Consider the following 72,089-nt stretch of genomic DNA (forward strand, 5'->3'; position numbering starts at 1 on the left):
AATCAAAAGAAAAAATGCCCTGTTGAAACCTGGAGTTAAGCTTGAGGATCTTTATGATCTTAAGGACAGATTTAAAAAGGTTAACAACTGCAAACTTCAAAGCTCAGCTTTGAGATTTGAATTAGTTAACCTAGGATCTGATATAAAACCCCAAAATATTAACTTAGGTCTTGGTCTCTTATCTGAAGAAAGAAATGTATTTATTTGTCTATTAAATAAATATATAGATATCTTTGGTTGGAATTATCAAGATCTGAAAACATATGTTGCCTCCATCATTCAACATATCATCCCAATGGCACCAAATGTTAAACCCATCCAACAAACATTTAGGAAGATACATATGAATTTGGAAACTTAGATTATGAGCGAGTTGAAAAACCTTTAAAAGCTAAAATCATCTTTCCAATAAGACATTCTAAATGGCTTTCCAATCTTGTACCGATTAGAAAGAAAAATGGTGATATTCACATTTGTATTGATTTCAGGAATCTAGATAAGGCATTTCAAAAGGATCATTTTCCTCTCCCATAAATGGAACAAGTTCTACGATCAGTTGCTGGTTCTGAATTAATGTCCTTTTGAGATGGATTTTCAGGAGACAATCAAGTTCTTTTTCATCCAGAAGATCGATTAAAAGCTACGTTCAAAATGAATTCGGGAACATATGCATATCAAAAAATGCCTTTTGGATTAATGAATGGAGGAGCTATGTTCCAGAGAGCTATGAACATTGCCTTCAAAGGGTTTCTTAATGAAACTGTTGTGGTATATCTTGATGGTATTACCATATATTCAAAGAAGAGAAATAATCATTTGCATGATTTAAAGCAGATCTTTGAAAGGTATATAAGGTATGGAATTTCTCTAAAACCCAAGAAATCATTTTTTTTCTCTGAGTGAAGGTAAACTCCTTGGTTTTATTGTATCCAAACATGGAATTTATATAGATCAATAAAGAATTAAAACCATTTCTGAAATTCCATTACCACATACCAAAAAATCAATGCAGTCTTTTCTTGGCCAAATAAATTATGTTAAGGGATTTGTCCCAAAATTTTCTCAAATTGTCCTACCATTACAAGAAATGATAAAAAAAAATCAGTTTTTAAATGGCTTGATCATGAAAGAGAAGCAGTTAAAGAAATCAAACAAGTTTTTATTGATGCTCTGTCTCTATCAACGCCTACTTTTTCTGATCAATTTATTTTGTATATATTTGCCTCTGAGTTATCATATGCAGTCGTCTTAATGCAACCAAATCAACAAAAATTTGAAGCTCCTATATCTTTTTTCAGCTCAAATTTTGAAGGAGCTGAATTAAATTATCCAAGAGTAGAAAAGAAAGCCTTTTCAATTTTCAAAGATATCAAATATTTTAGACCTTTTCTTCTAAAAACTCATGTTAAATTTATTGTTCCTTTCTCAGCAGTCAGACAATTACATATTCAAAAGGAGTTAGGAGAAAAAAGAGCCAACTGGGTGACTGCATTACAAGAATATGATCTAGATAATACTCAGTCTCAATATGTTGACTTAATATTTTATTTTAAAAATGGTTATGCTCCACTTGAAATGGATGTTAAGAAAAAGAGAGCGTTGATATTGAGAGCCAATCAATATCAACTCATCAACGATGTATTGTTTAGAAAAAAATTATGGTTCTGTTTTATTAAGATGTTTGGAAAATAATGAAACTAAAAAGGTCTTATAGGAACTACATGATGGACCAGCAGGTGGATATTATAGTGGAGATACAAAGGCTCACTAAATTCTGCATGCTAGATATTATTGGCCAATTTTATTCAAAGATACCTACATGTATGCAAGAAGATGCAAAATTTGTCAAACCACTTCAGGAAGATAGAGGAAACCTTTCATGCCCTTGCAACTAGCCAATATCGAACAACCTTTTGAGCAATGGGGATTGGATATAATAGGTGAGATCGTTCCTCATTCTTCCAAACAACATAGGTACATTCTGAATGCAAAAAGTTATTTTAAAAAATGGGTAGAGACAATACCTATGAAGCTAGCCAATTCTAAGAGCATCATTGAATTCATTGATCAATTTATTATTACGAGGTTTGGTATCCATCATGCTCTTATTTTTGACAATGCTTTTTATTTTTTTGGAAATGCAATGAATACATTTTCTCTAAAGAGAGGATTTAAACTTAAGTATTCTGAAAATTATTACCCTCGTGGAAATGGCTTAGAATAATCCACTAATAAAAATCTTACAAGGATCATCAAATGAACTATTGACCAAAATCAAAAGAACTTGCACAAAGATTTAATATTTTCTTTATGGGCTAATAGAATAATGGAGAAAACCTCAATAGGTACTTCTCCTTTTCATTTGGTATACGAGAAAGAAGCTATCCTACCTCTAAATCTAGCTATTCCCTCATCAACCCGGTTCAATTTATTGAATAAAAACCTTCCTCCGATTTGGAATTATGAATGTCTCAAATCCTAAAGCTAGAAGAAGAAAAAAGTAAATCTAAGCTAGTCCATGCTCACCATCAACAATTGGTCAAAGCTTCATTTGATGTCAATTACTTCGAAGATAAATATTTTGAAATCGGAGACATAGTTTTGAAATGGGATAAAGTGCATGAGGACAAAGGAAATCATACGAAATTTCAAAAACTTTGGCTTGGCCCCTTTCAGATTTTTGAGAAGATAGGTCCATCAACTTTCATTTTGCAAGATTTACAAAGGAAGAAGGAAATTATTCTTGTTAATGGACTTATACACAAAATATATTTTTCTTGAAGGGACGTATGTTCTTTTGTACACCATGTAACTATTTTTATATATCATTTCCTTTTGTTATTAAAAGTACTATACTTTTTATCTAGGCATGCACCTCTATGATAACCCTTTAAGAAATTCTTTTTGGCAGAACATTCTCCAAAAACTACAAGGAAAGCTCAATTTTTGGGCTTTTAGATTTCTTAACTTAGTTGGCCGAACAGTTCTTCTCAAAGCCATGCTTCAATCGATTCCCATATACCAACTTTCATGCATGGCTGTCCAAAAAGGAGCATGTTCCAAAATGGTGGATATATTCAAAAAATTCCTGTGGGGTGGAGCACAACAAATCAGGAAATGGGCACTGGTATCGTGGCATGGGCTGACCAAAAATAAATTGGATGGAGGGCTAGGTCTCAGGGACCCCTACATCCTGAATCAAACCATGGGAGAAAAAAATTGGTGGTGATGGATGGGAGGGGGAACAGATCTATGGAAACAAATTTGGACAAGGAAATATAGTATGCCTGAGAGAACAAAGGATATCCTGAGATATCAAGATCCCCAAAAGGATCGACAGTGTGGAGTGTGGCAGCCTGCAACAGACACCTTATTAACCAACATGATTTTTGGGAGATACACAATGGAAAAATAACAAGATTATGGATGGATTCATGGCAACAAAGAGAAAAAATGATAAAGAGACAGGAGCTCATGGACATATACCAGTATACCAGGGACATGAATAAGCATGTGGTGGAACAATACTAGAAAGAAGAGCAAGGAATGGGAAGCTGGAGGAGATGGAAGACAAAGGAAGACTGGGATCAGCCAACAGAAACAGAAGAATGGAGACATCTTTACAAATAATTAGGGAAAAGACAATGAACGATCTGTTAGGATCTAGAAATTTTGAGATGGGTTCATACCACTAAAGGCACCTTTACTATAAACGAAGCCTATGACATTCAAATAAGACAAGATCTGGATAGACAAGATATCATATGGAAAAAAAATCTGGGAGGGAGGATGGTGGCCCAAGGTAACCCATTTACTCTAGATGGTTTCTAAAGGGCGCATCTTGACCTGGGACTAATTACAGAAAAGAGGATTTCAGCGATCTTCTTCTTGTTGGAAATGCCATCAACGCAGAGAAGATATGGAGCATATCCTCAACACATGCCCGTTTTCGGAGAAAAAGTGGAGGCAAATGCAAGGAGTTTTTGATAGAATGGACTGAGACCAAAACAACATTAAAGGAACTGTCCTTATATGGCAGAATCATATATACTCAAGCCCAGTAGTAAATCGTGCATGGATTCTAGCCCTAGGATTCACCCTCTAGGTGATCTAGAAGGAGCGAAACCATAGAATCTTTAAGAATAAAGCAACTACACAGGAGAAAGTATGGGAAGGTATAGTCCAAAATATAAGGGAAAAAATTCTTGCTGAGTCATGGCACCAATAAGGTTGGCAAGTGCCTCCCCAAGAAGCTCGCATCCTCCAAAAACTCAATTTAGCTCCAGGAATGATTTCTACTACGACGTCGAATATAAGCAGGGTAGGTGCGACCTTCGGGTCCCATTTCACCCCTCGGAAGAAGGATTCATGAAACATACCTTCGATGGGGCTTCTAAAGGGAACCCAGTGGAGGCAGGGCTAGGTGGCCTCTTCCGGGACCCCCAGACTAACAATCATCTTATTTATGCTGAAAGCTGCGGGATCGCTAGTAACAATGAGGCAGAGTTTGCTACGGTGTTACAGGGTCTCCAAATAGCTCTTAGAATGGGATATCGAAACCTAGAGGTGGAAGGGGATTCAAGCCTGGTCATAAATATGGTGGCAAAACTAAACAATGGCACTAAGTGGGATAAACTCAGCTAGAGCTGGAGTACAACAAGACTCATCCAAGAGATAGTTGAAATCATCCCCAAATTCGATTACTTTCAGGTCAGAAATGTCAGGAGGGAAGGAAACAAAGGGGCTAATTTCCTGGCTAACTTTGAGTGTAATCATCAACAGGAAAGGTTAGAAAAATAGTGGCGAGTCCAACCCAGGGATCAAAACTTCAAACCCTTGGAGGTGACTTAGGACTTTAGAGAGAGCTGAGAAAGTAGATTCCAAGCAACTCATGATCCCGATAGGGATGCGAGCCGACAGTTGAGATAGCCTGGGTGTAGTCATGTATGGTACTTGGGCACTTAATACCTCCATCCCCCACATGCTTAAGGAATGGGGTGAGGTGACCCTTGACATGAATGCATGTTGGGGAAGTGGGCAAGGTGGCAAGACTAGAGGTAAGGCAAGGTATATTGGGAGGAGAGGAAACTCAACGTGCAGGGTTAGAAAGAAATCTTGTGGAGAAGGGGGGCATTACAATGCAGTGGGAGGACGCCAGAATGTGAAGGACCAAGGCTGACGACAAATGTCTGCAGACTTAGGGTATGTAATTCGGCTCTACTTCAACATTGTAATTTTGTTCTAGTTGGGGTTTTACTAGGGTGAAAGGAGGGTAACTAGTAAGAAAATTTGGGGGATAGAAAACTGTTGGTGGCAATGGGGAACGAAATTGCTTTCCATTGGTTGGCTTTGCGTCCATACCTTCTGTCAAACAGGTAAAACCCATGACTGCTGGGGCGGGGGAATTTCTTGCTGTCGGGTTGGGAAGCTTTGCGCTCTGTAAACAAGGTCGGGGGGAAGCTTGATAGAGTCAAGGAAATGCATGAGGGGAAGAGGCTCACAGAAAGGGGCAGGGGGAAGTAGTTGGTAGGGGGATTAGGGTGCATCCATGTCTGTGGTTCGCAAAGAAACAGTTGGGGTATCTGGAACCCTTACTAGAGTGATGGCAAGGCCTGGAACTGTGGGTGGAAACCCAGTCGGGGGGGCCTGAGAGGCAAAGCCACTAATCCTTGGCCAGAGGGGGTAAGGAACCAAAACTACCATAGGCATGTAGCTAGAAACAAGGAGGGTCCACGAGCTCGGCTTGGGCTGGGGAGGGTTGACCTGTATACAAACATAGTAATGGGGAAGGGAAAAAAGGTGGACCAAGGGCAAGGGACATGGACCTACCCATTGTGAGTTGCGGGCTTCGGTCCACCCCAGCATGAATGTGGTGAGAATTGGTGGAGAGAAGAAGTAGGGAAAGATGTATCTCGATGTAAGAGATAATGAACTGGCGAGGTGGTGTATAACAAAAATTATGTGTTTTAATCTAACTTATTCTGGATGTCATTAGTGTTCTGGAAAGAAGGTCATGGCTCGTGCTGCGAGAGGTCGTGGGTGTGGTAGGAGAGGGCCGACACCTAGGAAAGATAAGGGATCGAGCACTTTGGAACCATGCAAGGGCTGAAAATCAGTAGAAAACCTCATCACCAAAGCAACAAAGGCTTATCGAGAGGGGACGGATGTTGGAATTTGAAAGTTGCTGGAAGAATGGGAAGAGGAGGTAAAACAAGGAAGTGAGACAAAAGAAGAAATGGATAATTGGAGGACCCTAGTCCTAAATCCAGGTAACACCCATGGGAGAATCACACAGTTCAAGCAAACCCTGTACCTATACTGGCTAATGAAGAGTTTATTAGGCAAGGCAATGGAGCAGATCTCCTTGGGTATGGCGGTGACATTATAGGGAATGTCGAACTATAAGAAGGATATGGATAAAATCCTCTTCCAGCTGCATAAATAGGATATTAGGCTGGACAGACTTGACCGCCATATCCCTTGCATTCTAGAGCTGTATGATATGCCAGGAGAATTCGCCAAGGATCCCACCTGTCGCATCTGCCTCAGAGGATCAAAAGGATTAGACTCTCACCCATGCATATTTTTGTCTTATGCGGTTAACTTTTAATTTTTATGTTGCAAATATCAGTTTTTACAGTTATGTAGTGTATGGACGTGAGATAGAGACATATTTAGCCTGGCTGGAAAGATTAAGACAATATTGTTTTTGGATGGCTTACAATGCCAAACGGTGTCCAACAGACTTGGCTTCCCTTCGGGGCAAGTTGAGGCCACCTGGTTAATCTATGTGGTGTAAAACTTGCTTATTTTATAATAGAAAATGGAATGGACCTACCAAGCTTAACAAAAAAAAAGTAGTATACTTTTGAAAAACACATTGGAAGTTTCTCTTTATTTTTGAATTGTTAAACTTATTTAAGGGACAATTTAGAAAGCAAAACATTAAATTCGAATCTAAGTATTGGATATGTTTTAAAGCTTTGAAATAAGATAATCATTTAGTTATGAAATCTTTTGGTTTGAAACTTTTCAAAAGATCTATTAGTTGTGAATTGGTTTTGAAATATTATCTTTATAAAATTATACATTACTATGAAGTATTTAGCATATTTTACTTAAAAACGTAATCAAAGACTCGTAAAGAGTAAATGAAACCTCCCCATCCATTTATTTAAAAAAAATTTAAACTGTCATTCAAAAATATAAAAACCCTTAAAAGTTAAGAGGTCTCATCACGAGCTTTCTTACCATGGTCATAGGAATCTAATAAGATTGACATTATCACTATTGGAAACCAAACCAAGATAGTGGTTCTTATTCAGCATACTTTGAGACAAGAGACCTCATCACAAGTCAACTTGTTCAATTTTATTACAACTTGTGAATGGTATTATCATTTTCTGGCTACCAAACTAGGATAATGACTTTAAAGCAAATAAATAAAAGGGAAAAAAGGATCTTCATTGCCTCTAAAGAATGTTATTATAACATGCATGAGATACTGGTTCATTTGGTTAAATGGTAACCTTGTCGAGGCTATGAATGCCTGCTCATAGTAGTGGCTCTACCAATTACTTATAGTTTTATTCAATACGCTAAGCTTCTAATAGTTTTTACTTTATATTTTCAACTTATTAGGTACTAATTTTCACAAAAAATATTTTCATCTATCACAAACCTTGAGATTCTTTACGATGAGATGAATTATTCCATTTCAAAGTTATCTATATCAATCTAGATTTCAATCATTTTTAAACTTTGCAAAGAAATTTCTTGATAAAGATTAACATCCTACAGAGATTAATTGTTTCGTCCAGTGTGTCACCAATTGTTCTAGTACTCAACAACCCCCCATTATCTTTAGACTTAGGAGAAATAATAATGGGGACCCTTTAAAATTTTTAAGATATAATCCTTCTTTGTTTAAATAAAATAAGATAAGTTTTATTTTTACTCTTTGATTTTTGAATCAAACAAGAAAGTTTATGAATAAGGTCATAAAACCTTTTAGGAATCCTTTTGTAGTTTTAAAAGATGAATTAAAAGTCTAAATGAATCTCGAAATTAATGAAAAAGATATAACAGAGTATGTCTAATTAAATAATACACATAGTATCAACGATTTCAAAGGACAACCACAAAGCTAAAATTACGAAATGAGAAATTGTGAATGTCAAATTGCGAAATATAGACCCGATATCGCATTTTGTCAATTGATGGATGCAGATATTGCATTCTGTTAAATTCTAATCTTTCGCTAATATAGATCCTGCACCTATATACTTTTTGGAAATTGTATATTGTTAAGCCACGTAATGTCACCCGATACCACACATAGATAAAAGATTTTCCGGTATAATGACAAGTGTTAGTATCACGTGAACAAATGTTTGGAAATTTAATGACCACTCTGTGTAGTTCTAATTTCGAGGTTTTTATTGATTGGTAATAATTTTTAGTTAATGTGAAAGGATTTCCATATAACTCGCATTGAATTGATATGACCATTTGCATCCTTCGAAGCTCTTGTTTCTTATCTTGGTTTGTTTCTTTATAGGTAAATTCTAATAAAGAGCAGTTAAAGGACATGTCAAGAATAATCAAGGTAAGGAGGAAGTCCGTAACACAACAAGAACTAGTCTTGCCACCTGAAGAAGTGTCTGAGATGTCTCCATTGTTTACATATACTACATGCACTCCGAACACAGGTTCCGCCTCCTAGGAGGTGATATACAAACTATTTGAGGATCAAAATCTGAGGGTAATTGTGAAACAAACTACTACTGTTGTTGGTTCTCTTCCAAGTAATGGCACTGCATGGAATTATGTGACCTATTCATTTCTTCACAGAATTGTTGCCCACCCTAAAATCCTAGCATATACAAATATGGTGAGATGGGTTGTCGACTAGCTGGAAATTACATACATAACATTTATAACGTCAAGGAAGAAGTTACTAGGTCTTTTAAAGGCTGAGGATTTAAGAAAAATGCATCATCTACCTCCACCTCAGAAGAGGTATGATACACAATCCGTCTAGAAATTCATGCAAGAGAATCTAAACCTTGCAGACCTGATCATAGAATGGAGAAGGGATTCAAACAAACACAAGTGAGAGGACAGGGGTATGTATTCATTAGCATCCATTGTTGTCCCTTTCTCTCATATTGTTTCTATGTTATGTCCCCTATATGGTTATCTAAATACACAGAAATTCTTTGAAGAATGTGTACCATTGATAGAAGCCTCTGTTGATGGCTATATCATGGATTGGGAAATTATATTATCAAATAGTTTGACCACCCAGATCTGCAATTACAGATAAAAGTGCAATTTTATTGAAAGAATGACTCCCCCTTTCTTTATAGGCACCTATGTCATGGACACAATTTGTTTTTCTTATGATTTTCCATCTCTTGGATGGAAATGGACCGATCAATTTCCTATCCCTATTGTTGTTTATGTCGATATCCTTTGGGAATCGAAATACCATGATCACTTCTACAAAATCTGTCATGAAGTCCTGCTCCCCATCCACCAAGAAGGCTTTGCCAGAAAATCCTCTAGACTTACTACAGAATCCAATAGAGACATAAAGCCTATAGGAAAGTGGTTTAGGAAATAACAATTTACCTACATTCATGTTTTTGGTAGCCTTGCCCATCCTCATGTTCTTCCCCTTTTTGTCTCGGATAAGTTTTTGGCCAAGGAATTCACTTATCAAACAGTTGGTAAGGGCTTAACTAGAGTACTTAAAGATTCCAAGAAATTCACCTGGCCATGTTTTCCCATTTCTTATGGTACCTATGCCTTAGAAAATTTCAAGCATTCTTTAATTGAGACTGACCAATTAAGAGCCTTGAATTTTCCAAACATATTAAACAAACCATATGACCCGTATGGTGTAGCGAAAGATATTACAAGACAGGCTAACCTCAAACTGTTTTGAAACGATACTGACAAATATGATGATTTGTTTGAAATGGTTCTGGAATATTATATGGTAGAGAAATTAGCAGTAGACCGTCTAAGTCTTGACGAATTGATTAGATTAAATTAATATCATCAACAAAGAATAACCCATTTTCCTTAATCCTTATTAAAGAAATTCCAACAGGATTCAAAAACTTCAGATGCATCAACTTCCTCCTCAAAAGCTCCAATCACTTCCCAAGTCTCTAAAACAACTACTATAGTTATTGAGCACACAAGAGAAATCAAAGAGGAGAACAGATTGGATGAATTATGGGAGGATTTCAACCATGTTTTCACAATAGAATAAGCTCAGGTTACAGATGTCTCAACCAATATATAAGCAGAACAAGTTGCAGTCAACAAAGAGACAGAGCAAGTTCCAAAGACTACAGGGACAACCTCGTTTACTATTGAGGCTTCCCAAGAGGATACTATTCCTAAAAATCCTAAGAATAATATTAATGCTAAGATTGTCAATCAATCAAATGTTGTTTATGATATGGAGATAATTCTTTCATTTCCTACTACCGAGATAGTCCTCAAAATTGAAGAAATATCACCTTTGGAGGTATTTACAGTCCAAAACACAAAGTAGTTTTGATCAGGTCAAGGAAGAAAAGAAAGCTAGAATAGTCGCAAGCGCTAGTTACAAATGAGACTCCTTTTCAAGTTCTTTGGAAGGGAACTTAAATAGCATCGGACGAAGAATTGAATAGATTATATCATTTTGTGGGAGCTTATGCTAGTGATACCATCGTAAAAGCTGCAGAAATACAATTTCTAATGAAGGAAAAAGATCAAATGATTGTCTGATTGGAACAAACTTTTGAAATAGAAAATAAAGAAATTGAGCAATAGTGGCAAACAAATATCACCAAGCTGCAAAAGAGCTTTAATGATTTAAAATTACAATTTGAAGTTGAAGTAAAGGACAAGGATAAATAGATATTGTAGTTGCAACAAAGAATAGACCAGTAGAGAGAAAATGTAGATATAAATGAAGTCCGCAAGGAAGCATCAGAACTAAACATACTCTTAACAAACGAGCAGGCCATTTTCTGTCACAAATCGGCCTTAATTCATGACTTATTGATACAGGTGGATCTCCAGACACTAGTGGCATGGAAAAGGCTCAAAATTCAAAGTGGCGGAAAGACGATGAACTTGACATCAGATCGAAGTGCTCGTTGCCCTAATTCTAACGGTGTGAACGACACTCCAATCCAAGTTCGGATGAAGGAGATAGAGGCAATCAAAGTTGGTTGACTTTTTGATGTCTAGGCAGGATTAACAAGGACACAATTTAGACTTTTTATAGCAGACAGAATCCAGCCAACTTCGGCCAGATTCTAGGTGAAATTTTTGCTTGGTTAAAATGACTCCTTTGGTCAAAAACCGAATTTCCAAAAACGCACACTTTGTTTTATTTTAACAAAAAAAATAAAAAATAAAAAAGGGGGGTGGTGGGCCACCAACCCCGCCACCCCAACTACTCAACCCAAACCCTATGTAATTGTGGAGGGGTAGTCCATGACCCCCGGCCCCTCCCCCTCACCACGGAACACCCACGGACTGTTGAAACCATCAATGGAGCAAAGTTGGGTGGGTTGACCCTTGGGGTGCGGACCCAACCCATTCAATACAAACAACGACCATTAAGGCGGGTCGGCCCTTGGGGTGCGGACCCAGCCTCAACCACCAGCCTTAATGCACAGAACCAGCCAGAGGTGGGTACAGTGGGTGGGCCTGGCCCAACCAAAATTTTAATTTAAAAAAAAAAAATCATTTGTAATGTATAAAAAAGGAGGAGGCAGGGTTTGACCGCCTAACCTCCTCCATACTAACTGGAGCCTTAACCAATGTAGCCAACCGTCAAATTGGGAAAATCCATCGGTGAATTTTTATTTAAACACAGTTTATCAATGCGCCCAGGCAGAGGAGGCAGTTCATGCAGTTCGAGCTAGAATTTTGTAGGAGGGGCGAAATTTCACTTTGTCAGATTTTGACAAATTTTATATGGTTTCAGCACTTCTCAATGCCACGAATGCAATGGCGTCATCTGTTTCTTCATCAAAGTTCTTCATTTTTCGGCCATTTTTCAGTATGGAGGTATAAGACTCCTTTTTTGTAACTGATGCTTGTACTCTTCTTTCTCATGCCACTTAATGAATGAAGGCCTCCCCATTGATCGAGAAGGGCTCGAAGACATAGTACAAGTTGGATGAACTCCATTATCAATTCTTGTTGTCTTCTTTCATGCTTTATGTGTTTCTCCTTTTCTCTCATGTGCACATTAATTTCTATGTTAAGCTACAATTTATGCGTGTAATTCTTTAACATATCTATAAGCAAAACATCTTGGATCAAGTGGTATCAGAGTAGGTCTTTTTAGATGTGAATTGCATGTTTGTATGCTAACAAGAAACAAGCTCCAAAGAGGCGAAGGGAAACTAAAGTCTTTCGATCCCGAAGCGGGGCATGCACATCGAAGGAGAAATATGGCAGATGAAGAGGCTCGTCATGAAGAGGAGCGCAATTTCTACAAAATCTTCTATACAATGGCAGAGAATGTCGGTCAGTTGCTTTCAAGGCTGGAAAAAGCAGAAGAGATAAATCTAGAAGAACAAGGTTCAGTGCATGGAAATGGTGGAGAGGAACCCCCTCATTCTCCATCCATGAGTGAAAGTTCTTCTTCCTCTCATCACCATCATCATAGAAATTCAATGGATGAATCTAAGAAATCTTTCTTTAAATTAGATGTCAAATTTGATCTTCCCATGTTTAATGGTGAAAGTAATGCAGAAAAGCTTAATAACTAGATTAGGTAGATTGAAATCTACTGCAGGATTCAGCAGATCGAAGAGGACAAGGCAAAGATTCCGCTAGCCTCTCTTCGGCTGAGTAGCACCACTCTTGTCTGGTGGGAGAGAAAATTGCGAAACAGTAAGAGTGTGGGTAATCTTCTTTCCTCATGGCCTAGTTTCATTTCTGCATTAGAGGAACATTTCTATCCCTTGGGTTATAAAGAAAAAGCCTTACTGGATTGGCAATACTTAAGGCAAGGTAGAGGTCAGGATGTTCAAAGCTTTACAGAGGAATTTAGAAAAGAGGCACTTAATTTGGGCATTGCACTTGACTCACTTGAAGTAGTAACTAAGTGTATTGGATCATTACATAGTTATCTTAGACATTCATTATTATTGTTTGAACCGACTACTATTGACTCGGCCAATGTAAAGGCCATCCATCTTGAGAACAGGGGAAAAAATGAAAGAGATGATCATTTCAAGAAACCACCTTTCAAACCTCCAAATTGCAAACCTAAAGTGAAAGGAAAAGGAAAGGAGAAGAGGACGGCATCAACCAGGAAAAATGAAGGAGAAAGACCTTATTACACTCACTACAAAAAGGAAGGTCATGATGACGATCATTGTTGGAAACTATACCCGAAAAAGAGACCAAAGAAGTATGGAGGAAAAGGCAATAAAAAGATAGTGACAACTGTGCAGCAATACCTTGGATCTAATTTGGGAGATGAAGCATTGATCACAACAGCAGGAACAAAAGGTACTCTTACACCTCATGTTAATTCTGAATCACATGAAGGCAATAGTTCAATAGATGAGTCTCTTCCTAATGAATGAAAAAGGATTGAGCTATTTCATGTTAGAGTTATCATAAATCATATAAAAGTGGAAACTCTATTTGATACCAGATCCCAAGTAAACTTAATTTCAGAGTCCTTGGTAAAGAAGCTAGGCTTGGAAACCAAACCACATCCAAAACCTTATCCACTCGGATGCATACATGATAAAGAAAAACTGAATGTGACGAAGAAGTGTAAGGTCAAATTTGTGATCGCTTCTAAGTTAGTGTATGAGGTAAAACTTGATGTGATACCATTGGATATCTGTGGCATGGTGTTAGGGAGTCCATATCTATATGATAAAAAGGCAATCTTCTTCCGTCATGAAAACAAATACCAAATCACAAAATATCGGGTAGAATATATTGTAAGGGCTCATCAAACTAAAATCAATGTCAGCCTTGTAAGTGCGGGACAAATGAAGAGGTTGGTGAATTCTATCAAGGGTTGCATGCTTATGGTTGTAAGGGGGAAAGATTCATAATTATCTGATGCTTTCCAGGGTTGTGATCATGTGCATAAAAGGGAAATATGTGAATTAATTTCTAACTATGATGAGATGTTTCAAGAACCAAGGGGATTACCTCCGAAGAGGGAAATCTAACATGAGATCCATTCGCAGCATGACGCTCCTTTACCAAATATTGGCATGTACAGGACGTCGACCATTGAGATGGAGGAGAACAAAAAGCAGGTGAAGGAACTATTGAACCAAGGGGTCATCAGACCAGGAACTTCTCCAGGCGATTCACCGATTGTCTTAGTGTCGAAGAAAGATGGCACATGGAAGATGTGCATGGATTATCGAGCTAAACAAAATCACGGTGAAAAATTGTTACCCTCTTCCCCGTATTGATGACTTATTAGATCAGTTAAAGAATGCTATCTATTTCACCAAATTGGATTTGCGTAGTGGTTATCACCGAGTCTGAATTGCAGAGCAGGATGTGTGGAAAACTGCCTTCAAGACCAGACAGGAGTTGTTCGAATGGATGGTGATGCCATTCAGAATTTGCAATGCTCCAGCCACGTTCATGAGGGTCATGAATGATCTCTTAGGCCTTTCATTGATGAATTTTTTCTTGTATATCTAGATGATATTCTTGTCTTTAGTAAAAGTTGGAATGAACATGTATGTCATGTGAAGAAAGTACTTGATGTATTGAAAAATGAAAAACTCTATGTAAAATTGTCAAAGTGTGAGTTTGGGAAAACCTCTTTGGTTTGCCTAGGTCATATTGTTGGTCATGGTCAGCTAAAAATTGATCCTTCTAAAGTTGAAGCAATTGTAAATTGGCCTAAACCTACTAGTGTAACCGAGGTTCACAGCTTTTTGGGTGCAGTACAATATTGGAGGATATTTATTGCCAATTTCTCTATTATTGCAGCACCTTTACACGCATTGACAAGTGTAAAGCAAGTCTTTCAATGGGGAGGAAAGCAATAGAAGTCATTCAAAACATTGAAAGAAAAGATCAGCACTGCACCAGTTTTGGCCTTACCAGATCTCCAACAACCATTCGGATTGAGACAAATGCCAACGGATATGACATGGGAGTTGTATTGATGCAGCGAAAGAAGCCGATATGTTACCATTCAAAGAAGTTCTATCAGGTTGTGATAAACTATCCCACTTATGATAAGGAGTTATATGCCTTGGTCTAGAGTGTGAAAAAGTGGAAACACTACCTGATCGGCAAGGAGACCATCATCCATACGGATCATCAGCCCTTACAGTATCTTCAGTCACAAACCAAGTTGCAACAATCTCATCATTTCAGGTGGATGGGTTTTCTTTAGCAGTTTCATTTGGTAATAAAGTATAAGAAGGGCACTAGCAACAAAGTGGTCGATATGCTATCTCACCCTCCTATTTATGCTTCTGTTATTTTGCATAATGCTTTGTTATCTTTTGAAAGTTATGCTGAACAATATGCTAACGATGATGACTTTAAGGAGATTTATGCAAAACTAACCCATGGTTCATAGGTGGACAACTATCACTTGTAGGGGAAACTATTGTATCACCTTGGAAAATTGTGCATACCCATAGGAGAAAGGGTACATGTAATCCGGGAGGCCCACACCTCCCTTGTGTCTAGTCATTTTGGTATTGAAAAAACTTTGTGTCGTGTACAAAGATTTTGTTTCTGGCCTCATATGAAGAACATTGTGACTCGCTATGTAAAGAGATGTGTGATTTGTTTTGTTTCAAAGCCCTCTAATAGAAAACTCGAGCTCTACACACCACTCCCTATTCCGAGTCGTCCATGGGAAAGTGTGTCGATGGATTTTGTAGGAGGTTTTCCTTTGTCTAGAAAAATTCATGACTATTTGTATGTCGTCGTTGACTGTTTTGGTAAGATGTGTATTTTAATGCCTTGTAAAAAGAAGATCATTGCAGAGTAGATTACTTATCTTTTCTTTCAGCATGTTTGGGTCCATTTTCGGTTGCCCACATCGATTGTGTTAGATCGGGACTCTCACTTTCTCAAAGAGTTTTGGACCAGCTTGTGGAAGATGATGGACACCAAGTTGAAAAGAAGCACGACATTCCATCCACAGACTGATAGATAGACAGAGGTTGTCAACTGCACTGTGGTACACTTGTTGCGAGGATATTGTGGGAAACATCCTAAGTTGTGGGATGAGCATCTTCCATATGTGCAGCATTCCTACAATCGAGTAGTGCACTCATCTATGCATCATTCACCATTTGAGACATGTTTTGGCTACCTACCAAAAGACCCTTTTGATATGGTCTTTGGAAGGGAAGATGACTCCAGTGGATGTGATGACAGGGACAAAGCACAATGGTTCATTTAGCAGATCCAGTTGATTCACCAAGTAGTACAGGAGCAGTTGGAGAAAAGTCAAGCCTGGTACAAGGCTCGACATGACAAACACCGAGTCGACCATCAATTTCAAGTGGGTGACAAAGTGTGGTTCTATATCAGAAAGGAAAGGATGAAGGGAGAAGGGAAGAAGTTGCGACCAATCCAGTATGGTCCATTCACCATCTTGGAGAAGATTGGAAACAATGCCTTTCGTCTCGATTTGCTGATATATATGCAAATGTACTTCGTAGTGAATGTGGAGAACTTAAAGCTGTATGAGCCACCATTGATTATGGACACCGAATAAGTAGGCACAGTTCCTACAGTTGATGACTTTGCACCAAAGTATCTCGATGAGTTACCTCAAGAAATCATCCTTGACAGAAGAACCAGGGCTTCATGATGGGGAGATGTGGAATACCTTCAAGTTGGTTTCAAGGGGATGCACCCTAGTAAGGAAAAATGGATAGAAAAAGAAAGAGTGAGGGAACAATTCCCTCACTTGCCAATTGGCTGATAAAGCTTTTGGCAGTCCAAAAGCTCCTCAATGGGGAGGATTGATCCAGGTGGATCTCCAGACATCAGTGGCATGGAAAAGGCTCAAAATTCAAAGTGGCCAAAAGAGATCGAAGTGCTCATTGCCCTGATTCCAACGGTGTGATCGGAACTCCAATCCGAGTCTGGATGAAAGAGATAGAGGTAGTCAAAGACAGGTTGACTTTTTGATGACTGGGCAGGATTAACAAGGACACAATTTAGACTTTTTCCAGTGGACGAAATACAGCCAACTTTGGCCAGATTCTGGGTGAAATTGTTGCTTGGTTAAAAAGACTCCTTCTATCAAAAACTGAATTTCCAAAAATGCACACTTTGTTTTATTTTAACAAAAAAATAAAAAATAAAAAAGGGGGTGGTGGGCCACCAACCCTGCCACCCCAACCACTCAACCCAAACCTTATGTAATTGTGGAGGGGTGGGCCATTACCCCCGGCCCCTCCCCCACACTATGGAACTTCCACGCACTATTGAAACCATCAATGGAGCAGAGTTGGGTGGGCCGACCCTTGGGGCGTGGACCCAACCCATTCAATACAAACAATGATCATTAAGGCAGGCCGACCCTTGGGGGTGGACCCAACCTCAACCACCAGCCTTAATACAAGGAACTAGCTAGAGGTGGGTATGGTGGGCAGGCCATCCAAGGTAGGCCCGGCCCAACCAAAATTTTCATTTAAAATAAATTCGTTTGTAATGTATAGAAAAAGGAGGAGGCGGGGTTTGACTGCCCGACCTCCTCCATACTAACCGGAGCCTTAACCAACTCAGCCAACTGTCAACTTAGGAAAATCTGCCGGTGAATTTTTTATTTAAACACAGATTATCAGTGCACCCAGGCAGAGGAGGAAATGCACGCAGTTCGAGGAAAAATTTTTCAAGAGGGGCGAAATTTCACTTTGTCATATTTTGACAAATTTTATATGGTTTTAGCACTTCTCGATGCCACGAACACAATCACACTGTCAATTTCTCCATTAGAGTTTTACATTTTTTGGCCATTTTTCAGTATGTAAATTGATGCTTGTTCTCTTCTTTCTCATGCCACTTAATGAATGAAGGCCTCCCCATTGATCGAGCAGGGCCCGGAGACGTAGTCCAAGTGGGACGAACTCTATTATCAAGTATTGTTGTCTTATTTCATGCTTTATGTGTTTCTCCTCTTCTCTCATGTGCACATTAATTTCTATGTTAAGCTACAATTTATGCATGTAATTCTTTAACACATCTATAAGCAAAACATCTTGGATCACTTATCAAAGACCAGTGATTCTTTAGTAAATCAATTGTCCAAATTTAGGACATTTTATGAAGATATCGATGAGAAAATCTCTAAGTATATAGATTGGTAAGACAGTGCTCACAGAATATCATCTGATCTTCCCCAAAGTGAAGAATCATAGAAGGATATCGTATTTGGTGACTGGGGTATCAAAATGAAATCGACAGATATGGCTATTATCAGATCTAGAAATCTTGCCACAAATTTCATCGAAAACATCATAGATATCTTATTTCAAGCTAATCTAATTTAGGAATGCCCAAAGGAAACCTTGCCAGATGTCACAAATTTGAAACAATATTGGAAAGAAACATATTAAAAGAAGGTTAAAGAAATTCCGAGTTTATCACAAGCAAACCTTGAAAGTTATTGGCATTTTTTGTTCAAGCCTCGTAGTGAGTGGCTTATGTTGAGGTGTCTCTCAAACGTAGCAATATAGTTTCTTCCAGCAATTAATGATTCAGTGTTTACAGTACAAATGCACATGCAGCTGATACATCCCCCCAGCTAAAGCCACTCACAGACATATACAATCTTAGAGAGCAGATGAAGAATCAATCTGGAGCACAGTCATGAGTTCTTGTTGCAACAAATCACAAATTTAGTTGTCCTTTATCTTAGCTTAGTTTGTTAAAGCTTTTTTGAAGACTTTTATTTTAAGTTTACTATTTTTTAATATTAATAGGTTATTTAAACCCCTTTCATGCATTTAGAAAGGGGTCCAGAATTTTGAGAAGACAACTTTTGAACTTGCACTATTGTTTGATTCAAAGTTATCTAATTAAGAAGCTGAGCCTGAAAGCTATCTTTTTCATAAGAAGAGCGATAATGCATCGGGTACTATTATCTTTGTGATATTGTTATGTATTGTTGATTTAGATAGTGAATCTATTATGCGTTATTTCGTTATATAAATGCTTTGAAAACAATCAGTCATTATCACTATTGATGTGCAAGATTGGATGATTTGTGATTATGTATGAGATAACGAGATCTTTTTATGTGATTGAGTTTTAATCAACTAAATTATTTAAGTATTTAATTAATTTAGTTTATCATATATGCTTTCTATTCATTAAAGTATTGAATGATCTATATCGTTATTTACTTTGTGAAATCTTTCTTTGAATCACATGTGAAGATGTACTATCCCGGGAAATAAGTAGAATAAGTTTATTCAGTAATTTTACCATTAGCTATAAAATCATTTCATCAATTTTTCATTATGTTACTATATTAAATCTCCTTAAAAAGGGAAACTGGTCCCTTTATATCAGGTCAAACCCGCCAATTTCAATGGAAATAGGGTTTCTTTAAGTTCCCAACTAGGTGGTGTTCCTTGATGTTGAGGCAATCATATTCCAACCTTCAACACATAGGAATCCTTTTGAACCATGCACTTCAACACACATTTCTTGCAAGTCTGGTTGACATTAGTGCCAACCTGTACTCATGACAAGACACTCATGATACCTCACTCCCTTAGGGACCTTACAGCTCAAATCAAGACTAATGAAACCATATTGGCACACATATTTTCAATGACTTGAGAGATTTGAAACCTTAGTACAAAGATAATTTAGAATATAATACATGGTGAATTTATAGGATAAGCTTCACAAGAAGATTCCGAAAATGAATAATTGGATAGACAAACTATTATTACCTATATTATAGGACCCTAACACACTCCTGCATAATATTCCTCTCTTCAAGCTGTGGGTCAGATATGGGGGTGATTCTGATAATTTTCTGATCTATTTGAAACTAGATGGAAATTTCTAGAAACCAAAGGCTCCATTCAAGTTTAATGCATCATGGATGAAGGATAAAGAATTCAAAATCATTGTTTGGGACATATGGATAAATATAGCTGATGCAGAATAAGGGTCTGATGCCAATATTTTGAAGGAGACCTTAAATTTATGAAATAGAAGACAATTGAATGGGTTAAATTAAAAAAGAAACGAGATGAGGAGACACTGAGACTTATTAAGGAAGAACTAGACATTGTGGAACAACCTGGAGGGGGAAGATACGATAATAATGACTTCAATAATGGAATTATTCAATTAGAATCAAAGAAGAGGAAGTTGCTTACGGAAAGAGAGGAATCATGGAGACTGATAAGCCGAGAAATTTGGTTACAAGCAAGGGATGATAACATGAAGTTCTTCCAGAAATATGCTAAGGGAAAAAGATCCATAAATACCATTTGGTCTCTGGAAGATGAGTGTGGTGATAGAGCATCAAATTCTAGAGATCTAGGGAGGATGGGGATTAGGAACTTTCATGCCATTTTTGAAGCCCCTCAAGGTATCCCTTCGAAATATTGTATAGATAGAATGGTTCTTTCCTATATTTTTCAACAAAGTTATATATATGGATCTGATGGCTGCAATATCTACTGGTGAGGTAGAATTTGTTCTTCACTAGTTTAGAAAGGACAAGAGTTTGAGGCCAGATGAATGGCCAGTAGAATCCTTTCTAGAATTTTATGAAATGATTGGGAATGATTTAATTTAGTTAATTGAAGAATGTAGAATGATAAGAAGCATGTATGAGGATTTCAATTCCACATTTATCACACTCATTCCAAAATATGATAATCCAAAATAATTTAATGATTATTGTCCCATATTTGTATATAATTATATTTACAACATCATAGAAAAAGTTATTGCAAATAGACGGAAGCTATTATTATCCAGAAATATCTCAAAGTAACATTTTTTTTTTAGGATCGTGAGATCCATGAAGCCATTTGAGTTGCATAAGAAGAGATGCGCATCCTAAAGACTATGAAATTGAAAGGTATGATTCTCAAGATTGATTTATCAAAAGCATATGATAAATAAAAATGGATTTATATTAGAGTGTTGCTTACACATATGGGTTTTCATATTAGCTTTATAAACTTGATCGTGTGGCGTATTACCTCGACTGCCTTTGTGGTTATAATAAATGGTTCAACTTCATATTTATTATATGATGAGAGAGGGTTGCGGAAAGGATGCCCTTTATTGTCATTAATATTTTTATTAGTAATGGAGAGCCTTAGTAGATTGATAGAATATTTAAAGCGAACGGGAATTTTAAAAGGATCGCCTCTTACAGGAAATTTTCATCTGACTCCTTTACTCTTTGTAAATGATGTGCTTATTTTTCTGGATAGTTCTTGGTGAGATTTTGCAGCATTCAATGAGATTATAAAATTATTTGGGAAAACTATAAGTATGGAAATAAATCATAAAAAATCCACACTTTCTATAGAAGGATGCTCTAAGGATGATTGTCATATGCACTTGGTGTCTTTTCTTTCCAAGGTGTAGATTTTGAAGAAGGTATCAAGTACTTGGGATTTCACCTTAAACCAAATGGTTATAGGAAGGCTGAATGGATGTGGATGATTGGTAAAATTGAAAAGATACTTAAAATATGGAGCCACATATGGCTATCTCGGGTAGGAAGGTTAGTCCTTATTAAATATTTCTTGGAGGAAATCCTTGTCTTTTGGATGGCTTTAGATTTTATACCTAAAGGCATATTACATCTCATTCAGAAATGATGTTGTGAATATTTAGGGTGTGTATATAAAGAAGGTAGGATATTTTCATGGATCAGGTGGGACTGTATATCCCTTCCTAAGAAATAGGGGGATGGGGTATAAAAGGTTTATTTTACTTCTCAAGAGCTCTTCAAGTAAAGGTTGGATGAAGGTTAATCACATCAGGACTCTTTGTTCAGCGGTGGTTGTCAGATATTATATTCATCCCTTATTTGTTGAAGAATGGATCACATTACAAAATAAGGGTAGAGGTAATACGCCATCAATCTGTAAGTAGTTTTGGCTTCTTTCAAAGTTATTGAATGTGGACTTGCATGGAGTATAAGCTCAGGTGAGTGGGTGCCAATTCAAATTGATCCATAGTCGGGATGTGGTAAAATGTATACTATCCCTCCTGAATTAGTTAACTTCTTAAATGAGTGAGGTATAAAAATCAAATAATTAGATATCAAATCCAGAGAACTCATCCATTTGGGGATAGGGATGGTCATCTACTCAGGCATTAAATATTCCAATTCGTTGGCATCGAGTTTGGCGAGATTATACAAATTATCTATAAAATAATCATATGTCAGTATTATGGACCGAGAAGATGAAATTGTATGGGTTCATTCAAAAGGGGGATTTTACAATCCAAAGGAGGGTAGTTTAGTTGCCTATGCACATATAAAACCTAAAGAGATTAAATGGTGGTGGAATCTCATTTGGAAATTGTAGAGTCCGCCGAAGGAAAAATTATTACCATGGTGCATACTCTCAAACAAAATCCCTACTAAAGATAATCTCAAAAGAAGAGATTTTTAGGGCCCATCATGGTGTGTATTATGTAACTATGTGACCATCTATTTCTACAATTTCATGTTGAAAAAATGTAATGGAACATGATAAACCATGTATTGAACATCTGATTCAGATGGCATGGTATGTCACTAAATGAAGCGTGGAAGGACTTGTGTGAGGAGGTAAACACAAAAAAGATTTGGCATATCCCGATCCTTACTTGTTGGTCCATTTGGATTGGTAGAAATAAGAAAATCTTTAACAACTAGATTTTCTTATGTAAATATTTGGGGGCTCAAATCCTTTCCATTTATGAGCTTATTCCTAAGGAGGATCAATTTTTTCCCACACACATTATTTCCATTCAAAATAATGATAATTCAAAGCCTTGGGCATATTTTGATGGCTCAACATGACAAGAGAGAAGTGGGGGAGGTGTTTGCATTTACCTACATAGCTACCATTTCTTTAAGATGAAGTTTGGCTTTGGTCTTCCAACAAATAACTTCGCAGAATTATATAGCTTGAAGCTTATACTTATATTTTTCTTTGAAAAAGTTTTTGGTGACTCCAAAATTGTCATAGATTGGTTCAATCAAACATCTCATTGTCAAATACACACACTCTGAAATATATTGGATGATACTTTAATGCTTATAGCTCAATTTGATTATATTTCTTGTCTACACATATATAGGGAGAGGAACACAATTTCTGATCAGTTATCTAAAGAGGGCTTGCAGCATGACTGTGAAACTTGGTTAATTATTGAATACAATGTAGCTAAACACTATCAATATTATCATTGTACATTTATAGATCTTATTGGCAGAAATGTAGGCATGATGTAATAGAGGGATCTTGATATTTTTGTGGATATTTTTGCACTTGTATAACTTTCTAAGACATCTTACATGCTTTGTTAGACTTATGTATTAATTTTCCCAGGTGTATGATGATGTATATATAGATAGGTTGTTTTAGAGCTATCAATATTATGTTGGATGATCGGAAAAGATCTGTCGAGAGATCAACATAGTTTGCATATGTTTCACAACATCTACTACATGTAATTTTCAATATATCATTAATGAAAATTATGATTTTTCCTTTGCGGATAAAAATACATTGTCTATAATATAAATCCCTTCAATTATATATTAATATATTAATATTAATATTAATATTATAAACCAAGGGATAAATATTATACTAATTATAGTATATAATTATATTATATTTTAGTTTAATATACAACATATATTTAATATTATTAATATACTATCATAATATTATTTTATTATTATGATCATAATATGAGAGGCTAGGGCTAATTATCCTAACACCCTTAGGGTTAGGAACTGCTAATAAGTTGGCAGGATGTCATCCATTTGGGTGAATCTGCCCAAATATTTCGTGATATATATATATATATATATATATATATATATATATATATATATAGATATATGGTTGTTATTATTTATATAATGATTAATAATTAGAAACAGCTTACTGGGGCAGCTCAATTAGTGATGACCTTGTTATAGAGTATTGTGTAATCCATGAGATTCAAAGTTCAAATATTCCTCAGAACTAATTCATTAATAATCACAATTTATCAATCTTTAATATCCATCTTTACATGATACACCTAATAATTATTAATGTGGTTGATAAACGCGTATCTTTAACATTTACTAATATGGTTGTACAAGTGCTTCATATACCCATATCCCCGTATATAACCCACATTAGTAAATATGGTTGTAATAATACTATATAAAATGTTATAGATATATATTTATATACAATTATTTCAATTACATTAATAATATGATAAATATATCATAGCTTTTAAAATTTTTGAATTGCAATTTAAGAGTGATTATTATATTTTCTATACTTATTATGTTAGAAAAAGTTATGAGTAAAAATTTAATGTAATCAAAATTATTTCATTATTTTAAAGATTATATATAATCATTTATACACACAATTATATTGTTGTTTTTTGTTTATATTGTAACAATTTTTTTTTACAGAAACAGTTAATGGATATTATTAGATACTTGTTCTTAATGCCAAATTTTGGATTACAAAAGGTGAGCCTAATTCCACGGGTCCCACACAACCTTGAAAGGCCATGGCATTTATGCTTAGATCACATCTCTTTTTAGTTGCTACTATGTGGTCAATTTCAGTGAATATCCCAAGCTTGTGGGTACATACATACTGATTTAACAATAAGCAGTAAAACATGACAGCTCACTAAATTAAGGAATTGGATCCCATGTTTCATCTCAGCCTTTGAGCAAAGCTCCAGCTGTAAGAAGGGCTTCTTTGTTGGCTTCTATGTCTGTCTCCTTGTTATTAGCTCTCAACACGTGGTAGAAATTCAATTTCTGAAATGAGTCTCCAAGATCTGTTATTTTGAAGATCAGCCTTGCAAGCCTTAGGTCCTAAGGCTTAGAATGAGTCACCATAGTGTTAATGATAACCTGAGAATCCCCAAATACATTAGCCTCCCTGATGTTCAGCCCTTTCAGAAGCTTGAGACCTTGGAAAAGAGCCAAAGCCTCAACTTGAATGCTGGAAGCGATGCCCAAACCCCAGGCGAAATTGTGGATCCTTATGCTATCTGGGTTCAATATGACACCTCCAGCGTCAACTCTTCCAGGGTTGCCCTTCACAGCCCCATCAAAAAATAGAGAATGTCTCGGATGATTTGTAATCCATCCCTGGAACTCTTTTGTTGTAGCCCTTATTTGCCAATCTTTGGGGAGGGAGATACTAATTACAACTTTTTGGAACTGAAGATCGAGAGAAGATCCCCAATTTATATCTTGTAGGCTTACACTTGAATCCTCTTTATGCTCTCTCAAACACTCTTTTAACTGTCATTTTATCTTAACTACCATAAGCTTGGCATCCTATTCATAGTTTCTGAAGATCCTTTTATTTTGCTCAAGCCAAATCTACCAACAGATTATTTTAGGGAGAGTAGACCAAGTAGCTTTGATAATCTTGTTTTTTGGTGGGGGACCAGGGTACCTTCGCAGCCAATTAGCAAATAGATCAGAAATGGAGGATGGCAGTGCGAAGTTGGAGCTCAAAGTTCCCAGTAGCTCGGACCAAATTTGCATTATGCAAGTGCATTCAAGCATAAGATGAATTACGCTTTCCTGATTTTCCTTACACAAGCTGCACCTTGAAGGGCCGTGGAAACCTCTCTTTTGAAGATTTTTATCAGTCAAAATTTTGGAGTGGTAAATGTTATAGACAAATTTGTGCCTTACAGCAACAGACATGAATTGTCAATAATCCAAGGGATCCAAAGTTCCCTAAACATGATGTTCCTACCCCTAGAGGAACAAGGTCAGCAAACCAACAGCTCTCAGATCAGTTCTCCACCTGAAAACACTCAAAAACAAGCAATCCTGAAATCAAAGCAGGTGCTCCACTAGGTTTCTGCGCTGAAACTCAGTTGCTCCATGGTGTACCTGCGTTGCAAAGCAAGTGGAACAAAGGCCACCTGCGCTGAGCGAGATGGGACAAGTGGCACAATGAGTCATTGCTCTGGAATCTTCCAAAAATGACACTTGGATCAGGGATTTCGCCTTGTGATGAGTCAGAGGCTCTGTTTCTCCAAGTGGAAGCAAGGTTCTCCAAGTGGACTCAAGAACTGAAGATCAACTAAAGATTAACTGAAGAGAGAGAGGACACAAGGCAGCTACACATCAGTTGCAAGCTGACTCATCCTTTCTCAATTCATCTATATATTGAGCTCTCTCCTATGAGCTCAGGAGGCTGGAATTTTGTGCAAAGTAATGATATGCTGTTGGTTTCACTATTGAGCTATTGGGTGATTGTTTGAGAGAGGTGAAGAGGAGAAATTCTTTCTGCTGGGAGGTGTTGCTGGGTTGGAGCCTTCAATGGTTGTAATACTCCCAGAACCTTTACTTCTTCATTAATAAAAGCTATTGAGGTTCTTCTATGTGCTCTTGTTTCAATAATATATTGTGATGATTGCATGTTTGGTTTACACTAATCCATGAACCAGTTATGATTGCATGCCTCTTGTAGTTTCCTTCTTTGTTATTTTGCAGGATCTCATTGTAGCTGGGCAAGCAAAAGAACAAGGAGCTAGGAGCAAGCGGCCAAAGAGAAGAGTTTGGATTCGACATTAAGCGCAAGGCAACGGTTAGTGCATTTCTCCATTCTCTTTTGCTTTCATAAAGAAGTAAACCTTAAGTAGTTTGTTTTACAGTTGTTGCTAAGGAACTATCACCCTTAGAGTGGGATAGGGTCATCCGAGTCGGATACTTTTCCCTACAACAAACTGGCGACTCCGCTGGGGATCGTATCCATTTGATTGTGTTTGTAGTGTTTTGCTATTCATTTCCTGAACAAAAGAGTACCAAATCGAAAAGCTTTTGACTATATCAAAAGCGAAGTAGAGGGCAGCTACTCTAGCTCATTTCTGAGCAAGCTCATGATTTGAAGAGCTGATCTACAAGGATCCTTGTAAGCTCTTAGTGATAGCTTTTCACCTTCCTAATCATCCCTTTGAGTGTGCTTGACTGATTGCTTCTGATTTGAGCAAAAACTGTGTATTTTTGAGAAAATTGTGACCCGAAAACTGCGAAAACGCAACTTTCGTTTTCCAAAGCAGGTAGTACACAGGCTACCTGCTTTGCAATGCAGGTCCCGAAGGGGCTACCTGCGCTGAGAGCCAGACTGGCTGTGCAGCACCTGCGTTGGCCCAATTTTGCCTAGTGCAGTTGGGGTTTCCTCCTTTTTTCTTGCCTGTTTTCACTATAGATTTGGCTGCCAGTTACCAGTCTTGCACCTGTTCTGAAACCAATATTACTTGCCATCATTCTGCCTCTGTTATATAACGAAATTGTACTTGTTCTTTGTATTTCTTACTCATTTACAATTTCCCATAACGAAGAGTAAACTAGTCTTGCTTTTGGCCTCTTAGATCTGAACCTGTGTTAGGCATTTTGCTGGTCTAAAGAGTTAGCTTGTTTGCTGTCCATAATTGATTAGTCTTTTTACTTTCGTCATTATGGTTTGATTTCATGTATTTCCAGTGATTAAACAAGTAAATCTTAAGGTGTCTTTTGATTTTGGACAAGCTTGTTTGTTTTCGCTTTAAATCGAAATCAAAGTTATATAACAACTTTCTTTTTGTAACCCATCCACATTAAGAAAGGGAAAAGAAAATACATGCATTGTGCATTTTGCATTTGACTGTTTGCTTGACGATTTAGGAAAAATTTGCATTTAGTGTGTGCTCTATGATCTGTGTGAAAAGATTTGCCTTTCTTCTCCTCAGTAGTTAAGATTTTCAAAGTTGAAAGATTGAAAAGTTTGCTTCTCATCTTAGACTGCATTCAGGAATTTGTTACATACATCTCGTGGTGATCCTTAAAGGCAAACTGCTAAGCAAGATCAACATTAAAATAAATTCAATTTACATAACAACGCTTTGTAACATAACGCAAACACATAGAGGTCTAGGTAGAGACGTGTTCCGGCGTCGTTAAACATAGTGACTGTCGATCTCTACGAAGGTGGGTGATTCCTCCTGAGAGTCGGTGGCACTAATACGGACTTGTGCTCCCACGTACCGTCGCGTATATATTGGGAGACCCCTATAGGAACAAAGCCTTTATCCATAGGAAGCCGTGTCGGCCGCCCTACTGATCGCGATGCAGTGAACACAGCATTCACGAAGATCGACCACTCGTACTGTAAAACGTATTCTGTGGTTTCGCGAAAAGTTTGGCACACCCTCTGCCTAGAACTCCAGAGCAGTTTCTTTTGGCCTTTTTCAAACTCTATAACTGAAAAAGTCCATCCGAGCATTTGTCACTTCGGGCTCGTTAAAACATCGAAGGGGACTAGAGTCATCTTTAGCTTTTTCTCGACTCTTAAAACATGAAAAAGCAAAGTTGTGTCTAAAGCGTCGTTAATAAAATTTATTTTAAACGGAACATAATCACCTCTTATTCCCACGTTGATCTTTCAGTTGAAAAGTATGGAGCCCACCAACCAAGGAAGTCACCTTGGTGGAAGTCCCAATCCCTTCTCCTCTTGGGGAGATGTTGGTGCGCCTCATATGGCCACATTGTCACTTCCAGGATTGACAATTGGCCTACCGGTATGGCTCTTTTCAACTAATGTAGTTCAAATCGCCACAAATCCTGAGCAGTCGAATCAACAGTCAGACCAGTCTAGAGCTGCCCACCAGCCTTCCACTTCTTACATTTCTTCCTCTGATCTTTCATCTTCACAAGGTAGAGCCGGCAAAAGTCAGCCTCCCATGGAGAAGAAGGAAAAGAAGAAGAAAGAAAAGAAGCAGAAGGGGCCTATGGCGAAGGTGACTAGGGGCAAGCAAAAGACATCTGACAAAAATCCACACACTGCACCGACCGGGCCTAAATCACCATGTGTCATTTGCAAAGGGACCCACTTCCATCGTGATTGTCCTTGTATTCCCCGGATACTAAGGGACTGGTCCCCCAGGTTGCACAATCCGGTAGCATCAACCTCTGGTAGTCATATTGATTGCAATCCGTCAACTAGCGAGAGTGAAGGACGAAAAGGGAGACCAAGATCACCCTGTATGTTGTGTGAAGGCGATCACGCCATCCACCGATGTCCATTCTTAGATGAGGCGAAGAGAGTTTTGGAAGATCGTCCGGTATCACCGTTACGACTTCCTCCTGGATACCAAAAACTCGTGCCTAATCCCTCGATAGTTGAAAATCCAGCTGGCCCGCTCAAGTGGTCAGCTGAAGTGTCGGTCATTGAGAATGAACCAACTGAATCCAGACCAGACGAAAGTCTAAAGGTCGAAACGGCAGTTGAACCGGTTCTTCCTTCAGAGGTTTCATCCTCAAATGACACCGTCGTTGAAGATTCATCTTCAAATGACACCCTCACTGAAGAGAATAAGGATGACACCGTCCAGATTCTTTTCATCAACACAGACTCTGATGAGCATCAGGGCAATGCGCCCATTCCTTTATCGCAGGAAGGAACATCGTCAGGGTCGCATCCGGCCGTGTATTCGGTCCCACCACCAAGCAACCTAGTTGTATCCTTTGATTGGAGTCAACTAGGCAGACCCCGGTTACCAGCCAGTATACCATTCAGAATCATTGTCCAAATCTATAGAATGGTAATGGCTGGAACCATCATTGATGAAGGGGCATCTGTGAGTATCCTTTCCTCTATTGCTTGGAAAGCACTGGGTTCCTCGGCGCTTTTACCTGAGATGAGAAATCTATCAGGTTTTGATAAAGGAACCAGTCGCCCATTAGGGATTCTCCCCAATGTTCCCATTACATTGAGGAAGAAGACAGTTCATATGAATGTCATGGTCGTCCAAGGACCCTTGGATTATAACCTACTCCTTGGACGGGACTATATATATTGCATGGGAGCTATAGTCTCCTCACTCTTTAGAGTAATGTGTTTTCCACATGAAGGAAAGATGGTCAAGCTCGTAGACCAACTTTCATTTCCGGGATCTCGCATCGCAAATAGTCAAATACCAACCCTAAACGGCTTATTCACTCAAGAAATGCCTCCACCCCCGGTTCTACTTCCCGATGAATGCGAGTGATTCGGAAAGATATAACTGGGACCCAGGGGGCATGCACCCTGGCCTGCCTTGGGCAGAGGAAACCTTGGGTATAAAGTTAATTTCCGCAGAAGAATGGACTAGTCCGTACCCCATCCAAAGAAGGAAGAGAGGGTTGTTCTAGGAAAGTTCTTTTGTCAAAGTTATGTGAGTGAGATAATCAGCTTCTCGCTCCCCTTGTCTAGATAATAAGGATACCGAGGAAGGGGACCATTTGCGGTAGCAAGTAGTAACCATCTTTGAAGACAAGCCTCACCCATTAAAACATATGTTTTGAAGGATAAGTAGGGGCAGCCTCCAAGGAAAGAGATTCTATTGCTGCAACAAGTGGTCACCATCTTTAGTAACCTAATGGTAGACATCGCCGGGAAAAAGAGTTTGGTTTGTGGCAGCAAACAAAACCATTTTTCGGATAATAAGTAAGAGGCAAACCTCCCTCCGTAACACCAATGTTTTATCTGTTGCGATCTTGCAAAAACCTAAAAAGTGAACTGATGGGAAGACAAGTACCGTCGGCACCGGAAAATAACGAGAAGACAAGTATCGTTAAAAATATAGCAAGACAACAAGTAGAAAAACGGAGGTGGGACAGAGGGGGGGCAGCCTTGAAATTATATTTTATACCTGGGGGCATGCAAACCTTTTGGAGTGCAAGCAAAGAGCGGTTATTTATCTATTTTTTGGATTAGTCATTTCCGAACTAGCATGAAAAAAGGATGTGGGGCAAAAGTCAAAACTTGCCAAATAGGAGCATAGCTTCGTGAGATAAAGCTCCTTAAAAAATAGCTATCTCACCTGAGGCGTTTCTTGTATTATGACTGGTATGTTCGAGCAGTTTTAGCACACAGTTCATGCTCGTTAAAAAATAAACGCAAGATCCGAGCAGTTTTAGCACATAGTTCATGCTCGTTAAAAAATAAACATAAGTTGTGAGCAATCTTCCCCTAGAGTTCAAGCTCACCCAGAAAAAATGAACCGGTAAATAACCTTGGTAAATGTAACCTTTGACAGCCATATTAAAGCCCTTGGTCGTGTTCTTGCAGTCTCACCTCCATCCATTCATTTGGCCAATCGTTCATCTCCATGTGTTTGTTTACCCATTTTGAGGAACAGCTGCGAAGAGTGATTTCACTAAGCCATCCTTGTGACACTGCCGTGATTGGAATATTCCAACCTGTACCTGGAATCTGCTGCTGCCCTGTTCATCACTCGTTCCTCGAAAGACGAGTCGTCTTTAAGCTCTTTTCACTGACTCGTAAAAAATGAAAAGATTGCCGAGTTTTGGCCTTCCAGCTCGTTAAAGCGACCGGAAAGCTATCCCTCCTCTAGATTTTAATCTTTTTGGACCTGAGGGATTATTGCACAAAAAGATCGAGCGCTTGTTTTGTTCGGCTCGTTAAAGCAATCGAAAATTCATCCCTTCTGTATTGTTTTATACTTTTTTGGACTTAAGGGATTAGAAGACGAAAAAGGAATTTTGGAGTTAACTTTCCGTACCTTTTCAGACTCTCTAAAAACGAAAAGGACCGAGTTTTCCTTGTCGTTAGACTCGTTAAAATGATTAAATAGCGACAAACTTGTCTTTAGACGAGAACGAGTTTCCCTATCGCTAGGCTCGTTAAAACATAGCGATGGGCTTGCCCGAAGGGCAGGTTATAGAACAAGCATATGTTATCCTCCTCAAGCTTGACAAAAATAAAGAGGTACTGGTCAGCAATGACTGGGGAAAAATTGGGAGAACCTCACAGCATTAATGGTAGCAAGTCGCTCTTGAACATGACACTTTGTCCTCCGTATCACATCGGGTTGGGTTGTTTCGTTCACCGGTCTCATAACCATGGTCCTCGCCACACCATCCACAATTGGGGTAATGCTACCGATCCATCACATCAGTGTCGTTATATGTTCAAGAGATGTGGTTCTGCAAAGAGTCAACCGTGTCCCATCCACTGCCATACATTATCCTTCATCCACTTCATGACCGCCACCCTGAATCATACATCACAGTTTGTTTTCACCTCATCACAATCACTAGCTCCGTTCCGTGTCACTGATGTGGGATTCATTAAGGCCCTCCTTTGACGGATCGCTCCTTGTCGACATCAGCTCATTATCCAAGGAGTTGATCTAGGAACAACCCCTTCAGTACTTTGAAGCTTGCATGCCTCAATGGCAAGTTTCTCACTTCCGGCGACAGGTATACATCAATGACCTTCGACCAGAGGATTTTGCATGGTGGTCGACGCCAAGTCCTTTATTCCCACCATGTGAATTGTACTGCTGTACCTTGAGGGTCATCATCCTTATCGGTGATTCCTCTCGCGCTTGTTAACAGTTTACATCATTGGCCGGTAATCAAGCGATGTCTTTCCATGTTCGACTTCAAGAAATTCTCACATGGATCGACTTGTACATCGAGTGAAGATCGGAAGAGATTGAAAACCCCGGATCTAGTTTCATCCATCCGGGCTGCGATATATATTCAGGATATAAAGACATTTGATATGTACATCATTGCAGCAGATGATCATCCTTCTCAAAGGATGATAATTTCAGCAGAAAATTATCAGTCTACAATCAGACGATCGTCTGTTCTATGTACCAAAATGTATTTATAAAGCTGAGCATGGGAATGCCCACCTCAGCTAGATCATGAAAATGTATGAAAAATAATGTATCGTATTGTATCTTATTACAGGACACTTCTCAGCAGATTGAATGAACTTCGGATCCTCTCAATAAAGCATTTCACCCGATAAACGACCTCATACTTTAGGGGGCATCTGTTATAGACAAATTTGTGCCTTACAGCAACAGACATGAATTGTCAATAATCCAAGGGATCCAAAGTTCCCTAAACATGATGTTCCTACCCCTAGAGGAACAAGGTCAGCAAACCAACAGCTCTCAGATCAGTTCTCCACCTGAAAACACTCAAAAACAAGCAATCCTGAAATCAAAGCAGGTGCTCCACTAGGTTTCTGCGCTGAAACTCAGTTGCTCCATGGTGTACCTGCGTTGCAAAGCAAGTGGAACAAAGGCCACCTGCGCTGAGCGAGATGGGACAAGTGGCACAATGAGTCATTGCTCTGGAATCTTCCAAAAATGACACTTGGATCAGGGATTTCGCCTTGTGATGAGTCAGAGGCTCTGTTTCTCCAAGTGGAAGCAAGGTTCTCCAAGTGGACTCAAGAACTGAAGATCAACTAAAGATTAACTGAAGAGAGAGAGGACACAAGGCAGCTACACATCAGTTGCAAGCTGACTCATCCTTTCTCAATTCATCTATATATTGAGCTCTCTCCTATGAGCTCAGGAGGCTGGAATTTTGTGCAAAGTAATGATATGCTGTTGGTTTCACTATTGAGCTATTGGGTGATTGTTTGAGAGAGGTGAAGAGGAGAAATTCTTTCTGTTGGGAGGTATTGCTGGGTTGGAGCCTTCAATGGTTGTAATACTCCCAGAACCTTTACTTCTTCATTAATAAAAGCTATTGAGGTTCTTCTATGTGCTCTTGTTTCAATAATATATTGTGATGATTGCATGTTTGGTTTACACTAATCCATGAACCAGTTATGATTGCATGCCTCTTGTAGTTTCCTTCTTTGTTATTTTGCAGGATCTCATTGTAGCTGGGCAAGCAAAAGAACAAGGAGCTAGGAGCAAGCGGCCAAAGAGAAGAGTTTGGATTCGACATTAAGCGCAAGGCAACGGTTAGTGCATTTCTCCATTCTCTTTTGCTTTCATAAAGAAGTAAACCTTAAGTAGTTTGTTTTACAGTTGTTGCTAAGGAACTATCACCCTTAGAGTGGGATAGGGTCATCCGAGTCGGATACTTTTCCCTACAACAGTAAAGCAACCAGCTGAAGTAGTCGATTTTTGGCAGGGAAGGATAATTTCATATACCCCTCCATAGCGCTGGGTTCGTGGCCACGTGAGGGCACTCACACATTTATATATCGTTATTTAGACATTTCTTTTAAGTGAGAAAAACACGACAATTTTTTTTGGTAGCTAGGCTAATCTGAAGTCCATATATTGGATGGAAGAAATATCTATCCACTTAGATGCCTCGTTTGATAATTTATTTTTTATTGTAACTAGGCTAATCTCAAGTCCATCTATTGGATGGAAAAACTGTCTATCCACTTAGATGCCCCTTCAGATGGTTTTTGGTTTTTTGGTAACTAGGCTAATCTCGAGTCCATATATTAGACAGAAGAACTATCTATTCAATTAGATTTTGATTCAGATAGTTTAATTCCATGAAAAGTGGCTTACATAATCAAACCCTCCCCATGAGTTTTGAACATGAAACCTCATAAATACTAAATCGCATTCAAACCAAGGGGTATACACCTCATGTGTTGAATTTTTATTCATATTATATACAAAAGTGATGCACCAATTTTAGTGAATACCTACAACATGAAAACTGAGTCCTCCTTGACTAAAAAAACCACTATTTATCATTGTCTATAGTAAACTAGATAGCTATAAGCTTATAAGACACAAGTTTCTTAAAAATCTTAGCTAAATCTAATCATTAAAAAAAATTGCAAATAAACCTATTTCAATAGCATGAGAAGTTTTACCTTCATCCACTACAATCTCAAAGACTCTCTCAACACTTGCCTCTATATTTTGATGTTGGATCACTATTGGAAAATTCTCTATGATCACAAGTCGATTATCATAGGTCCCCAATTTTCTTATCCTTTCCATTAGCCCAATTCCCTAAAATCCCCACCTAAAACACACCTATGAAAACTACTTGAAAATTTTCCTAAAAAATATGAATTGTATGAAGAGGTCCTATAGCTCCAACTACTTTGGCTCCAGTGCTTGGGTGACCAATGGCTTAGTTACCTAATAATTTTATGTTGTTATAAAATACTTGGTATCTTTGGTATAAAAGTGAAACATTTCCTATTGAATCAAGCCACCTCCTTCATCATCTAGGCATCAAATATCCTTTTTCCCTTCCACATTATAGCCTCCTCTAACTCATCCATTTCCTTCTTGGCTTGACTTGAACAACCATGATAGAATATGTTCTCAACTACATCTATTATCACTTGCTAATGCTTTGTCCTTTTTCTTACACCAAGGCTTCTAATTGTTATAAATGATGATAAACAACATTCTATCCACTTACATCAGTCACACGACTTCCCCCCGATGTCTTTAATTCTTCTCCACATAACTAGTCCACCTTCCCACAATCCTCTACCAAATTATTCCCTTGACAACTAGGGAAATAGCCAAAATACCCTATTACGAAAACTTCCAACAAAATTACGAGGAATTGGATAAGAAGAGCTTGATGATCCACCTCAATGCTTCCAAGGGCCACATTTAACATTGCGAAATGCCCCTCCCTCATCTTTGTTTCCAAATTTAAGATCTTCCTTATCGCCTTGTTGTCCACCACCTTGCCTCATTAAAGCCATTTCAAATATTTTCGTTCATGTGCTAGCCTTCCTGCATTGAGAATCACCGAGGTTAAAGGCTATGGTAGTATCCACTATCATTTTTGGATCATTCAAGGGGTGCATGAGGTCTCTTCCCTTTCCCACTCATAGGAGTAAATGATACGAGACATGATACTCAAGGTCAAAATATAGAGGGATGTACTACCATGTACCGCCCTTAATTATCCCATCACATGACTTCACTCCACATGTTATGTCTTACCATGAGTCCCATAAATTTTCCATTGCCACACCTGTATGGTGATCACAACACATTTAGTGTCTTACCACAAGTTTGTCTATTGTCCATTGTCACATCCATATGGTGATCCATGACACATATATTATTCAACCACACACCCTATCTGCAAATGAGAGAAATAATACTAATAATATAATAACTTGTAATTTTTTCCACCTTATATTATTAATATATTCAATATTTACTAATATACAATTATATATAAAATTATATATATATGTATTGTTAAAAAATAGTATTTCTTATGCACCCATAATAAAAAAACTCTCTCAATATAATTATATTATTTAGTCAACAATATTATAAATTATTAATATTCAATATATAATAATACACAATTATATATATCAACTTGTGTATATTACAAAACAACTATATCTTTTATTCATGAATGATAAACATTATATATATATATATATATATATATATAATTAATTTAGTCAACCATATTATAAATTATTATGTGATTATTATATCATTCAAGGGGTGCATGAGGTCTCTTTCCTTGCCCACTCATAGGAGATACGAGACATGCTACTCAAAGTCGAAATATAGAGGGATGTACTATCATGTAACCCCCTTAATTCTCCCATCATATGACTTCACTCCACATGCTATGTCTTACCATGAGTCCCATCCATTTTCCATTGCCGCACCTGAATGGTGATCACACCACATTTAGTGTCTTACCACAAGTCCCCTCTATTGTCCATTGCCACATCTATATGGTGATCCATGCTAGCCACCTCTATTATTCAACCACACACCCCATATGCAAATGAGAGAAATAATACTAATAATATTATAAATTGTAATTTTCTCTACCTTATATTATTAATATATTCAATATCTACTAATATACAGTTATATATTAAAAAATTATAATTATATCTATATCTATATATATATATATATATATATATATATATATATATATATATATAATTAAAAAATAATATTTCTTATGCATGCATAATTAAAAAACTCTCTCAATATAATTATATTATTTAGACAACTATATTATAAATTATTAATATTAAATATATAATAATAAACAATTATATATATGAGCTTGTGTATATTACAAAACAACTATATATTTTATTCATGCACAATAAACATTATATATATATATATGTATATGTATGATTTAGTCAACAATATTATAAATTATTATGTGATTATTATTATCATTTAAAGAGTGCATGAGGTCTCTTCACTCCACATGCTATGTCTTACCATGAGTCTCATCCATTTTTCATTGTCACACCTGCATGGTGATCACACCACATTTAGTGTCTTACTACAAGTCCCTTCTATTGTTCATTGTCACATCTATATGGTGATCCATGCTAGCCACATGTATTCTCCAACCACACACCCCATTTGCAAATGAGAGAAATAATACTAATTATATAATAAATTGTAATTTTCTCTACTTTATATTATTATTATATTCAATATCTACTTATATATATATATATATATATATATATATATATATATATAATTAAAAAATAATATTTATTGTGAATCTATAATAAAAACTTTCTCTGAATATAATTATATTATTTAGTCTACCATGGGTATGACTGTTAACACTGACAAAACAAAAGTTATGATTATCAAATCCAAGAAGGACACTTACGCTAATTTTATGTATGACAATAATAACTTGGAGGAAGTGTATTCTTACAAGTACCTAGGAATTGCTATCCATCACAAGCTCAATTGGAACCATAACATTGAGAAAATGATTAATGGGGGGTGGAAAGCTTATTTTGGTCTTGAAAATAATTGTAAAACAACAAACCTCGTAATGTGGGATAAAAAGAAGTTCCTCTTTGAAACTTTAGTCACTCCTGTTATCTTATATGGCTGTGAGGTTTCGGGTTGTAGCATCTCTAGAGAATCATGGAGAAAGATTGAGCAAATCCAGAAGCGCTTTATAACTTATAACCTGAAAATTAAAAGTAATACACCCTATCCTATTCTCCTTATAGAAGTAGGTCTTTCCCTTATTGAGAGCCTAGCTATGATTAGGTTTCTGCTGTACAAGCACAAACTCAATAACATAGACGATCATAGACTTCCTAAGCTAGCTTTAAATTCCAACCAAAACCACCTAAGGTTCAATCGGGGGTGGCATAAAGACACAAGGGCCTGGTTAAACTATTGAAAGATCAATGAGAATGATGCATTGCAAAACATAAATAACATTAAAGATATTGTTACTTCTAAGTTCAAAGAAAAAATGTGGTGTGAGAAAGATTTAGCGGCTAAAAGAAAATTAAGTTATTATAAGAAGGTCATCAACCCCACCCTAGAAGATCAAAAGTATCTCTCTATTTTAACTAGCTCAAAGAAGAAAATTAATATAGCAAAGATTAGAACACTTTCTCATGAGCTTCATAGTGAAATAGGTCGTTGGGCAGTTCCTAAGACACCATTGATGGAAAGGATCTGCCATATATGTGAGAATAGGAACATTGAGGATGAAAACCACTTCCTCTTAGAGTGCCCCGCGTACAACCACATTAGATCTCAATTTCACAATCTTTGTTACAATACTGACCTTCCTAGCCTTTTACAATGTCAAAATTATAGTGAGCTCGGGAGGCTTCTCTCCAAGCTTTTTGAGCATAGGAATAAAATCTTAAATCAAAATAAATAATTTGTTTCTTTAGGTCCGATAGACCAATATTTGATCTCAACGGATATTAACCATCATCATATAAATTATTAATATTCAATATATAATAATACACAATTATATATATATATATATAAATTTGTGTATATTACAAAAACAACTATACTTTATATTTATAAATAATAAACACATTCTATATATAATTAATTTAGTGAACCATATTATAAATTATTTATATTAATAAAATAACTTTGTGAACCAAATATAAATGGTATAAATATTATTATTAATAATCAAATAAAAATTAATTAATAATTAAAATATTTCTAAGAAAATAAATCATAATTATAAATTCAATTTCATAACAAATAAATATTTTTTATTAAAATTATCTAATTATTTTAAAAATGATTATATGAATCATCCGTAAAGAAACTAACTCGCACAATTGAAAGCGCGTTTTTATGTAAATGATATCGCATCCCAATGGCAAGAACTATTTAGTCAACTATATTATAAATTATTAATATTTAATATATAATAATAAACCATTATATATAAATCTATCTATATTACAAAATAACTATATTTCATATTCATACATGATAAACCTATAATATTATATTATATTATATAATTTAGTCAACCATATTATAAATTATTATGTTATTATAAATAAATTATAAATTATTAGTATTAATAAGGTTATTCAATGAACCAAATATAAATGATATAAATGTTATTGTTCTTAATCAAAATTTGATTAATAATTAAAATAATTTTAATAAAATAAATTCAATTTCATAATAAATAAAGATTACATAGTAGCTAGGAAGTGTAGCTTTACTTAAATATAATTTAATTAAATTAAAAAGTATAAAGATAAAAAATTCATGACATAAATAAAATAACTAATAAAATATTGTATTGTTTAATGTCATAGCGAAAATTAAGAAATATCATTAACTAATATTATTTATATTAACATATATAAACTTTAATATATATATATATGCTTTCTCTCTCTCCCCCACTATATTATAATAATAATAATAATAAGAAGTTATCTTGAAAATTTTGAAAATGGTAATAATAAGAAAATTTAAAAAAAACTCAAAATAAAAAAGTTAAATAAATCTTTATCTTAAATTGAAAATATGGAGAAAAATTTGAAAATAGAAATAATAAGAAAACCAAAAAAATCAAAATAAAAATGTTAAATAAAAAGGAAATAAATCCAAAAAAAATTGGTAACTAACACAATTGGAAGTTACTAAAGAGCCCATAATAAGACGTCAACCAATCAATTTATAAATAAATACATCTAAATAATAATAAAAAATAACAAAAATTGAATTCCTAATATTAAAGTATAGATAACTCACATAAATTTTTGGTTAAACATAAACTAATACCCCAGCCAAAACAAAACTCAATAAGTAATACCATGTTGGTAGAAGTATAATTTTGATTAAAATTATCTAAAAAGATATATATGAATCATCCTTGAACAAAGTAAATCTCAAAATTAAAAGAGCATTTTTATGTAAATTATATGGCATCCGAGTGGCAATGAAAATAATATTTTAAGCAAATTATTAACTGAGATGAGTACTTTCATTCCTCCATAAATTAAGTTCAATGCCCAGTGGCGATCATTAGTATATAGCTATCTTTATATTCTCTTGCTATGAGACGACATAGCTGCTATTGCATCGTGTAGTTTTAGACAGTCGGAGGGCCATTATATGCATGGCAGTATGTCCATCTATGTGATTTCTTAATCGGAACAAACGCCATGGAAGGGAGTTCTAAAGACATGAAACTGGCATAAGAGATAGGGAGCAGATTAACACAAGACTTGTTGCTTCAAATTTTGGCAAGACTACCCATGAAAGGCATCTTCAAGTTTCATGCAGTTTCCAGAACATGGAAGGAAATGATTGAGTTGTTGGAATTCAAACAGTTGGTGTCTACCTTAGCCGTTTCTTCTACTCCCACTTTTCTGTTTGTTCAGGGAAGGGACCACAACCAATTTCGTTTACCCTTCGTGGAAGACATGTGGATTAGCACAGAAGGTAGCTATAATTTTCACAGATTATCTCTGGATTTTCTGCCAAGTCTGGTTTATGTTTTGGCTAGTTGCACAAGCTTACTTTGTTGTCATGGAACACATTATGAAATTTACGTTTGCAATCCCATGACCAAAACCTGGATAAAAATCCCCGATTGTCCTAAACCTAAGGACTAGGATTTCATTGGCCTAGATTTCCATAAATGCACAACATATTGTACTCTCATCATAGGAAGGAATTCTAGAGCATGGGAAACGAATTATTATAGAGGGGTTGAAATTTATGATTCAAGGACTAATAAATGGGCTAAATTTGAGATGCCGGTGGACAGCGTAGTTAAGCCTGATGGTGGGGAGATATATTTAGTTAAGCCTCATGGTGAGGGGATATATTCAAATGGAAAATTTTACTAGGTAAATGATGACGACAGATTGTGAACCATCTCTACTGCCTCTAAAGTTCCAGGTGCCAAACTAGTTGATGCTGCATTGTTCTGCCCCACACTGTTTTGCACTTGAGTGGCCTGGATCTGTAGCTCACACAGACCCGTCTGAATGGCGATTAAGGCTTGCTTCTGCTGTTGCAGTAGTTCCGCGGTCGCATCCCTCACTCTATCCCCAATATCGTTCAAATCACCTTCAGTCAAAGTGATTGGGTCAAGTGACGACTTGCTGGCCTTAGACTTCTTCCACGGCCCTACTTTCTCCCTGATCTCCCTTGTGAGCTTAACTTGGAATGGAATAGTCTCCTGGTCTGCTCCTCCTTGTTCAGAGTGCTTCTCTTCCTCCTTTGTCTATGGGGAAGGAGACTTCTCGCTCCTGTCAGAGTCGTGCTCTTCCTCTTCTTCCTCCCCTTCTTCCTACTTTTTTGCAGCGCGCTCTTCTTTGACTTTGTCCTCGGCCTCCTTCTTCCTTCTTTCAGCCAACTGCTCCATTGTTAACCTGACCTCTTCCTTCTTTCTCTTCGCGGCAGACCTACTAGACCCAGTTGATAAGTCTGAGGTCGTGCGCCACTCTATTGGCCAAGTCTTTAGGACCACAACAATTGCATCATTTGTCGCCAAGTATGGAAGATCATACCATTTTTTCTCGAGGTCCCTCCATGCTTTGATGGAAAGGTAGTGGAAGTTCACCTTGAACTCCACATATTCAGACAACTACTTAAAGGAAATTGGTGAGAGCTGCAGCTTGCAGTGCGGATGCTTGATTCCATCAAGACCCAAAATATCTTACTGTCCTTGAACTTTTAGGGGTCCTTTATGGCCCAAAGCAAAGCAAACTTCGCTGCTTTTGGCAGATATGATGCAATCGGAGGAAACTGACTATGCTCTGGTAACTCCCACACAACCATTATAATTGACAGTAGCGGCTATGCATAATGGAAGGTCTTGCTTTGGTCTTATGCTTCTTTACAGTTTGTGAGGAACTCGTTGTAGAGGTAGTGTGCCCAGTTGAATTGTATGCCCTTTGCGCACTGGGCTACTAATGACATAATCAGTGATGACACTTCCTCTGCACGACACTTGCTCATTATTTTCCCAGCTAGGATCTTGGTGGCTACTTTAACCGCGGGGTCAGTTATGTTGGAAATGGAGTAGTCGTGTGGCTTTTTGGAAATCTTGAACATGTCCTTCATTCGTTCGGTGAGATCACACTCACCCATTTTTCTGCCAAATGCCATGGTCGGATTCAATCTTAAATGCAGGAGTAGAGTGATCCTATGGATCAGCATGTCGGTGATCGGTATAGGTTCTCCTAACCACAGACACCCATTGTGCACCAAGCATAACAGTTGTTTGATCACTATCAAAGTTATGGGCGACGATTGTAATGCTACACCTATAGCAGGTTCAATAGTCCTGCCTTATCCACCCCTTTTATCCACTGTCTTGGCTCTAAAGCGGTCACACCAGAGTCTTTATAGAAGATGCGGTGCATGAATGTATCATTCGCTAAGTGGGAAAATTGCTTAGTATCGGCTAGGTCCCAATCCTCGAGTTTTAAATGGGGAACCCGCACTAGGCACGGGCCTTCGAATGTGATCCTGTCTCGCAGCAGCCATGTGTGAAGTGATATTTTTCTCTCATTGAGGTCCTTTGGGACTTTCACCTTGCCTCGGCGTGGAGGAAGGTATTCTAGTAACTTGGAGATAGGGTCTACCCCCTCAACTTCAATGTCTTCTGTGCCCATATCAGCATCTTCCATTCCCATGTCGATCTCTTCTATGTCCTCGTCGGGTTCTAGGTCTACTACCTTGCCCTTCTCCTATGCAGTGGGATTTTCTTTCTGTAGGTGTTTTCTAGGCGACATGCACACTGGCTGTGCCACTTTCTTCTTATCCTTCTTTGGTTTTGGAGCATCTTTGGTTGGTGTAGGCCTCGGCCTGGGTGACCTCGACGATTTGGGTACTTCTCTAGGTACTTCTACACTCACTACCTCCGAGGCAGCTCCCTCTGTTGCCATCTCTTCTTCGACACTTGTGGTCTCCACGGGTGCCAACATGATGCTAGTTAAGAGTTCCTGAGTTTCCTTTGGCAATTTCTCAAACACTAAACTCGCTACTAAAGCCTTGAATCTCTCAAGGTTCATGCGCACCTGAGAGCTCAACACCACAATTCTCAAAATGCAAAGTTCTTTTTGTTGAGTAGCCATCTATAATGTATAGGCAAATTTGAATTCAAATCCGATCGTTCCACCCAAAATTCGTTCATAAATGCTAGATTGGCGGCAGATTTTCAAAGATCTTTCTCTTAAATTTTGACTTAAATGCCACCCTTACGGGTGACTAAACCACAATCTCATCATCTTTCTGTACATGTGCCAATTTTCAAAACTGTCTTTGTGCATACCCACCATCTTGCAGGCGTAGTGCACAATGCCCAATCCAAGGCCTGGAAGCGATGCTTCTCAAGGACTTTTCTTTCAAATGCATCCAAAAACTTATCAACGTCAGTCAAACCATCACAATAGGGAAAAGTTATTACCTCTGATGATACACAGCACAATTATTTAGTCATCATATTGTAGCGTAGCATAGATACTTCATGTAATCAATTTTGCCAATGCTCCAACTCTTTGTCTGAATCCAATGTGTAGGAGCTTTCGCGGTCCCATGCAATATGACCATCTGATGAGCACCAGTATTGCAGCAAGGATGCTGCAACTCATGGGCTACCAGCTTTACTTATTAACCTAAGGTTCGTACAAACTTGGAGGTGACAGTGATATATGCAAAATTAGAAGTGAAGGTCCTGCCTACTGTCACTTGTTCATCTGGAAAGAGACCCAGGGGTTCCAAGTCAGTCTTCTATAGAGTCAGAAGAAGCTTGATTATTTGATGGAAGAAGAGAAAATCATTCTAAGAGAGCTACTCTACTGCGGTAATGAAGAAAACAACATGTAATTATAAATCACACCATATCCTAATTAACCATTTAAACAACTAAAGTAAGAAGAATTTCTAAATCAAAACTAACCTAATGCTGTTATCTAAGTTACAAAGTGGAAGAGCAAGCAAAGATCGAAATTAGGTTAACTACCCCTACCCTTTTTCCTAGCTACCCTAGAATGGTTTCTAAAGACAGCCTTGATATCCTCATAGGGTAATTGGTAGATATCCCCTCCTGATAACAAATTTAAGGTATCCAGAAGATCTTCTATTACTCCTCTAAGAAGGACCAATTTTAGTGACTCAAGGTCAAGTGTGCACCTGGCCCTTTTGTAACTGAGTTGGAATCTTTCTTCGTAGTCTTCTAAGGATTCATCCTGGCCGATGGTTATCCTAAAAATTTCTTCTTTAGTATCCTTTGACCTACAGTAATCCCTATATTTTTTGTTAAAATCCTGTTGCATCTGAGCCCAAGTTTTGATGCTATCTCTAGGTAAACAAATGAACCAATGCAATGTTGCGTCCTTGAGGGTAGATGGAAATAGTTTTAAATTTTCCCCATCATCTGTATAGTCATAGGTTCAACATATAACAGAAAACTTAAATGGGAAAGTGTCAGGGTCCTCTGTGGTTAGGCCATGGAAATGAGGTAGAGCAGAGGGGCTTATATTCTTCATCTTAGTGTCCCCATTGGTTTCCCTGATGGGGAAGGCACCCTCAACTCTCTCTCTCTATTCCCTCTATCATTTCGGTTTTCAGCCATTGGTTCGGTAGGAATGGGTTCCTCTTCTTCTTCTTCCCCTATAGGTTCTTCAAATATGTCAAGTTGCTCACCTAAAGGTTCCTCCAGTTCACAGCCACCGAAGAAGAGAGAAGGTTGGTTGTTGGATGCTATGGGGGTACTTGGCAAGAATTATCCTAAATTGTGCCTACTCCTACGAGGCATGAAAAGAAATGTTTTTGGGTTGGTTTTTGGAAGATTTTTTAAGCAAGAAATTACTTTGCATAAGTGAAATTGTTGATTGAATGAAAACTACTGACAGAAAGTAACTAATTGATGAATTGAAATTCTACTTGCAGAATGGAAAGGAAAGAAGATAATGATAAATGAAAGAAAGGAAGCTACTAGATTACTTTTGTAGAAATAAACTAATGGAAGAAAGTTGAAGACTAGAAATAAAAGAAAAGAAAGTAGACTAGAAATAGAAGAAAAGAAAGCAGTACACACATTCTACTCAAACACCTCCCTGGCAACAGTGCCAAAAAGTGATGAGTGCCAATATTGCAACAAGAATGCTACAACTCCTGGGCTACTAGCTTTACTTATCAACCCTGGGTTCATACAAATTTCGAGGTGACAGTGCTATATGCACAAGTAGAAGTGAAGGTCATGCCTGCTGTCACTTGTTCATCTTGCAAGAGACCCCAGGGGTTACAAGCCAAACTTCTATAGAGTTAGAAGAAGATTGATTATTTGATTGACGAAGAGAAAATATATTCTAAGAGAGCTACTCTACTGCGGTAATGAAGAAAACAACATGTAATGTTAAATCACACCATATCCTAATTAACCATTTAAACAACTAAACTAAGCAGAATTGCTAAATCAACACTAACCTAATGCTGATATCTAAGTTACAGAAGTAAAGAGCATCAAACCAAACTAATTTGTAAGAAAGGAAACTAAACTAAATCTATTTTTGTGTTTTTGGTGTTTTGGTAAAATCAAGAATGCAAGGAGTCAAGCAGAAGAGGAAGCGAAGATCGAAATCAGTGAAAGGAGGACATAACGAAGCAAAAGTGCATAGGAACTGTTGGATCGATTGGGGACAATATTAATGGGAGATGAGCAGGAGAGAGCTTATCGAAGAAGATTACGTGAATAGATGGACGAATAAGACTGACGGAAGATGAATGGAGGAGATCTTATTGTGGGAGGTTAAATTAAGAGATGGACGAATAGGACTAATCGGAAGATGAATGGTGAGATCCTATCATGGGAGGTTAAGTCAAGAGATGGACAAACAAGACTAATCTGAAGATGAATGGTGGAGATCTTATCATGGGCGATTTAGTGAATATATGAACGAACAAGGTCAACGAAAGATGAGTAGCATAGATCTTATTGAGGGTGATTTAGTGAATAGATGAATGAATAGGACTAACGAAAGAGGAGCGACATAGATCTTATTGCGTAGGTTAAGTGAATACATGAATGAATAGGACTAACAGAATATGAGCGGCAGAGATCTTATCATGTAGGTTAATTGAATAGATGGATGGATCACATCAAGTCACGTGGCGACATAAGGGTAAAAATTGTGCGGAATGATGGAGCGATTTTCCATAGGCAGTAAGCAGTTTCTCGCGCGCCCTCAAAGTTGTCAGCAGAATTCCAAAATTTTATGCAATTAGCCTAACTGGGTGACACGTAGCACGATAAAACCACTTTTCTCACATGCTCTTGGGCGGATATTGGTTGTGCAAGAATCCGTGTGAGATTGCGCGATAGCCGTTAGATCAAACTAGATAGATCGACGGTGGAGATTTTGAGCGCATAAAGTATTGAGATGACGCAATAGCCATTGGATCAAGATAGATAGATCGATGGTGGAGATTTGGAGTGCATAAAGTCAAATGTTGAAATGAATCGGATGATGATTTTTCAAGTTTGTTGTGGATCGGATGGTAAGGAGATCTACGAGTATAATCCGCTTAAGATGTGATTTATTGGCTCGTGCTTAAGTATTTTGTGCTGAAGGAAATGAGATTATGAGTGAGATATATTACAGAAAGAGAGTGATTGAAGATGATAACGATGAAATGAACCAAGTACTTAATCAAGACAACAAACTCCAAAGCTCATGTGACAAATAGAAATCTAAAACACAACCAATCTACTCTACATTGTTGTAATGAAAATGCATCTACTTAAGCAAATAAATGATTAAACCATGAATCTATGCGTTATACTGTTGTAATGGAAATGCAACTATTTATGCTAATGAACGATTAAACCATGGATCTAACCTAGCATACATGTACAGTAAAGAGGAGCCTTAGGTGCAAGGGTTTGGTCCTAACCCAAGAGCTTTAGCCCTCTGAGTTAACTCAGTGCTGGCTCAAAACAAAACTCATTCTTATTATCAAAACAATGGATTACATCAAAAATAGTCACAAGTCTTGTAGCTCGAAAATAAAGCATAGTTTTACAATCAAAAGTCTGAATCCTACTGAGGTCCTAGGACTCTCTAGTTATACATCTGAAGTCTCCAATGACTTACTTAAAATTAGGGAGGCTCAGCTCCCAAACTAAAGATAAACTCGTGCTTTGACTTCCACTTTCTTGGCTGCCTTCTAGTCCTCATGATTTGGCTGGTTTCACTCTGAGCCGATGGAAGAATATTTGAATTGAGGGGTAGTAAATGAGGAGGATTTCCCTCCTATAATTCCTCTCCCTTGTCCCATTCAAGTTTTTACCAAGGTCTTTGCCAAAATTCCTTGCTTTTATCCTTTAATCCTACATTACATGCACATTAGACCACAAAGCAAAATATCCAACTCTAACTCATCTCATAAACAAAATATAATCAAAAGTATGCAATAAGTTGTGAGAATAGTTGGTTTGACTAAGCTAGGAGGTGAATTAAGGCCCATATAATTACCCAATGAGGAGGCTCATCACCATCTGCTGTCAGTTTCACCCAATCTTGATCTCGCATCGTTATCTTATAAATCTGGTACAATTCATCATCGCTCTCATGATAGAAAATCGGTTTAGTATAGGGCGGTCCTTCTGTAGATTCTAGGGGCACTAGTATGCGGAGATCTTTCTTCTCAAATATCATCTTCTGCTTATTCAAATTGATTACCGCATTCATGTCAGTAGCCCAATTGATCCCAAGCAATGTAGGGTAGGGATTGTTGTCATCCACAATCTCTATCACTTCGAAGTCAGCCAATGCACTCGCACCCTCAATATTCACTATCACTCCCTGCAATATTCCCATGGGGATAATTTTCTGTTGAATTTCCATCCTTAACTGAATTGGAGATCACTGCAGCCTAGGTCTCCCCATCCTTTCCCATGTTTTTTTAGGCAGGAAATTTGGGTTTGACCCCAGATCCAGAATTACTTGATCTATCTCATATTCTCCTATATGCATAGTGAGCCTCATCTCACACCATGTTCTTAACTTATGCTTACCAATCTTCCTGACTATGCGCAGTCCATCAGGAGAATTTTCTTCCCGACACAATTATTTATCAGTTCCCATAGTCCTTTAATAGCCCTGTTGTCGTACAACGGCTTCATACAGGTCTCCAAGAAAGTAGTAAGCATGGAAGGATCCATCTCTTTAGCTGGCTTGTCCTAACTTCCTGAGGTGGAGGCATTAGCGAAGCTTTTCTTTGCTTCCATAAATGTCTCCCATGCGCACTTCAGATCAAACTCGGCCTATTTTTCTGGAGCTCTCTAGACCCATTCAATTTCTTCAAGCTACTTCCCCTAATCTTTGCTAGTTGTCATCCCACTTCGGAGCACAATATTTACCTTGGGATCCTTTTGGCGAGGCTCATCCCTCATCATCTACAAATTCTGAGTCGGCTACACCCCCTATTCACGTATCTTAGCTAGCAACACCGGGCAATCTTCAGTTGCATGGTCAAACTGAGTACAATATCGACATGACAGACCCATCAGATTCAGGCTGTTTTGCACATAGTGTCTCAGTCCTCCACAGTAACAAATGACCTTCCCCTAACCTCGACCAAGTCCTCCTCCACCTCAACCTTGTTCGCGCCCCTGATATTTGCCTTGTGCTACCCCAGCGCCTTGGTCCGAAGACCAGGTTTCTGCCTGCACCCTATATGCGGGCATTATATCCATCATTAACTCGTAACTATAGAAATTACGCTCATCATGACCCACCGATTGATAGAAGTTGCAAAAGAGCTGTTGCGGTGTCTGTACAAATATCTGCAGCAAATGGCATTGATCTGTCACATGTTTTCCAGCTACTTGACAGGTAGCACACCATAGTGTGGGCCTACACTTGGCTTGCTTGAGCCTCCAGCCTCAGAGGCATTGGTCCTCCGGCTGCAACATAGTTCATGAAGACTGGGCAATGATCTTTTTCATGCCCCTGGCTTTTACAATTCAGGCACCAAACTTCTTTGCGCACCTCTGGCTGAACTGTTCTATCATTCTTCAAACTCTGCATTTCTAGGAAAAGGTTCTACAACTACGCATGAATTTGTTGAACCCCTAAATTATGATATTTCATCAATGTCTCGTGCAATCTCATTGCAATATCCATAGCTTCTGCTCGGGTCCCAATCTTTTGTTGTGATAGTGCAATCCTTAGATGAGGCAGGAGCGAAGCCACAAACCATTCGCGATGCTACCCATCTATCAGATTCATGTTAGCTTTTCGGATCTTGCATTTCATTCTCTGATCCAACTCCCAAGGTGTCTCATCAGGCTTGATCATGATTTCCTTGAATCCAATGATTGATTGCACCTTAGACTTAGGCCTACTGAATTCCTTATTCAACGCGATCTGAATATCTACCAACGTAGACATCGGGTTATCAATGCAGTACTTAATGTACCTAATTAGCACACATTCCTGTAAAGCACTAACCAACGTCACTTTCTTCATTTGATCATCTATGATACCCTGAGCTTCCCATACAGCCTTCGTGATGAACCAAAACTGGTCGAGATCCTCATTTCCCAAACCCTTGAACACAAGTAGCTTTACTAATTTTTCCATACTTAACAGTGGCAGAGATGGCAGTGGTGTAGGCGAAGGTGTATGCGGTGGCAGTGAAGATGGAGGTGGTGTGGGTGGATGTGGTATTCACGGGAGCCCTTGTCTTACCAACTGAACAACACTCTGCAAAGAACCTTGTGCTGCTTCCTCATCGTCACTCAGAGGAGGTTCAATCAACAAGCTATATTCATGGCCTATATTCCCTTTGTTCTTGAAAGTCCTTCCACTTCGTGTGGCCCCAAACATCTAGGTAGCTGCATAACCCAATTTTCACAAAATAACATCTTAATCCAAGTATTTAAAGATCTTAAATACTTACCTTGCGGTCCCTTGAAGAAGCGTCACTCTACTTCATTGTAATTGACCAAGTATCGACCGCGAATTTTGTCACGAATCCTCCTATGATACAGTCAAGCCAATGATTGACAACGCGTGCGATATTATCTTCAGAGGCTTCCAATCTCCACATTAGCTCCAAGGTCTAGACAATCGGGCCGTGAAGCCTCCACCTTCCTTGGCCATCTGCCAATTTTGTGATCCAATCGTATAATTCAAATGGGAAGGAATAGAAGAAGATTTCATGTATCTCTATGTACATATATATGTCCAACCACTATTCTTTCGGTAGTCGTGGATTCATGTTCTCTTGTGCCGCGAATTCATGGATCTTTCTATCCAACCAGTCTTCAATCTCTTTCTTAGTTGGATTCCAACAAACATCTCTTTATGCGGATACCGGTCCTGGAAATGGAACCATTTGATGGCTTGATGGACCCTGAACCAGGTTCAACGTTAATTAGCCAAGAAAATCCCTACACTACTGGCCCTTTTGGCAATAATCCGTGGAGCGTGGATTGAAGTCTCACTTGAAGCAGTATGGGGGGATGCAAGAACTAAGTTTCCACACCCTGAGATGGCAGTGATGTCGCTTTACACCCGAACCCTTCCTTCACGCAAATCGATAATCCTTTTAGGGCTTATCGATATACTTCCCTTAATTGCCCTTTAGACCTCCGTGAAGGTCTATGAATGTCTTTCGTGTACCCTAAATAGGCAATACAGGCACCTACGTGCCTATATAATTACTCTTACCTCGATATTAACCAGATTAGCTCAAGTGGTGGATAACTTTAACATGTATTGTGATTATCTTCGCGTAACCAAATATTCTTACTTGTGTTCATATAATAAGGTAAAACACATAGATTCATGTATAAATACATCATTAAATCATAAACCCAGTATTCAACATAACATAATCACATGCATTCATAACAGAAGTAAAATAACACATACACAGGTAATTCTAGAATACTTCTCTTTATTGATGTTCAAATCTCTCTTACAGACTCTAACTACCCTACGCAAATAGCTACAGGGGTACGTGCACTCAGCTACAGACTTCTACCCTAGGCCTCTATGCACTTAGCTACAGAGCTTCTTTCCTACGCTAAGACTCTTTTCTCTTGGCCCTCATAGACTCATTGTATCCATCAATTGCCAAAATCTACTAAGAACTGCCTTAGACTCTTCTAAGACTCTCCTTTTTATACATTCCCATGGTCCACGGACCAAGGGTGGATTTCATAAAGCCGACACAAGTTACCTAAACTAAGGGTGGAAACCCTTTTGATGATTCTTTACATCTTCACGCTCCGCGACCACAAAATTCGGAGACTTTACATTATTTATTCAAAACTTGGGCCTTTAGCCCCAAAACTTGGGATTTTAACCCCAAAATTGACCCTAGGGGACTTGTTCCCAACATCAGGCTTACCCAACAGCCCCTTAGTAGGTAGGAGGCCACTACATAAGTAGTGGGCATGGTGGGCCTAGTCGTGCATGCCGACAGAACCCACCCCCACAGGCCCATTATGTCGTGGGGGTGGGGCGGGACGGGGTTTCCCGATTTTTAGAATCAGGCCTCCACCCCCACGGACCCATTGTGAGCAGGCCCCTCTCACTCCACCCCAGCGGCCCAATAGGCCCGTGGGGCTGGAGGCCTGATTCAAGTGTAGCCCCTCCTACGCCACCCCTGTGACCCAATGGCCCTGTGGGGGTGGAGGCTTGATTCTTGTGCATCGCCTCCCACCCCACTCCCACGAGTCAAACATGCCTCCACCCCCATGGCTCAACGGGCCCGTGGGGCTGACAGGCCATTTTCTTAATTTATAACTTTTTTAAAAGGTTATGTTTTAAAAATTATTTATGATTTATGATTATTTATCATTTTTACATTTTGTTTCCTTTTTTTTGTTTACTTAAGCTATCATTTTTTTTAATTTACTAGTTTATATATATTGTATATTTTTTGCAGGAAAATGGCATCAAGTAAGATTTCTGTGAATCTTTCTGGACCAAAGACTGCTAAAATTAAAGGTGGATCCTCAAAAAATATTACTGAACAAACCAAACCTGAGCTAATAACTACAAATCTATCAAGTGCCTCAAACAATAAGAAGATGATTTCTTATTAGAAGAAATCACAAGTAAAGCATGCAGAACATATATGGTATGTGAAAGATAGAGAAGGTGAACAACATCTGTAGATATATCTATATGTTGATATCCCTAATGATAGTGGAATTTATGAGCTATTGGGAAAAGTACTAGACCTCTGTTTAATATCGGACACTGAAGTTTTTTATGTACTTACAAAACTTCCCAAGTCACATGACAAGATTAAATATTAGTTATCATTTTCAATGTATGACATGACAGAGGAATCTACAAAGATGTGTAAACAAATCATAAATGATATTGCACAAGATATCGTAAGTATTGTTATTTATATTTATGTGTTTTGCGTTATTGTAACTATATCATTATATTTTTATAACTTAGTTTTTATTGACATATGATATTTTGTTTGACATAATTTTATTGAAAATATTTCAATTATGTTGGGAGGCATTTACTTCATAGAGCGAGAGATTATGAATGTTGTTAGCAATTTCTACTCAAGGTCAGAAGAAGATATGGAAAACAAGGAAAAAATAGTAATTCATGATGCTACAAAAATACATCTAATAGATTAGCAAAGAATGCCTATAGCGGATAAATCTAGCAAAGGTAGACATGTTACTTTTGAATATGAGGAAGTTGAAACTCACGCTGAATGATATGTTTCCATTATTGAGGATGAGATTAGAACTAGTGTTAGAAAGGAGAAGAGCCATAAAAGACCAAAAGTAAAAATGCCCAGGAATGTCTCTGTTCTAGTTGATGCTGAGAATGTTACTTATCAAGGAGAAAAGAGGAGGAAGAAAATAAAATTTGATCATTCTCAAGTAGTCAAGGCCAACAATGAAGATCCTATAGAAATTTTAAAAGAAAGCAAGGAAATCATTGCACCTGGAGCTGATTTAGAGGATGGCATTATTAAAACAAAATAAAATTCCATTCAACATAACTTGACAAAGACAAACTTAATTGAGGGTGGTTGTACATTTCAGCTTAATGTCAGACATATCTATAAGCCAAGTGAAGGACAATTTAAATATCAAATAAAAAAGACACACCACCGACATGTTCACAACATGAAGACCTTGATGAGGTACAATCCATATGTTCATGTGATTGATTATGTGCTTCTTGTTGATCGAGTTCAAGTTTACAAAATAGAAGTATTTGATAAGTTAAAATGTTTTGAATACAATTATTATGTGCTTGGGGGGAACCATTCTATAGAAGGTCAAAGGCAATTAATGGAGGAATATCCCAATAACCCATGTTTTGAAACAATGAAGTGTATCATTTATGTTGGTTTATTAGATACAGAAGCAAAGTTATTAGCATGATATCATAATACAAATAATGAGTATAGGATGTCTATGAATTTCATCCAAAGTGTTGAGTTTATTCATAATGAATTTAAACAAAAATGTGGTTGGGATAAGATAAATGTTAGTCTAGAGTTTCGTAAGGAATGTTGTATGGAAATAGACTTTGAAATTGAGGAAAAAATCAATTCAAAAGGTGACAAAGTACATTATGATATATTCAGAACTATTCATAACATTTTCTAGTTGGAATTTAGAACTGGAGAGATATGGGAATAGATTAATGAGATTTTTAGCATGTGGGAGAACATTGCCATTAAAAACCAGAAGGTCAAAAGTCTAAATCATTGATATGTAGCAGCAGTAAATCAAATCCTGAAATGAAGCATCTTCTAGAAGATATGACTATCACGCTTTGCAAAGCATTGCAAGGAGTGAAGGATGAAAAACTTGTCAAAACAATATTATCTCGTTTGAAGTCAGGGGAATTATCATTGGATGAAATGTGTGAGGAATTTCAAACGTAAGTTTGTTGAATTATTTTTATTTATTTGTAGATTATAATTTTCTTTTAAATATAACATATTTTTCTTGGTATTATTTGTTATACATATCATTATATTAACTTTTTTTACATTATCTATTTAGTCACAAAGTTTACATGAAAATATAAGAACAAATGGTTAAATTGATCAATGAAGATAGTTGGGATGATGTTGTGCGTAACTACTGAGATTCAAGTTCTACATCAACATTAAAAGATTTTTATCTTGCATTTAAAAAGGTATGTTTATTTATAGATCCATTTTTATTCATCTGTATACTATTTTTATTTTATAGCTTATACATATATTTGTTTATTTTATTAAAGATGAGGAAGGATGCAAATGGAGCACCAGATAGTTTCAGAAGCTTTATTGAAAAAACTAAGATTGAAAGACTAACAAAGTAGCGTCTTAGGAATGTTGAACTTGATCCAAATCTTACTCATTTCATTTGGAATGGGTTTGACACTATTCAATATCAAGTAATACAAGGTGACTGTGAAGACATTGTTAAAATCATACCTAAAAGGAGTATTCCCTAGGTATTATACATATTCCTCATGGTTTCAATATCCCAAACATCAACTATGATAGTGACCCTTATAGTTATCAAGCTCTTAGTAAAGTGGTTGTAGGATTTGTAGAAGTCACATCATCACCATTATGGATATTTGTGACATTTCATTCAGACACATAGTTGGAAATGTTATTGACAAGCTTCAAGGGGAGAACAAATTCAAGGATGCAACTTACATGGTAAGACATTGAAATTGTATGTTTGATTAATGTTAAAAAAATCATTTATGTACAAGTGAATTGAACTTTTACTATTTCAAGTTACAGGAAAAATTCAAATCTTATTAACCATGAAGATCAACCAATTATAAATGATTGTGAGTTCATCCATATTGATAGTTGGACAAAAGACGAAAGTTATAAGTCTATGTTTCTTAATCGGGTAGATGGAAAGAGTCATAGCCAAGTACTGGTTTATGATGTTGTTAAAAAACTAACATATGAAGATAAAGAAGGAAAAGGACAGATCGTTAACATTTATCAAAAAACACAGTCATTGATTAACTATCTTATAGATTTATGTTCAAATGAAGGAGATTTGGTTCTAGATTTATTCTCAGGCTCAGGTAAGTTTTATTATATAGAATTGAATTTCAATATCTTCTTTCTTAATTTATATGTCATTATACTAATTTACTTCATTATTTATTTTGTGCTTGATAATTAGGTACAACACTAGCATGTTACCTACAAAAAGGAAGAAATTGCATTTCCATTGAAAAAGACGAGTACAGTGCAAATTTATTTAGCAAAGAATTAATGTTCTTCAAGTTCTTCCAGATGCATTGCAAGAAATTGGGTTGAGGAAAGGGGATTTTAATGAATCATGTGTGGAAAAAAAGGCAAAAGAACCTCAACCACCATTAGATGGAATGATTTGAAAGGCATACATTGGGAGATTTTCAGACATCAAAGATCCATTAGAAGAGGAAAATGAGCAAAATGAAGCAACAATATTGTGGAAGAACACAATGATGAAACTCTAGAGGATGAAGAGTTTGTATTACGTGATATTATTGATTAATTTTAAGTTATGATTGGAAATCAAGCTCATTTTTTGTAACTATTAATTAGCTATACTTGTAATGTTTTGACATTGACATTTTCTAAGAAGAATAAGTATTTAGTTAATGTTGTTATATGTTCAATATTTGTATTATGTGATTTTCACTTTAATTTTTATGTGAATCGTTATTTTTTCAAAAAAACTGTGATTATTATTATTTTTTGACATGAACTTTATAAAAAAAAATATTATTTAACCTTTTTTTATTAAATTTTTCCTATAAAAATTGTGATTTGACATGTCATTTCTAGAAAAAATTATCAAAATGTGTAATTTTTTTTGTTATATTTATGTTCAAAATGTTTATTTTTATGTCAATTGTTAAAAATGATTATTGTTTAGAGACAATTATTTGATGTGCATTGAAAATTAATTGACGATATATAAATATGTAGAATATCAAAACTTTAAAATATCGACCTTCTTCCTTAAATATGCAAAAAAATAAAGACCTCACTATAAAAATAAAATAAGTTAAAAGAAAAACAATAAAATATGAAGAAGAAGACCACTCCAAAAATTGTTAAATCTAGAAAATAATTATTCACATTTAATACATTAGAAAATTCAAAGTAAAAAAAGAAAACCTTTTAAAAAAAGGGCCTGATGCAGAATCGACACTTTTTAAAATTAGCATGCAAATCACTAACATTCTAAAAACTAATGTACATAAAAAAAATTTAAAGTGTCAAAAACTATGGTAATATATATATATATATATATATATATATATATATATATATATATATATATATATATATCACCATTTTTCAAAATTAGTTGATTTTTTTGCTCCTCAGTTCTCGTTTCAAAGTTTACGTTGTTTCAACTTTAAACTTTAGAAATTGTTCATGTATGGTATCCGATAGAAATTCACTGTAATTGAACAGAACTGAAGGCTTCTGACCAACTGCAAATATTGATAAAAATCCTAAAACTACCTCATCAACCCACTGGTTTGTATGATAACCTAATAAATGAACCAACGAAATGACTTCTACTTGACATTTATGGGAAAATAGAAATAGAGTATGGGGGAATTATCATAGGAAACTCAGTCTTTTTAGGTAGAAAGCATTCAAAACTCTGGGCTGATTGGGGGAAGTTAAGTTTCTTAAATATGTCCATTAGTGTATCGGTTGAAAATGGATGCAAAGAGGCATGAGGATTTAGCTATAAGGATTGGAAAATGCTCTCTCGAGAAATGGAAAAGAGGACCTCAATGTTTTGGGAAATTATTTTTTTTTGGTTGGGGAGGTATCTGAGATGACACCAGGTAGAGAATTCAGGGAAAAAGTGAGTTTGAGGAAAGGTAAACTTAGGAAGAAAATATTCCCAAATGCTTAAATCATCACTCTGATCTAAGTATTTTTTCTTTTCCCAATTATGGAGCTCATATAAATCAAATTCGCTTTGGGTTTCAGCTATTTTGTATTGGCTATCAACCAAGGGAGGTTTATCTAGATCAGGGATAGGGGGTATCATGTGATCCTCCTTGGGAATCTTTCATTTTCCCTTATGTGACGACATTTTGAATTACACGGGAGAAATGGAGGAACAAAGCTACTAGAATATTTGTTTAACTGAAAATGCAGAGAGAGATGACTTGCAGATGGTGCTGGTAACGTGAAAACAGTTTGAGCCTAACCTGCAAAATTCAAATAAGTTATTGAAAGGGAAGAATTTGTAATTTTCTAAGGGATTTGTGTAACGGGATTCATAGGTGTTGTAATAGAAATATTACCATTTTGGGAGCGGGCTATTAATTTGGAGTGGATAATTTGGCGGAAGGGGTTTTATGTCTAACGTTCAATTAAAAGTTGGTGGCTGATTTGAAAGGTAACGGTCGAGTGATGTGGAGTAGAGGTGACATGGATGGCAGGATGGATGAGAAGTGGGCATACGTGAATGGCGGGATGGAGGACAAGTGGATGTGAGGGAATGGCGTGGGGGTGAGACAATGGAGGGAGTAGTGCAATGGTGTTTTTCGGTGGGGGGAGAGGGGTAGTTATTTTATGGTTTTTCGGAAGGGGGGCCCAAAATGGCTGAAGGGACGCCACATCTCCACAATTGGTATTCAAAAGACGTCTTTCAGGCCCTCCCCTTGGTTAAACATCGATAGCGAGCGGAGGGGGGGGGGGTTTGAAATTGATCCCCTCTTGTTGATCCGAGTGGGGGTGATCTCCGCCTTTGTTTCTCGCTTGGGCTTTATCACAAGCCGAAAAAATGTCAAATCAACTAAATCTATCTACAATATAACAATTACTAATTGTTTCATTAACATAAGAGGATTAATAATAACAAAAAAATAATTACGGCGACATTTAAACAAGCACGCCTTTACTTCGAGATTTTATCTATTTTTATTTTTATTCCCTTTTTTGTTTTTCTTTCTTTTATTTTTTATTTTAATTTTTCTTTTATGAGCTAAATAATTTAAAATCAAAAATAACTTTTTACAATATGCCCATGGGATGAATGACTAAATAACCATACTGGGCTACTATATTTATAGGACCCCAACACGAATGAGGAAAAAGACCGGAGAAATAAGACTGTGTTGACTTCCAGAACCTTAATAAGGTCTCTCTCAAAGACAATTACACTTTGCCAAAGATGGATCACATATTGCAATGGGTAGTTGGTTCCAGGAGGATTTCATTTCTTAATGGCTTCTTCAGGTACAATCGGATTTTTGTACATCCAGAAGATCAGGACAAAATAACTTTCACCACAACATGGGGGACATTTATGTATGTTAGGATGCCTTTTGGACTAATGAATGCAGGGGAAACCTTCTAGAGGGCGATGGAAATTTCTTTTATTGATGAGAAAGATAGGTTTATTGTTATTTATCTTGATGACATTATTGTGTATTCTAAGTTTGATGAAGATCATTTCCAGCATTTGAAGATTGTTTTTAAGAAATGTAGAAAGTATGGTATCTCTTTGAACCCAAAGAAGTCCATTTTTGGAATGGAAGAAGGTAAGCTACTTGGACACATAATCTCCAAATATGGAATCAGAATTGACCCAAGAATAATTGAAGCAATTAAGAAGATTGATACCCAAAGGAATAAAAAGGAAGTGCAGTCTTTTATTGGAAAGATTAATTTTATGAGACAGTTCATTCCAAATCTTGCTGAAATTTTAAGGGCCTTCAAAAATATGTTGAGGAAAGAAAATGAGATCAAGGGGAATGTTGAAGTAAAGAATTCATTGAATGAGGTAAATCCAGCCTTAACTTATGCTCCTATTTTAGCTAGTCCTATATACACGAAAGATTTCATTATTTTCTCCTTTCAATCAGAGCACACTATTGCGGCAATATCGATGCAGAAAAACCCAGAATTTCGTGAGAAGCGTATAGAATTTTTTAGTAGGGGATTAAGGGATGCTTCTTTGAAATAGAACATAACGGAGAAGACATATTTTGCGTTTGTAAAGCCTTTGAAGGATTTCAGGGTTTACATATTACATTCTCATGTAATTGCTTTCATTCCTAATGTTGTAGTGAAGGCGATTCTCACTCAAGATGAGCCAACAAGAAGGACAGGTAAATGGATAGCACTTATTTTGGAGTATAATATTGAAGTTAAGCCCACTAAACTTATAAAGGGTCAGGGACTATCTAAAATCATGGTTGAATCAAATTTGCATGCATTGGACATCAATTTCATTTATACTCAAGAAAATGATGAAGAAGTGGTTCAACAAGTATGAGAAAGGTTCGTTTCTTCTGCCTAGTACATAGATATCATTTATGTTTTGCAAAATATACAAGCTCCACCTATTTTGGGAAAGACAAAAGTAAGGTTTCGTACATTGAAAGTTGTTAAATTTTGCATTGTAGATCAGTCTTTATATTGGAAATATGTAGGAGGAATATTGTTGAATTGTTTGTTAGAAGATGAGGTAGATAGAATAATGGAGGAGTTTCATAAAGGTGATTGTGGGGGGCATTTTTTCTGGAAAACCACAACAAACAAAATATTGAGAGCTAGTTTTTACTAGCCTATATTGTTTGTTGATGGGAACAAAAGGGTCTCTAACTATCATGAGTGTAAAATATTTGAAGGGAAGAAGAAACTTTTACCTTTACCTCTGAAACCTATTTCAGTGGAGTTTCCTTTTCAGTGGTGGGGATTAGACTTCATCGGGGAGATTCATTCATTTCCATGAGCTCAACATAAATGGATATTGACAGCTACGAATTATTTCACTCAGTGGATTGAAGCGATTTCGACCAAGCAGGTTATATATTCATTGATTATTCAATTCATAGAAGGTATCATTCTCTCAAGATTTGGCTGTCCTCATAAGATTATTACTTATAATGTTGTTTCATTTAAGTCTAAAAGAATGATTGATTTCTATAATAAATATAATATCGTGCTTGGTCACTCTACTACCTATTGCCCATAAAGAAATGGTCTAGCAGAGTCCTCTAATTAGCTTAGTCAACATCATAAAGAAATTTACATAGGAGAACAAAGAGACTTGGCATTAGAAATTGATCAATGCATTTGATCCGGATTTAAACAGGAACGCAACAAATTACAGAGATAACCATATACACAAAGATGCAGCGGAAATAATACTTCATTTCATTAATGGAAAATACTGAAATATGCTTACAAACAGAAATGGAAATAAACTAGCTAGGGCAATGGTAGCTTATCTCTGAGAAGAGATGTGATGGCTACATGCCTCTGAACTGTGTTACAATGAGGCTCGAAGGCCTATTTATTGTTGAGAAACAATGGACAAACCCTTAACATTCCAAAACCTAACCCTAGGAGATGAAACGCCAAACTGTGGGCCCCGTTTGGGGGTAAGTTGGTACATCAACTTCCCGGGGTCGTAACTTTGGTGTATGATCTCCGTTTGACGCGTACAATAGCTCATTAGAAAGATCTATCCGAGCACTATCATTGTTGGAACGGGCAACACCAGTCCATTCCATGGACTCGTGTTGCCCTCGGATTCCCCAAAAAACGTCGTTTAGGGCCTCAAAACGGCTCCAGAAGTTCAGGACCCGAAAAACTGCTAAAAATAGTAAGTTGTGCTACAATTAAGGAAACTGAAAATGCTGAGAAAGACAATGGTGGGGGTCCAGGTGGACTTGGCAGGTGGCCACCAATATCCACCTGGATCATTCCTCCCCCCTTAGGAAGCAATGGTCCCCATTGCGTTGAGCTCCTCCATGAGATGAGGAAACTTCTGCTGAACTTGTTCCCTGGTGAGCCACTTGCCCTGCTGAAGGAGTTGGCCCGCTTTGACAACTCGATACAGTTGGATATTCTGTTGGCGAGTGTTCTTGATCTGTGTGTCCATGATCCGATCAGTTGCAGCTTGTTCCATGCAATCTGGATTTAATTCTGTGGGTTTGAGCTGTTCTGCAATGTCGGATGTGTCTAGCAATGGTGGAAAGTATGGCCGAAGGCGGTCCACATTGAATACTGGGTGCAGGCCAAGGAATGGGGGAATGCTGAGCTCAAATGCATTGTCTCCCATAGCCTTAGTAATGGTGTAAGGACCATATCGGAGTGGTCTCAATTTCCGATAGGCTCCAGTAAGGCGTTCCTTTTGCAAATGCAACCAGACTTTGTCGCCCACCTGAAACTTGTGTGGCACCCGATGTTGATCATGTCGCTGCTTGTACTTGGCATTTGATTTCTCAAAAATGTCATGGACCTGCTGGCGAATATGTTGGATGCGCTCAATGAAGCTGGTGGCCTTATCTGTTTCGGACTGGACATGAGCTGAATTCATGTGAGTAGCTGCAAGTGGCATGGCCACATCAATGGGGCATAGTGGCTGGAATCCCAAACCCACCTGAAAAGGGCTATGGCCAGTGGAGCTGTGAAGAGCTCGGTTGTAGCTGTGCTGAACGTAGGGGAGGCTCTCGTCCCATGTGCGTGGATGCTTTGAGTTATACATGCGCAGAATGTGCACAATCATCCTATTGACAACCTCTGTCTGGCCATCAGTTTGAGGATGGAAGGCTGTGGACTTCGTGAGTTTGGTGTCCAGCATTGACCAGAGACTGGACCAAAAGGTGCTGAGAAACCGACTGTCCCGATCTGAGATGATAGACTGTGGGATCCCAAAGTGCACCCACACTCGTTCAAAGAAGAGTTTAGCAGTGGCTTCTGCTGTGATATTCTTCTTGCAGGCCATCATAATGGCCATCTTTGAGAACCTGTCGACGACCACAAAAACACAGTCATTTCCATGCTTAGTGGAAGGAAGGCCTGACATGTAATCCATGGAGATGGATTCCCAAGGTCGACTAGGGGTAGGCAACGGGGTATAGAGGCCTTGCTTCTTAATGGTCGGTTTGGCAATGGCACAGGCAGTACATGATCGGATGTACTTCCCAACATCCTGTCGAAGATTCGGCCAATAGAAATAGTTTTGCAGTACTGCCACTGTTTTCTCGACCCCGAAATGCCCAGCAGCCCGACTGTAGTGTGCTTCCCAAATCATCTTGGCACGCTCGCTTGAAGGAACACAAAGGTGACCGAGGTGGCATAATAGGGCATCTTGGAGGTGAAAATCTGCAACCTGCCGACCCTCCAAGAGTGTCTGGTATGTGTGGCCGAATTCTGGGTCGCTTTTGTAGAGAAGTGGCCAATCAGAAGTCTCGTGCCCGCAAGAGTTGAGCACGGTGGTTAGCGCCATGATCGGTGGTCGACTGAGGCAATCTGCAACATTATTGGTGCTGCCCTTTTTATACTTGATATTCAAGTGAAACTGTTGCAGGTATGTAGACCACTTCTGATGGCGATCATTCTGCAATTTCCCTTGGGTCTGTATGAACTGCAGAGGTCGGTGGTCTGTGTGGATGACCGTTTCCTTCCCCAAAATGTAATGCTTCCATTGTCGGCAGGCCTGTACAATGGAATACATCTCTTTATCATAAGTGGGGTACTTCCGGACTGTGTCTGAAAGTGTTTCACTGTGATATGCCACTGGATGTCCATGTTGAGTAAGGACTGCCCCAATAGCATAGTCAGAGGCATCTGTCTCGACCTCAAATGGTTGTTGTAAATCTGGTAACGCGAGCACTGGTGCCGTGCAGAGGCGATCCTTCAACTCCCTGAATGCCTTCTGTTGAGATTCAGACCAAAAGAATTTTGCTTTCGCCCCGCCCTTGGTGACTTGACTCAAGGGCCAAGAAATATGAGAAAATCCCAACACAAACCTGCGGTAGAAGTTGGCAAGACCTAGAAAGCTGCGGAGCTCTGTTAGAGTGGTTGGAGAGGGCCAATCCCGAATGACTTGGACCTTGGCTGGATCGACATGCACCCCCTGTTCATCAATGATGTATCCCAGATACTGAACCTCGGTCATGCCAAAAGTGCATTTCTCCAAATTGGCACATAGCTTGTGTTGCCGCAGTGTTTGGAGAACCTGTCGGATGTGGTGGAGGTGCTCTTCCCAACTCTGGCTGAAGATCAGAATGTCATCCAAGTATACTACTACAAAGGAGTTGGTGAATGGCCGCAAGATGTCATCCATTAGCCTCATAAAGGTTGCAGGAGCATTCGTCAATCCGAAAGGCATGACCAACCATTCGAAGAGGCCCTCCTTGGATTTGAAGGCAGTCTTCCACACATCTGAGGGTTCAATTGGTACCTGGTGATATCCTGACTTCAGATCGATCTTGCTGAAATATTTCGCCCCCTTTAGTTGGTCTAGGAGGTCATCAATCCGCGGGATCGGGTACCTATTACGGACAGTGATCTTGTTCAGCGCCCGATAGTCAATACAGAGTCTCCACGTCCCATCCTTCTTCTGTACCAACACTATCGGGCTCCCACAGGGCGAAGAACTCGGACGGATGTGACCTTTCTGCAGGAGCTCCTGAATCTGCCTCTTGATTTCATTGTTCTCCAGAACGGAGCGCCGATAAATTGGTCCATTGGGTAGCGGCGCACCTGGGGTCAGATCGATGGAGTGCTTGACTTGACAGTGCAGAGGAACCCCTGCCGGGGAGGTGAAGATGTCTTTGTACTCCTCCACAATCTTGTCCATCTGTAGCTGCCGTGCAGAGGGACCCCGTTTGGAGGCCGCGACCACTGTCTTCTTCTTCCCTTGAGGGCGTATCATCAGGAAAACAAATTTCCTGGTTTTGGAAATGATCTTACTGCATTGTTTTGCAGTAATCAAAGAGATGGCGGCAGGTGGTGCTACCTCTGGTATCCTGAACAACTTATTTCCCAATGTAATAATAACAGCACGGGGCCTTGATTCATACACAGCATGTCGCTTCCACAAGTATGGTTGTCCTAGTAATACATCACAAACTTCAAGGGGAGCAATGTCACACAATACCTCATCCGTGAAGGGCTTGATGTTGTATGGAAGGCGACACTGCTGGCTCACGCGAAGATCTCGCCCTTGGTGAAGCCACCCAATGGTGTATGGTTGTGGATGTGCTGTGGTCGGTAAACCCAACCGCTTCACGACCTCTGCCGAAATGAGGTTCTTTTGACTCCCGCTATCAACAATGAACTGTATCGGGGAGCCCTTTACCCACATCTGGGAGTGGAAGAGACGCTCCTCCTCCTCTGGATTTTCGGGTTCATTTTTCTGGATCTTTGCGGTAGCAACAGTGGCGCTGGGATCCGCATCAATGATCTGCTTCCCTTTTTCATACCCCTTATCGGGTTCTGACTCAGAGTCGGAACATGCATCTGATTCTGAAACCTTTAGCTCAGCCACCAGTGACTGCTTGGCCCGACACTCACTTGTGTTGTGAGTGGAGCTCTTATGGAACTCGCACCATTTTCCAGTGTCCTTTCTCGGCTTCGCGGCGTTGCTCTTTGCTTGCAGCTTCGGCTGGTTGTCTTGGGCTGTCCCGCCTTGGCTTTGTCCTTTGTTCTGTGGTTTAGGGGCACCTTTCCCCTGCTTTGGATTCGCAGATCCAAAGTCTCGCTTCTTTTGTTTAAACTTCTGCTCGACCTTGATGGCATATCGGTATGCTGCGCCGAGCGAGGGGATGTTTAGGAACTGTATTTCTTCCTGGATGTACTTGTGCAGGCAGCCACGGTATTTGAGTATCAAATGTTGCTCCGAATCCTTGATACCCAATTTTGTGCGAAGGGTATGGAAAAGATTGGTGAACTCCGGCACATCTTGGTCCCTTCCCTGCCGCAGCGTGGTCCACTTTATGTATTCATCCTCATAGCTTCCGACAGGGTAGTACTGCTCCTTGATGGCATCCCGGAACGAATCCCAGGTGGGTGCGGCTAAAAATAGTGAGCCAGTACTTTCATCCTTCTGCTCGCAGTAGGTTTCCCACCAGTCCTTGACGTGGGGGGCTGCTTGAGAAGAGCAAAAACAATCTTTTCCCGACTCGAAAATTCATGAACAGAAAAATAACCCTCTAGCAGATTTAACCATTTATCTACGGCATCGGCGTCTATCTGACCCTCGAATATGGGGATTTCAAAATTAACTTGTACCTTAAAGGGTGTGGCGTTTCCAGAGGAGCTGCTGGAAGCCGATGCGCCGCTTCTGGGTAGCCGTTGAAGGATCTGCGCAAAGCTGTCCATCATCGCGTTCCGTTGTCGCTCGAGCGCTTCTTCGAGCAAGATTTTGATGGGATCTCCTGCCCCCTCGTCTTTCTTCTCGTCCGCCATGGGAGGCCGTCGGGATTTGCGAGGCTGGTCTTGCAAAGGTTCAACCAGTTCAAGCCCTAACTCCTTATATCCCGACCTTGTTGGGGACATGCAAAGAAAAACAGAGAAAAAGAAGACCGCTCTGATACCACTGATCCGGATTTAAACAGGAACGCAACAAATTACAGAGATAACCATATACACAAAGATGCAGCGGAAATAATACTTCATTTCATTAATGGAAAATACTGAAATATGCTTACAAACAGAAATGGAAATAAACTAGCTAGGGCGATGGTAGCTTATCTCTGAGAAGAGATGTGATGGCTACATGCCTCTGAACTGTGTTACAATGAGGCTTGAAGGCCTATTTATTGTTGAGAAACAATGGACAAACCCTTAACATTCCAAAACCTAACCCTAGGAGATGAAACGCCAAACTGTGGGCCCCGTTTGGGGGTAAGTTGGTACATCAACTTCCCGGGGTCGTAACTTTGGCGTATGATCTCCGTTTGACGCGTACAATAGCTCATTAGAAAGATCTATCCGAGCACTATCATTATTGGAATGGGAAACACCAGTCCATTCCATGGACTCGTGTTGCCCCCGGATTCCCCAAAAAACGTCATTTAGGGCCTCAAAACGGCTCCGGAAGTTCAGGACCCAAAAAACTGCTAAAAATAGTAAGTTGTGCTACAATTAAGGAAACTGAAAATGCTGAGAAAGACAATGGTGGGGGTCCAGGTGGACTTGGCAGGTGGCCACCAATATCCACCTGGATCAGCATTACAGGCAGACAAGGTAAGTACCAAGAAATCAATTGGGATGTCACCTTTCCAATTGGTTTATAGAGGTTATGTTGCTTTTCCTACTTCCCTAGGAGTTCGAGTAATGAAATTATTGTAGGAAGCAGAGGCAGAAGTAAATGATATGAAGAGGAGGATTAATCAGATGATACAGTTGCAGCAGACTAGAGAGGAGGTCTACAATAACACTCAGTTGATTCAGGACAAGATTAAGAGGATTCATGATAAAAGGATAAAAGATGATGATTTCAAGATTGATGACCTTGTGTTGAGATGGGATGTCAGGAATGAAGAAAAGGGAAAGCATGGAAAATTTGAAAATTTATGGAAGGGACCTTATAAAATTGCAACTTTTCATGGAAACAATGCCTATCTGCTGAAAGACCTGATAGGGGAGCTACTTGTTGGAGGGCTTGTTAATGGCAAGCTAATCAAACACTATTTCACTTAATTTCAGCTGGTTTAAACACATCATTGTACATAACATCTTTATTTTCAATATTGCAAGTGTGGGTGGTTGCCATCAGAAATTGAAGCCCGGAGTGAAGGACTTGAGTTTCTAATGAGTTTCTACCATATGTAGTAAAAGTCATAGTCAGTCAAATAAATCTGAGTTAGTTGGCTAATAGTCAATAAAGTGCTTAATGGATAATGCTACTAATCTATAGTGTACTTGGCACTTCATAGGGAGGATTCCATCCCCATTAGAGCCTATGTTAGGGTCTTATGTCTAGGAATTTTACTCATGTTAGTCTTGCTATATATCTATGGTAAAATTTGTAAATCTTAGTCATGATGACCTAACTATTGTTGTTCAAAAAGGTCTAGGTTTAGATCAAGTGTCATGTAAAGGTGTCTATTTTGCTAAGAGTCCAATGTCTAAAGTCATGTGTTTTCCTTACTAAAGGGTAATCATAGGAAGTCTTTGGTCACATTACAAAAATCATGTTATGCATATCCTTAGTTATTATGAGTTGGTCACCATCCTAGTCATTATAAGTGGGTCACCTAAGTCTAGAGGCTATGTCTACATCAACGCAATTATGGGATGGTACATGCACAGATTTGGAGGCTATTTGGATTCAGTTTAAATGTCATTTCAATGACAACTCATGAGCTTAGCAAGAAAAAGTGGTCAAAAGGATAGTCCATCCCTTTTCCCAAAGCATTGCATTTTCAAAAGGTATTGTGCATTCATGATTTCCCTTTCTTATCACATACAACACTCTCATTTCCACTCCAGCTCATTTTGCATGTATATTTGAACCTTCATCCCCATTCCACAATGCTTAGACCTTCACCATCTTTATGAGAGGCTTTGATTTTTTCAATTTGGTCAACATGAAAGGGAGGCAGGGGTGTTGCGAATTCACACAGTGCTACTATTCTCGCATTCCAGTGGTCAAACTTTCCTCATAGGTGCAAATACAAGTCTATATTTGTTCCTCAGTTTTGAATGAACTCTCAGATTGCATGTAGAAGCTAGGAGAAACTATAAAAAGCCTGCAAGAATGATAAATTCATCATTGCTACACTTCTGAATTCATTGCATTTTTTCTTTTGCATTGCATTTTATCCTAATTTGCTACAATTCCACATAGTGTGATATATTCCGCATTTGTTGCTACCAATTCACATTTTCTCTGTGTAAACCTTTACATGCAATAACTTCTTAGGGTTTAAAACTAAACCAATGTTGCTTCCCTTAAGTGCTTAGCCTTGAAAGTAATACCTTCAGCATTGCATTTCTGAATTTTTGCGTTGCAACTGTCCCTTTTAAACTCTCCGTCAACAATTGTGAAATTGCAAGTTTTGTTGGGTTTTCATGAGGATGTCTGCATTGTTTAAGTTTTTATGAAATTTCTTGTTATATCTTGAGGCATCATCAAAGGTTTAAAATATCATAACACCTCCATTAATACACAAAATCAATTGCTCATAACCCTAAAACTAGTCACTATTAGAAATAAATATCATGTTAACTCCAGAAGACAAGAAGCACAAGGGAGGTGCAATTATGTGATTTGAGCCATGAGATGTCACAACCATGAATGCAAATCCAACCATCAAAATGGATTTTGAACAAGTAGGATGTCTAAGATTTTGTGAAAGGATTCAAGGCTATCATGTACAATTGACAAAGGAGTTTTCTAGGAGTTTTGATGGCTTGCAAGCAAAGGTGGGAACACTTATTTTTCCAGTATCTTCTCAATCAATACTTAATGCTACTGATATCCATTTGAATGGAGAGGAGTGATTCAAAGGCATGGAGTTTAATTCCACTGATTTCAAAGACTTTCTCAAACCAAAACATCGAAAAGGATATGGTTATGTTGTTCCAAGAAGCCGTCTACAATACTATCATAGTAAACTATTGGAAGTAATTCAAATGTACTTCATATGTGAAGGGAGGTTCAGTAAAGTGTATCATGATTGCATCAGGATCGTAATGCATTTTAATAGCAAGAAAGCTTTGAATCTTCTTTATTATTTGGTTAGGAGTCTATGTAATATGGATGACAGAGTTCAAGAGAAAGGAAATCACATTAAAGAAAGTTTGTTTCATTTTTCATTAACTAAATTGTTGGTGATAAAGGAGCTTGAGAAGAAGGAGCAGTTATGGTAGGAGTTTTTGGTTTCTTCAAGATGGGTAGCACAATATTCAAACAACTAGAAGACCAAGAAAGACACCCCATTAGTTGTGATTAAAGAAGCTTCACCTACAGCAGCAAGCTCAATAAAAAAGCCTTTGACTAAAATCAAACTAGTTGATAAGAAAAGTGCTAAGAAGCTTCATTTCTCACCTGAAGCAGAAAAAGTGGCAAGAGTACAAAGAACAAGAGTTGCAGCCAAGATGTTGCATGTAGGTCATCCATATACACCTATTCAAGTTGTGGAATCATAAAGTACACAAAAGGAAGTGGAAATTGATGAAAGGGACCAAAAAATTGGAGATTTACAAGATCAGTTGTATAAGGCCCATTTGACAATAACATATTTGCATCAAGCGAATATGGAACTTAGGCATAACGTATCACAAGAAACTATTCAGCCTAGTGAAGGAGAGCCATCAAGCAAAACATTAGCACATGTTGACAAAGGCAAAGGAGAACTAGGCATTGATGTTGAAGAGTTCAAGGAGGTAGTTGAGCAGTCAAGGAGACCTAGAACTAGGTTTGCTATGAAGGTGCAAATGCAAGTAAAGGAGACTGTTCAACCTGAACAAAAGATGGTTTTCGAGGAGAAGAAATAATTTGTGAAGCTACTGGAACAACTTGAAGGATTTCAATAGAAGGTGGACCAGATTGAAGAAAATGATCACTGGGATAAGTTGTATTTGTTTAGGCAATTAGAAGTTGTTGAGCCTGTCTTTGACAAGGCTAAATACAAGTTGAAGTGGACCTTGCCTCTGCATAGGAAAGTGAAAAGTTAGTATGTAAATAATTTGATGTTAAAAAGAAGGATCATATTGGTAAAGAAGAAGCTCTTCGTGTCCAAGAAATATGAAAGAAATAAAAATAGAGGTAATTTGGACACACTTACAGAGGCTAGTACAAGGGTGAACCTTCAGCAAGAGCATACCACTCAGCTCTAAAGTTTTGTCTTTTGCTTAGAAATAAGTTAGTTTTTGTGAAGTTTGTAAAAAACAATAAGGACTTGCTGCAGTTTTGTATAATCGTTGATACTAGCGAGACACTAAAGTTTTGAAGGTTTTATTGTCATAAGGGGAGTTATATGAAGGTTACAAAATTCACATTGATTCTTCCAACATTTTATATCAGATAAAATTCACCTTATGTTCAGATTTTCGAAGGCACTGCAAAAGGAGATAGTCTTGCTGCGAAAGTGAGAGATAGTCTAGAGGGAGGTCTGCAAGTGTTTTGAATCTTACATAAGAGGTTTAGTACCATCACATGGATATTTTAAGCATACCCATTTGCTTATTTTTTATAGAGGTAGGCTACAACAATATAGAACATGTAGGCTACTTCATTTTTTTGTGTAGCTTCCTAATGCACCACAAATATGGACAATCAACACCATTTCATTTCCAAATTTGAATTCTTGACTTCTAGAAGCAATTTTGAGTAGTTAAATAGGTGTATAGTAGCATTAATTCATGTAATTAAAGTTGTTAAGAAAATATTCCATTTAGTTAGTGTTTTCAAGATGTATTGGTCAATAAGAAAATCACTCCTATTTTTCAGTATCTGCACTAAAACTTTGTTGTATTTAGTTAAAAGGTTGTTTCGGTCAATGATATCAACCACCTAGAGTGGGAGATTGAACGTCATGATGTATATAGATATGAAAAACATGGTAATGGGTTGGTTGGTCGGATGATAGAGAAACAAACTTTTGTGCATGACATTTTCTAAAAATTTTGCGAGTGAATGAATGAATGACAGAAGGTGATTTGCAGGGATTCCTGTGTCAGATCTTGATGATTTCTACTTCTTTATTCTTGTAAGTTCATATTATGTGTTTACATTTCTTAAATGTATGTCTTCTTTCTTGGAAAAATATAGACGTTTAATTCATAATTCATCTTAATGGTGCTTTGATTTAGTTTTTCCAAGTGATTAATGTTTTTCCGCTTAAAAAAAATAGAATTCATCTATAGTTGATGTTCTATGTGTTGTCTTCCACCTTACTTACACAAAACCTCCTACAATAATTTAACTCCATTTCATCACCAAGATTTCCTACCTTGCCCCTATGGAGATAACCTTCTCTCTCTTCATCATCTCACTGGAAAAAAATAAATATGTCATGACTCCATCCCAATGGATTGGTCTCTTTTCTCATCAACAGACCTTTGAAAAATAGACTATATTTAATATTATAGCTAGCCTAATATCAGATCAGTTGAGAAACCTAAGTGAGAGATCCCTCTCCAATGATAGAAGCATCAGATTATGGCCTAGAAGTGGTTTGTGGTTACCTTTGGAATTTATCTCCTCATTGTAGGGAAATTTGCAGAGTGTTAATAGGTAGCTCTCTCTACGTTATATCAGAGTTCTTCCGAGTAGCAGAAGATGTTTCTTGAGGAGAAGTTGAGAACTATCAGGATACATAAGGGTGAAGGCATAGATCCTTTCCTCAATCATATTCAGGAGGTCTGTGATCAACTAACAGTCATTGGGGAGGTGCCCCAACCTACATAGCTTGTACGATCACCACTAAATAGTGTCTCAGAGGACTAGAAAGTGTTTGTCCAAAGTGTTAGGTTCATATACCAATAGGAGTCATAATTTTGAATGACTAAGATTAAGCCTTGTAATATTGTACATACCTTTTCTTTTTACAAATGTTTTCCATATTAAAAAATTAAAAAATGTAAAGAGGGTATATCCTAAAAGAAATATTAAAGGACAAAAATAATAATAGAAGGTCAAAAAATGAAAATATATGAACCCCAAAAACAAAAAGAGACTATGAAAGTGTGCAAGTCTAAATGCCACTACTATTTACTTTTATTAATAATAATGATTGTGTGCAGCTTTCTATTCATGCCACAATCCATGGTAATCAAATTGTTTAATCTTGATTATATCATTCTTTGAATTTTATGTTTATAATTAGAGAATAAAATCTGACCAAAATGTTTACTCTTGGAAGATCAGTAGATAGGTAGAGAAATAAAAGGAGCTCATAAGTTTAATCGGAGCCCTTGGAAGACATAAGGTTAGAAGTAGACCGTTTGTTTTATAAAAGAAAAGGTAGGATAAGGGTTTACTAGCCTAA

The sequence above is a fragment of the Pinus tabuliformis genome, chromosome 8 (genome assembly GCF_031772625.1).
Source record: "Pinus tabuliformis cultivar Carrire ecotype Pingquan chromosome 8, CPIR1, whole genome shotgun sequence".
NCBI lineage: Eukaryota > Viridiplantae > Streptophyta > Pinopsida > Pinales > Pinaceae > Pinus > Pinus tabuliformis.